This window comes from Mustela nivalis (genome assembly GCF_964662115.1).
Source record: "Mustela nivalis genome assembly, chromosome: 4".
In the NCBI taxonomy this organism is placed as follows: Eukaryota; Metazoa; Chordata; class Mammalia; order Carnivora; family Mustelidae; genus Mustela; species Mustela nivalis.
In genome coordinates, this window is record NC_139023.1 from 157,724,180 (window position 1) to 157,796,268 (window position 72,089).

The 72,089-nt window shown below is 41.9% G+C and overlaps 1 protein-coding gene and 1 long non-coding RNA gene across 3 annotated transcripts; both read left to right on the forward strand.

Annotated features, from left to right (window-relative positions):
- Positions 1–15,360: 15,360 nt before the first annotated feature.
- Positions 15,361–42,145, forward strand: AADAT (aminoadipate aminotransferase). 2 transcript variants are annotated; one of them, XM_082728966.1, is made up of 14 exons: positions 15,361–15,474; positions 17,979–18,066; positions 18,710–18,878; positions 20,068–20,200; positions 23,632–23,706; positions 30,361–30,570; positions 32,455–32,520; positions 33,789–33,871; positions 34,333–34,429; positions 35,484–35,545; positions 35,781–35,845; positions 37,704–37,810; positions 40,543–40,644; positions 41,581–42,145. In XM_082728966.1, exons 2-14 carry the CDS (start codon positions 18,000–18,002, stop codon positions 41,620–41,622), a joined length of 1,278 nt encoding a protein of 425 aa, XP_082585092.1. In that variant the 5' UTR covers positions 15,361–15,474; positions 17,979–17,999; the 3' UTR covers positions 41,623–42,145. The 2 variants fall into 2 exon arrangements, with proteins under 2 accessions (XP_082585092.1, XP_082585091.1); XM_082728965.1 differs by lacking the exon at positions 15,361–15,474 and adding an exon at positions 17,472–17,670.
- Positions 42,146–53,028: 10,883 nt separating this feature from the next.
- LOC309863287 lies at positions 53,029–54,307 on the forward strand. The gene is made up of 3 exons (XR_014310970.1): positions 53,029–53,154; positions 53,576–53,728; positions 53,992–54,307. It is a non-coding gene; the product is annotated as an uncharacterized lncRNA (long non-coding RNA).
- The last annotated feature ends 17,782 nt before the right edge of the window (positions 54,308–72,089 follow it).

Here is a 72,089-nt window from a genome sequence, read left to right on the forward strand (position 1 = left end):
GCAAAAGGAAATTAGAGAATCGATTCCATTTACTAAAGCACCAAGAACCATAAGATACCTGGGAATAAACCTAACCAAAGAGGTAAAGGATCTATACTCAAGAAACTACAGAACATTCATGAAAGAAATTGAAGAATATACAAAAAGAATGGAAGACCATTCCATGCTCATGGATTGGAAGAATAAACATTGTTAAAATGTCTATACTACCTAGAGCAATCTATACTTTCAATGGCATTCCGATCAAAATTCTGCCAGGATTTTTCAAAGAGCTGGAGCAAACAATCCTTAAATCTGTATGGAATCAGAAGAGACCCTGAATTGCTAAAGAAATGTTGAAAAAGAAACACAACTGGAGACATCACATTGCCTTATTTCAAGCTTTACTACAAATCTGTGATCACCAAGACACCATGGTACTGTTACAAAAACAGATACATAGCCCAATGGAACAGAGTAGAGAGCCCAGATATGGACCCTCAACTTTATGGTCAACTAATCTTCAACAAAGCAGGAAAAAATATACAGTGGGAAAAAGACAGTCTCTTCAATAAATGGTGCCGGAAAAATTGGACAGCTAAGTGTAAAAGAATGAAACTCGACCATTCTCTTACACTATACACAAAGATAAACTTGAAATGGATAAAAGATCTCAACATGAGACAGGAATCCATCAGAATCCTAGAAGAGAACATAGGCAGCAACCTCTTCGATATCAGCCATGGCAACTTCTTTCAAGATATGTCTCCAAAGGCAAAGGAAACAAAAGCGAAAATAAACTTTTAGGACTTCATCAAGATCAAAAGCTTCTGCACAGCAAAGGAAATAGTCAACAAAACAAAGAGACAACCCACGGAATGGGAGAAGATATTGGCAAATGACAGTACAGACAAAAGGCTGATATCCAGGATCTAAAAAGAACTTCTCAAACTCAACACACACAAAACAGATAATCATGTCAAAAAATGGGCAGAAGACATGAACAGACATTTCTCCAATGAAGACATACAAATGGCTATTAGACACGTGAAAAAATGTTCATCATCACTAGTCATCAGGGAGATTCAAATTAAAAGCACATTGAGATACCACTGTATATGACTTAGAATGGCCAAAATTAGAAAGACAAGAAACAACATGTGTTGGAGAGAATGTGGAGAAAGGGGAACCCTCTTGCACTGTTGGTGGGAACGCAAGTTGGTGCAGTCACTTTGGAAAACAGTGTGGAGATTCCTTAAGAAACTAAAAATAGAGCTTCCCTATGGCCCTGCAATTGCACTACTGGGTATTTACCCCAAAGATACAGAGGTAGTGAAAAGAAGGGCCATCTGTACCCCAATGTTCATAGCAGCAATGGCCACAGTCACCAAACTGTGGAAAGAACCAAGATGCCCTTCAACGGATGAATGCATGAGGAAGATATGGTCCATATATACTATGGAGTATTATGCCTCCATCAGAAAGGATGAATACCCAACTTTTGTAGCAACATGGATGGGACTGGAAGAGATTATGCTGAGTGAAATACATCAAGCAGAGAGTCGATTTTCATATGGTTTCACTTATTTGTGGAGCATAACAAATAACATGGAGGACATAGGGAGATGGAGAGGAGAAGGGAGTTGAGAGAAATTGGAAGGGGAGATGAACCATGAGAGACTGTAGACTCTGAAAGACAATCTGAGGGTTTTGAAGGGGCGGGGGTGGGAGGTTGGGGGAGCCAGGTGGTGGGTATTATGGAGTGCACATATTGCATAGAGCACTGGGTGTGGTGCATAAATAATGAATTCTGTTATGCTGAAAATAAATTTTTAAAAAAGAAGAAGAAGAAGAGCAGAGTTTCCAGGAGAGAAACAGCATGGGCCAACCACTGAGATAGGAAGATGCATAGTATATTGGAAGATCTGATAGAAGGCTGGCTGTACTGAAGTGAGGGAGTGGAAGAGAAAGTGGTGTGACATGAACATGTAGGGGCAGGCACGGGCTACATCATATAGACTCTCAAAGGCCACTTGAAGCATTTTACTCAACCTTGAGTTTTGCTAGGGAATTCCTAGGGAAAACACTGAAAGACTTTAAGTGGACAGAAATACAATAAAATCTGCACTTTAACAAGTTTATTTGGGCTGCAGCATGATCACAGTAGATATAGGGAGGCTGGTTTCAAGGCCAAGAAGGAGACTTATAGAGACTTACAGTCTGTTGTCAGTAGCTAGAGAGAGGCAAACATTTTCAAGATATAATTTTAGGAGGGCTCTTGTAAGAATGTTCTGTTCTAGCCAACTGCCTATGCAGTAGTACCTTTTCCTAAAAGGAGGAAACATGGGAGAAACATGTTACAGAAAGCAGCACAGTTCATGTTTGGACCTGCTGAATTTGAGATATCTGAAGAGCATCCCAGGGGAGAGAGACTGAGTGGCAATTAGTTGTATGTTGTTTTGAGTTTAGAAATATGTTATTCCTCCCAGCAGGGATTAGTCCTTCTCAAAACACTCTCTTCCTCTGTTGTCCTCACCATTGTCTGTTCTTCCCCAGTTGTCCTCTTATCTCTATATCTTGGACCCTGTTAGTCACTGGCTGTGGTGTGTTGAACAGTATCCCCTAAAATCTATTCTACACAGAACCTATGTATGTGACCTTATTTGTAAACAGGGTCTTTGCAGATATAATCAAGTTAAGAAAAAGTCATACTGGATTAAGGTAGGTTCTAAATCTAATAACCAATGTCCATATATGCAAAATGAGACACAGAGGAAAGAAAAACACATGGAGACAGAGGCAAAAATTGGATGCCCACAGTTACCAGCCACAGAATGCCACAGATTGCAAGCAACCAGCAGAAGCTAGAAAGAGTAAGGAAAGATTCTTCTCTAAAGCATTGAGAGCTGATATCTTGATTTTGGAGCTCCAGCCTCCAGAACTGAGAGGGAATAATCTTCTGTTGTTTTCAGCTACCCTGTTGGTGGTAATTTGTTATGGAACTACCAGGAAATCAATACCTTGACTTACCCTTGGCTCCTCCCTCTCCACATGAATCCATCACAGATCTCTATTCTATCTATCCAGCGCTCTCAGATCCATTTATTTCCCCCATTCCCACTCCCACCATCTCACACAAACCTCTGTCTTCTGTCATCTTGTTACTATTAAAAAACAAAAAACAAACAAACAAAAAACCTAACTGCCTCAATGGGTTTATTTTTGCCCTTCTTCAAACTTACTCAGTAGCCAGAGTGACCTTAAGAAAGCAAATATGGGCACAGCACTCTCTTGAATAAAACACATCTGGCATAATAGGGATTAAGTTTACCATCTTCACTATGGAAAACAAACTCTTCTGTGATCTCACCAGCCTACACCCAAAGTCAACACTTGGCTCCCTGTACATTACTCTTTCAACTCCAGCCATATTGGATTTCTTTAGGCTCCTCAAGCTTGCCATGTTTTCTCACCTCTTCCTACTAACCTTCTATTGCTCACATACTTTTAGTTATGTATTTAATGCATAAACTCCAAGAGAGCACGGACTACATGCCATCTAGGATATCCTCTGTGCCTAACATGTAACTAAGAAATACAAAGTGTTCAGTAAACACTTTTTGAAATAATGCCACAGAATGCAAACAAATTTCTTCAAGTTACATTAGACTAAATCTGATCAAATCAATTTTTCCAGAAATCCAAGTTTTAACTCAGGACATATTTTAATGGAGATAATGTATGAAAAATTTAATCACCACTTATAACAGTGTTTCTAGGGGGATAAATATCAAGTTTCATTCAACCAGCTTAAAAAAAAAATCAACTTTTGAGAATTAGGAACTGTCTGTACTCCAAACATGCTCAGTCATTGTCACCTGATCTTGGCATTAAGCTAAATCCTCAAGCTCAATATTCACTCAAGCCTGCCCTGAGAATGCCAAGTAGAAATGTAAGTCTTAACTCTTTCTGAGAGAGGGTGCCATTACCCTGGAGAGTTTGAAGACAGGAAAGAAGGACAAGGGAAACAAAGTCAATATTTCTCAGCCTGACTGGGGGTTGCATTGCTCCATTTCCCCTTCCTGCCGTTTGGTCAAGTGTTTCACACAAACACTAACATCAGCTTGGAAGAGAAGTTCATCTTTTTTTTTTTAATTTTTTATTTTTTATAAACATGTATTTTTATCCCCAGGGGTACAGGTCTGTGAATCGCCAGGTTTACACACTTCACAGCACTCACCAAAGCACATACCCTCCCCAATGTCCATAATCCCACTCCCCTTCTCCCAACCCCCCTCCCCCAGCAACCCTCAGTTTGTTTTGTAAGATTAAGAGTCACTTATGGTTTGTCTCCCTCCCAATCCCATCTTGTTTCATTGATTCTTCTCCTACCCACTTAAGCCCCCTTGCATCACCACTTCCTCATATCAGGGAGATCATATGATAATTATCTTTCTCTGCTTGACTTATTTCGCAAAGCATGATACGCTCTAGTTCCATCCATGTTGTCGCAAATGGCAAGATTTCATTTCTTTTGATGGCTGCATAGTATTCCATTGTGTATATATACCACATCTTCTTGATCCATTCATCTGTTGATGAACATCTAGGTTCTTTCCATAGTTTGGCTATTGTGGACATTGCTGCTATAAACATTCGGGTGCACGTGCCCCTTTCGATCACTACGTTTGTATCTTTAGGGTAAATACCCAGTAGTGCAATTGCTGGGTCACAGGGCAGTTCTATTTTCAACATTTTGAGGAACCTCCATGCTGTTTTCCAGAGTGGCTGCACCAGCTTGCATTCCCACCAACAGTGTAGGAGGGTTCCCCTTTCTCCACATCCTCGCCAGCATCTGTCATTGACTGACTTGTTGATTTTAGCCGTTCTGACTGGTGTGAGGTGATCTCTCATTGTGGTTTTGATTTGTATTTCCCTGATGAGAAGTTCATCTTTATCAATAAACATGATTGTGGTTCTTCTCTTTTCTTTCTCTGCCACTATCCTATTACTTGCCCAAAACACCAAGAGAAACTAATGCAAATCCTGTTCTACATTCACAACCGGGCCACTTGATACACCTGTGATAACAAAGCCCACCATTCCATGCTCTGGTATTCTGCTGTATATAAAATTAATAGGATCACTGTCATTCCTTTGAAATTCACAATAGTACCACCCAAATCTAACCTCCTCCTATGATCCTAACTCAATATAGGTATGCGTCATTTTATTGCACTTCAATTTGCGTCATAGAGAGCTGCATTTTTTATAAATTGAAGGTCTGTCACAACTCTGCATCAAGCAAGTCTGTTGGCATCATTTTCCCAACAGCATTTGCTCACTTCATGTCTCTGTGTCACATTTTGGTAATTCTCATAGTACTTCAAACTTTTCATTATTATTTTATTTATTATCGTGACCTGTGATCAGGGATCTTTGGTGTTACTATTGTAATTGTTTTGGGGGTGTTACAGACTGCAGGCATACAAGACAGCAAACTTCATAAATGTTATGTGTTTGGACGGATCCACTGACCGACTGTTATCCTCCTCTCCTCCTGTGTTCAAGCCTCCCTATTTCCTGAGACACAACAATATTGAAATGAGGCCAATTAATAGCCCTACAATGGCTTCTAAGTGATCAAGTAAAAGGAAGAGTCTCATGTCTCCATTTTAAATCAGAAGCTAGAAATGATTAAGCTTTACGAGGAAGGCCTATCAACAGGTGAGATAGACTGAAAGCTAGGCCTCTAGTGTCAAACAGCAGAGTTTTGAATCCAAAGGAAAAGTTCTTAAGGAAATTAAAAGTGTTACTCCAGTGAGCACACAAATAAGATATCAAAACAGCCTTATTGATGATGTGGAAAAAGTCTGAGTGGTCTGGATACAAGATCGAACCAGCCACTACATTCTCTTAAACCAAAGTCCAATCCAAAGTGAGAGCCACCCCTCTTCAATTCTGTGAAGGCTGATAGAGGTGAAGAGGCTGCCAAAGAAAACTTGGAAGCTGGCAGAGTTTGGTCCATGACGTTTGAGGAAAGAAGCCATCTCCATAATAGAAAAATACAAGGTGAAGCAGCAAAGTGCTGATGGAGAAGCTGCAATGAGCTTTCCAGAAGCTCTAGCTCAGATACTTCATGAAGATGGCTACACTGACCAACAGATTTTCAGTGTAGATGAAACAGCCTTCTATTGGAAAAAGATGCCATCTAGGACTTTCACAGCTGGAGAGAAGTCAATGCCTGGCTTCAAAGCTTCAATGGACAGGCTGACTCTCCTGCTGGGTTTAATGCAGCTGGTGACATTAAGCTGAAGCCAATGTTCATTTATCACTCAAAAATCCTATAGCCCTTAAGAATTCTGCTAATCTGCTCTGTCTGTGCTCTGTAAATGTAGTAACAAGGCCTGAACAACAGCACATCTATTTATGATATGGCTTAATGAATATTTTAAGCCCACTGTTTAGACTTACTGCTCAGAAAAAAAAAAAGATGCCCTTCAGAATATAACTACTCATTGACAGGGTACCTGGTCAGCCAAGAGCTCTGATGGAGATGGACAATGAGATTCATGTTGTTTTCATGTCTGCTAATAAAACACCCATTCTGTAGACTATATAGCAAGGATTAATTTGACTTCCAGTCTTATTATTTAAGAAATACATTTCATAAGGCTACAGTTGGCACAGATAGTGTTTTTTCTGATGACTCTGGGTGACTCAACTGAAACCTTCTGGAAAGGATTCACCATTCTAAATGTAAACTCATAACTCATGAGAAGAGGTCAAATATTAACTTTAACCTGTTTTCCAAACAGCAGTTTGGAAAAAGTGTATTCCAACCCTGATGGATGACTTTGAGGGATTCAAGAGTGCAGTGGAGGAAATAATTGCAGATGTGGTGGAAATAGCAAGAGAACTAGAGTTAAAAGTGGAGCCTGTAAAATCAACAACACAAGAAACAATAGGTGTTGGCGAAGGTGTGGAGGAAAAGGAACACTGGTACACTGTTGGTGAGAATGCAAACTGGTGCAGCCACGTGGAAAATGATATGGAGGTTCCTAAAAAGTTAAAAATACAACTATCCTATGGTCAAGAAATTGCACAATTTGGGTATTTGCCCAGAGAATACAAGCACACTAATTCGAAGGGACACATGCACCCTTATGTTTACAACAGCATTGTTTACAATAGCCAAGAAATGGAAACAACACAAATGTCCATCTACTAAAGAATGGTTAAAGTAGATGAGATATACATCATATATATATATATATATATATATATATATATATATATATATATATATATATACACATCCAGTGTGTATGTGCGTATATCCACACATACAATGGAATACTATTCACCCTTAAAAAATGAAATCTTGCCATTTACAGTGACATGTATAGAGCTAGAGAGTAAAATGTTAATTGAAATAAATCAGTCACTGGGTGCTTGGATGGCTCAGTTAATTGAGCATCTTTGTATCAGATCATGATCCCAAAGTCCTGGGATCAAACCCCGCATCGGGCTCCCTGCTCATTGGGGAGCTTACTTCTGCCACTCCTTGTGCTCTCTCATGCTCTGTCAACTAAATGAAAATAAAGTCTTTTAAAAAAAGAAATCAGAGAAAGACAAATACCACATGATACATACATAGAATTTAAGAAACAAAACAAACAAGGAAAGAGGAAAAAATAAGAGAGAGAGGCAAAGCAAGAAACAGACTTTTTCTTTTTTTAATTATACAGAATAAACTGATAGTTCCCAAGGAGAGGTGGATGAGGGGATGGATGAAATAGGTCATGGGGATTAAGGAGTGCACTTTTCATGATGAGCACTGGGTAATGTATAGAATTGTTGAATCACTATATTGTTCACCTGATACTAATAAAATGCTATATGTCAACTAACTGGAATCAAAATAAAAACTTAAAAAAATGGAGCCTGAAGCTGTGGCTGAATTGCTGCAATGTCATGATAAAGCTAATGGATGAGAAGTCTTCCATGGATAGCAAAGAAAGTGGTTTCTTGAGAAGGAATCTACTCCTGGTGAAGATGCTATGAAGACTATTGAAATTACAACTAAGGATTGAGAATACTATGTCTACTTAGTTGATAGAGCAGCATCAGGGTTTGAGTGGATTGACTTCAATTCTGAAAAAAGTTCTACTGCCAGTAAAATGCTATCCAACAGCATCACATGCCACAGAGAAATCCTCATGAAAGGAAGAGTCAATCAATGCAGCAAACTTCCTTGTCTTATTTTAAAAAGTTGCCACAGTCACCCCAACCTTCAGCAACCACCACCCTGATCAGTTAGCCACCACCCATAACGAGGCAAGACCCTCCACTAGCAAAAATGTTAGGACTCACTGAAAGCTCAGATGATGGTTAGCATTTTGTAGCAATAAAGTATTTCTTTAATTAAGGAATATACATATCTATAATTATGTACATAATTATATAATTATTATACAATATATAATTATAAATATATACAAATACATAATTATATAATATAATATGCTATTGTATAATATATTAGTTGTTATGTTATATGTTATATAATTGGTATCTATATTATATATTATATAATATAACGTGTTATATATTATATGTTACATAACAATATAATTATATGTTATATAATTATACAATATAACAATGTTATTGTGTAATGTTATATATTATTATCTATAATATACAGTAATTATATATTATTATATATTATATAATTATATGATTACAGCATGTTATATTATGCATAATATAGAATTAAATATATAATTACCCAACCAACTCAGCCATTACTGTTGGGATAAGAACTAAAATCTTGACTAGAGCCTACAAAAATCAGTCTGATTTGACCCCATCTCCCTAGTTGCATCTCTTCCCACTCAACACTTCAATTTTCTAGCCTCCCTTCATTTCCTTGAAAATACCACATTTCCTTATCTAGGAAACTACTGCATATTCTGTTTCTGCTACTGGAAGTGCTCTCCCTTTCATCCACTCTACATTTGCCTACTTCTACTCAGCCTCTTTTTTTTTTTTTTTTTTTTTTTAAGATTCATTTGAGAGAGTGAGAGAGAGCAGGAAAAGGGAGGAACAGAGGGAGGGGGAGGGAGAAACTCAAGCAGACTACACACTGAGTGCAGAGCCTGACCTGTGGCTTGATCTCCCAATCCTGAGATCAGACCTAAACGGAGACCAAGAGTAAGACACTTAAGTGACTATCCCACGCAGGCACCCCTCTACTCAACCTTTAGATCTCAGCAGAAACATCACTTCCTGAGAAGACTGTCTCCCTTCAGCCTCCTTCTGAGACATCACTGAACCATTATATACTATCACAGCACTGTGTGCTTTTCTTCTCAGCCCTTCCCAGTGCTTATTACAGCACTGGATATAGGAAATGCCAAACAATTATTTTTCAAATCAACCCTTGCTCGAGGGGTTTCAACTCACCAAAAAGAATAATACCTTGTTGTCTATTCTGAATCTTGCTTCAGCTGCCACCTGCATACTTCTTAAAAAAAAAAAAAAAAAAGAAAGAAAGAAAGAAAGAAAAAGAAAAAGAAGAAGTCTTCAGACCAAAAATTTCTGTTTGTTTTATGAGTTTATGTCTATGTTATAGTTCTAATAGTTGGGACAGTGAGATAATATTGTATGCCCTTCTTTTCCTTATTACAGATTTTAAGCCCAGAATACTTACCAATAAATTTGACTGTCTAAAACCTCTCTCAGATCATGTGGTAAATATGTTGAATGAGAGAAATCTCTCCTTTAAAATTAATCACTGCCATCTGTGTGCTTTATACATGTACTTTGCTCAGACATTTGTAATTTTCACATTGTCCTATCATTATTTGTTGACTTATAGGACCTGCTGAATATACCCATTTACATACTTGTTCATCAATAATAGGAACTTTGTGTTGTTTTAGTAAACTCGGCTCAAGTTTACACTTAGTAAACATCTAGTAATTCTTTATAATATAATAGATTGAGTCCGCTTAGGGTTCTGAGAAATCCTTAAGGTAAATCTTTTTTAGGGATGCTTTCTAGGTTAAGCATCTGCCTTTGACTCAGGTCATGATCCCAAGGTCTTGAGATGGAGTCCTCATTGGGCTCCTTGCTCAGCAGGGAGCCTGCTTCTCTCTCTGTCTGCTGCTCCCCACAACTTGTGTGCCTTCTCTCACTCCCTCTACCTCTGACAAATAAATAAATAAAATCTTTAAAAAATAAGTAAGTTTTGGGGATGCCCGGCTCGCTCAGTTGGTTAAGCCTGTCCCTTTAGCTTCGATCATGATCCCAGGGTCCTGGGATTGAGTCCCGAATTGGGCTCAGGGAGCCTGCTTCTCTCTCTGACTCTGCATGCCACTCCACCTGCCACTCTGCCTGCTTGTGCTCTCTCTCTCTCTGACAAATAAATAAATAAAATATTTTTTAAAAATAAGTAAGTTTTAAGAAGTCCTTTCTAAGTAAGGTTTTTCAGAATATTCCGGGTTGCTCTTAGTATATTACTGATTATCATTAATATTTCTAATTTAATACTGCTGATAATAAGAATGAAAACAGCTGATAATTATGTGTAGGCCGAAATCACTCACTGCCATATATTACATAGTCCTTTTAAAAGGACTGCAGCCATAGGTTTCTACTTTGGATATAAATAAGTGTGCTTATACTGGACCCAGACCTCCTGAAGATAACAGAGAGGAGTTCTGCACAAAATGAGAGAAGGAAGGGAGGAAGGGAGGGAGGGAAGGAAAAAAAGAAAACCTGGAGCCTTGAGAGTGAACAAAAGCCTGAAGAATCTGGATGGAATCTATACCTGAGCTATGTGTAGAAGAATGAAACTCGACCATTCTCTTATACCATACACAAAAATAAACTCGAAATGGATAAAAGACCTCATTGTGAGACAGGAATCCGTCAGAATCCTAGAGGAGAACATAGGCAGTAACCTCTTCGATATCAGCCACAGCAACTTCTTTCAAGACATGTCTCCAAAGGCAAAGGAAACAAAAGCAAAAATGAACTTTTGGGACTTCATCAAGATCAAAAGCTTCTGCACAGCAAAGGAAACAGTCAATAAAACAAAGAGGCAACCCACGGAATGGGAGAAGATATTCACAAATGACACTACAGACAAAGGGCTGATATCCAAGATCTACAAAGTACTCCTCAAACTCAACACATACAAAACAGATAATCATGTCAAAAAATGGGGCAGAAGACATGAACAGACACCTCTGCAAAGAGGACATGTGAATAGCTGACAGACTCATGAAAAAATGTTCATCATCTCTAGCCATCAGGGAGATTCAAATCAAAACCATATTGAGATACCACCTCATACCAGTTAGAATAGCCAAAATTAACAAGACAGTAAACAACATGTGTTGGAGAGGTTGTGGAGAAAGGGGAACCCTCTTACACTGTTCATGGGAATGCAAGGTGCAGCCACTTTGGAGAACAGTGTGGAGATTCCTCAAGAAATTAAAAATAGAGCTCCCCTATGACCCTGCAATTGCACTACTGGGTATTTACCCCAAAGATACAGAGGTAGTGAAAAGAAAGGCCATCTGTACCTCAATGTTTATAGCAGCTATGGCCATGGTCGCCAAACTGTGGAAAGAACCAAGATGCCCTTCAATGGACGAATGGATAAGGAAGATGTGGTCCATATACACTATGGAGTATTATGCCTCCATCAGAAAGGATGAATACCCAACTTTTGTAGCAACATGGATGGGACTGGAAGAGATGATGCTGAGTGAAATAAGTCAAGCAGAGAGAGTCAATTATCATATGGTTTCACTTATTTGTGGAGCATAACAAATAGCATGGCGGACAAGGGGAGTTAGAGAGGAGAAGGGAGTTGAGGGAAATTGGAAGGGGAGGTGAACCATGAGAGACTATGGACTCTGAAAAACAATCTGAGGGGTTTGAAGGGGCAGGGGCTGGGAGGTTGGGGGAACCAGGTGGTGGGTATTGGAGAGGGCACGGATTGCATGGTGTACTGGGTGTGGTACATAAACAATGAATCTTGGAACACTGAAAAAAAATTTAAATTAAAATTTTAAAAAAGAATTAAATTAAAAGAATTAAATGTTAAAAAAAGAATTCATGCACTGAAAAAACTCAAAGCAGTCCAGCTAAAGATAAAACAGCTGAACTGAGATTTGAACTGCTACCCAAGGGATAGAAATTATACTGTGATTTGAACCAAGTTAATTGTCTGGTGAAAGAAAAAATTCCATACTTTCAGAGGCATATAGCAGAATTCAGAGTCTTTACAGCACAATGCCAAGGTGAATTCAAAAATATTCAATAAATTAAGGACCAGAAGAATGTGAATTCATCTCAAGGAAACAGACAAAGGAAATTAACTTTGATATGACCCAGATGTTTCAATTAGCAGACATGGATTTGAGAGAAGCAAGTAAAACAATGCTAAACGAACTATTAGTGTTTTCCTTGGCCTTACAATGACGAACAATATAATTGATCTCAACATTAAAATAGAAACTTTATAAAAAGCCAAATGGAAATTATAAAGTTAAAAAATACAGTATCTGAAATCAAAAAGGCCCCTTTTTGCAGGTACCACTTTCTTCCTCAAAAAAATTCTTTGTACTTTTTCTTTAAAGATTTTTTATTTTTATTCATTTACTTGAGAGAGAGAAAGAGAAAATGAGAGAGGTCAGTGGGAGAAGCAGACTCCCTGCGGAGCACAGAGCCCAATGCGGGACTCAATCCCAGGACTCCAGAATCACGACCTGAGCCGAAGGCAGTGGCTTAACCAACTAAGCCACCCAGGCCCCCTGTATTTTTATGTATAATAATCTCTTTTGTTTAGTTTCTCTGAAACTAATCTTAGCTATCTAACTACTCAGTTCCGCCTTCCTTGAGTGTTCAGTGGCTGATCTGGTATTTAGAAAAGATATAATCTCTCTGACTTGATTCCTGCCTTAATTTTATTCCACTACCTTAACTAACATTTTCTGTCTAATTTGACCTAACCCTGCATCCCATCTGCAGTAGTTTTAAACGTCTATGGGAAACCTGGCTGGCTCAGTGAGTAGAGCATGTGACTCTTGGTCTGGGTGTTGTAAGTTTGAGCCCCGTGTTGGGTATAGAAATTACTTAAAAATAAAATATATTTTTTAAAAATCCAGATTTCATGACATTTGCTCCTTCAAAAAGTAGACCATGAATCCCCCTCTTTGATAGTGGCCTGGACTCAAAGAATCATTTCTAATAAACATAATATGGCAAAAGTGATAGTATGATTCCCAAGACTCAGTTATGGAAGGCACTGAAGCCTCTTCCTTTCTCTCTTGAGTCACTCAACCGCAGGGAAGCAGCTGCCCATATCACAAAGACATTGAAGCAACTCTACGGACAAGTACATGTGGAAAGCAACGGAGTTCTCTTGCAGATAGCCAACAAGAGGTCTTCAGCCAAGAGTCATGTGTTATGGGTTAAATTGTGTCTTCCCCCACCCCCACAAAAGATTAGTTGGAGTCTTAAGTTAGGTACCACACTACCTAAAAATATGCCCTTATGTAAAATAAGGTCTAAAATAAAATACCTCTTACGGAGGTAATCAAGTTAGAATAAAGTCATTAAGATGAGCCCTAATCCAATATGACTGATGTTCTTATAAAAAAGGGAAGAGACATGCACACAGGGAGAACGCTATGTGGAGATGAAGGCAGAGATCAGGACAAGGCAAGCACAACCATCAGACTGCCAACAGACAACGATGAGCTAGGAGAGAGGCATGGTATAGATTCTCCCCCCAGTTCTCCAAAAGAATCACCCTGCCAACACCCTGATCTTTCACTTCTAGCCTCCAGAACAGAGATGGGACATTTCTGCTGCTCTAAGCCATCAAGTCTGGGGTCCTCTGTTCGAGCAGCCCTAGGAAAATAACATAACATGTGAATGAACCACTTTGGAGGCAAATCACCTAGTTCCAGACAACCTTTTAGATGAGTTCAGCCCTAATCATTATCTTCACCTCTACTTCCTGGGACCACCCTAGCTGGAACTGACTGCTAAGGGGCTGCTGAATTCCTGAGCCACAGAAATTAAGAGATAAGCATCTGCTGTTTTAACTGTTATTAGGGACTGTGTCCATAATAACTATGTCCATAATAATAACTGTGTCCCCACCCTATATTCAGATGTTGAAGCCCTAACCCCTCAAGTGACTGTGTTTGGAGACAGAACCTTTAAAAAGGTAATTAAGATTAAATGAGACTGTTAGGATGGGGCCTTAATCCAATATGATGGATGTGCTTATAAGAAGAGGAAGAAACCGGGGTGCCTGGATGACTTAGTCATTAAGCATCTGCTTTCTGTTCAGATCATGATCCCAGGGTCCTGGGATTGAGCCCCACATCGGGCTCCCTGCTCAGCGGGAAGCCTGCTTCCTCCCTCTCCCACTGCCCCTGGTTGTGTTCCCTCTCTCACTGTCTCTCCATCTGTCAAAGAAATAAATAAAATCTTTAAAAAAGAAGAAGAGGAGGAGGAGGAATAAACCCCAAACAGAGGGAGAGGAGAAACCCGCCCTGCTGACATCTTGACCTTGGACCTCCAGCCTCCAGAACTGTGAAAAAATAATTTTCTGTTGTTTAAGCCACTCAACCTATGGTATTTTGTTCTGGAAACCCCAGAAGATTAATACATCTGGTAAGTTTGGGGATAACTCATCACACAACAATAGATAATAATGTACCTACCCACACCAGCGCCCCCAAACACACACATTTTCCATCTCCATTTATCACCCAAAATTGTCTCAACAGTCTAGCCCCAAAGTATGCAAATTAGAAACGTCAGCAACATTTCTTTGAACAGATTTGGTGTTTTGAAACTTGATTTTCTCACAGATTATGGAAAAGGCTCTGTGCTAAATCTGTCAGGTGAGGACTTCCCGTAATGACCTTTAACCTTTAAGTGAAAGTAGTAAAAGATGACAATTAGCCTAGGTGTGACCCTGTTTGATTTCAGACTATGAGCATGATGCAGATCATAATAGGAGGCTTATAGGCTTATACTTCTAACCCAGTGGGAAACTTGTATCCATGGGAAAAAGCCACTACCTTCTCTCTGCTTTCCTTAGCAGCTTGTATATCAGCTACGGATGTTGAATTATATGAAAATGCTAACCCCTCAACCAGCAAACACTTGATCTTCCAGACTTGTCTTATATTTTTTAATTTGTTACAGTTCCTAGCACAGAGCAAGCACTCAGTAAATGTTTAAAGAATAACTGGGTCCAAAGAACTGTGCCCTTTAATTCTATCCACAGGCAGTCCTACGCCAAGACTTTCAAAAGGCAGCACTGAGATGTGAACCTTGCTCGTTCGTCTTACTCCTGTGGGAGAATTCCTTCTGCAGTCACTCTTGACAAATTGAAAGTCTGGTCTGTTTGATTTCGTTGGCAATCTATTTCCAGCTTCTGATTGTCAGGTAAGCCCCTAACTTAACTTAACTCTTGCCTGACCCTTTCCCATCACAGTAACCATTTTCTGCCTTGAGTTTTCTGAACATAATCCTAAAGTCCTGTACATTCCCTTTAGACCTCCTTCAAGGGACGGTTCTCTGCTCTTGTACCTGGCCTTAATTATCACCCCACTTATTCCAATCAGCACCCTCAGCCATCTCCCCTATCCAACTCCAGGGCAGCAACCCCCCCCCAAAAAAAATTCAGCAAAGTGTTTAAGGTTGAGAACCTGTATCTTATGACTTGATGGCCTTAAATCTCTTGAGTTTGGGTTCCAGGAATTGTATTCTACTAATGGGGTGGGTATGGGGGGTGAGGGGGGCCTAGTTCTGCACTGTTCTTTTTAAAGATTTTATTTATTTATTTGACAGAGAGAGAGATCACAAGTAGGCAGAGCAGCAGGCAGAGAGAGAGGGAGAAACAGGCTCCCTGCTGAGCCGAGAGCCCCATGCTAGGCTCAATCCCAGGATCCAGAGATCATGACCTGAGCCAAAGGCAGAGGCTTAACCCACTGAGCCACCCAGGCACCCCATTAAGGGTATATACTATATATTATATAGTATCTATATAATAGATACTATAAGAATCATAGAACTGTGCATGCATGTGGTTGCAAAAATTCGTCTTGAATGTTTTCTTAGCCCAAAACTCCAGACTGTTTTTACCCTTTCCAAATACCAAAGGGAAGTTTAGGATTCTGTTAAGCATCTGAGGGAACCATACTTATTGGAGCCAAAAAGAAGCTGCAGTCTCCAGTAACACCAATATTCCTAGTTACATTTCATATGCAACCCAGATCTATACTTTATTTAGATGTATTTAGAGCTCCTCCAGCTAATTTCTAGAAACATTCAGGGGCAAGCCTTTTTAAAATAGACAATCTCAGAAAGATCCTTAAGGTATTCATGAATTAACTAAGGACACAACTTGCCTTAAGAGTTGCCAAGTACTTTCTCCAGCCAAAAATTTTTAGAGGCTGAGTATTTATATAAAACCTTTGTAACCACTCATAGTAAGAGCTAACATTTATTAAGTGTTTTTACAAATGTGAAGGTGCTGTGCCCATGTGCTTAATATGGAGTCTTTGGTTTAGTCCTGCTGACCACTCTGTGAGAAAACTCATGCACAAAAAAGTAACTTGTCCAAAGACACGCAGGTGTAAACCATCAGATGGGATTTACTAACACCAGAAATGCCCTTCTGGTATTTAGCTGCCAGCATAAATATTCCACTGGGCTATCTCAACCTTGTGTTACCAGGACCATGAGAAGGATAGAAGTGACCACTGGACTAATCTATTTCTGTCTAGAAGAGAGCCCTCTGACAATATGTCAAAACTCATCCAGGATGCATTCAATAAATGTTTACTGAATGAATGAAGCCAGGTTAAAATTTGTTAAAAATAAGTAACTCTCTCATATATCTATGTAAGAATAAAAGAGAGGGGCTGTCTCAAAATCTTCCCCCATTGAGAGCTCACAGGGAAAACTGTGTTAGTGACCCCGAGAGATTAATCTAAGTCCTACATCTAACTGATGTCCATAATGAATAGTCAGAAAATCCAAGGGGAGGAAACACAGTAGAATTTGAGGAGACCCTCAGAGTGATTCTTCCAAAATTTGTTTCAACACTCCCGTCCTCATTCTAAAATGTTCAGATCTTGGACAAAGTATCGTTGCAAATCATCTGGGTCGCCTGGGTGACTTCCTGGGATAGTGCTATAGGTATTTTCGGAAAGGTCAGTATGAAACACAGCACAGCAGTGTTCTATGGGGTGAGACGCACCAGCTCCTTCGCCAGAAGACTCCAGGTAAGCACAAGCTGCACGGAATTGGCCTAGCCGACCAAACGCAGTTTAGGAAGCCTGCTGCAATAGACGAAAGCAGCCACCAGATGGCACTCAAGGATTAGGCTCGGGAGACTTCCGGGGCACGCCCCTCTCCTTCCCCCACCCCCCCCCCGCCCCGCCCCCGGCAACTAGCTCTTCGGCGAGGTCTCAGGCCGGCGTCCACGCCAACCCGACCTCTCTTGCGGTGACTCCCAGCTGCGAGGTCAAGAGTCGGGCCCGCTTTGAACGGACTCAGGCTCTGGCCTGCAAAAGCCTCGCGGCCGGCCATCACCCTGCTCGCCCTGCGCGGTGGACGCTCACCCGCGGTGGGGAGGTGCGCAGGGCCGGCGGTCATAGGCTGAGGCGCGGGGCGGGAGCCGGCGGGGCAGGCCCCCAGCGAGGCGGGACCTGCACCGCGCCCCGCCCAGGGGGCCGCCCGAGGGTGCGGGGTGCGGGCCGCGAGTGCGCGCGGCGCTGCGTCTGCGGAGCCCCGTGCGGTGTGCCAGCAGCCCCCGGGCCGCTCGGGACGCAGACGCGGCGCGCAGCCTCCAGCCGGGGCGCTTCGGCGGCGGGGTGGGTCCGAGCGAGTGGCGTTCCCAGAGTTCGGAGGCGCGACTGGACGCCGCTATTTCGTTTTTCTAGTTTTCCGCTAGTGTCCGGGACATGAATTACTCACGGTTCCTCACCGCCACGAGCGCAGCGAGAATGCCCTCTGCCATCCGAGTCGCGAGTGAGTCCCGGGCCGGCGCCCCTCCTCCGGGGATGGGGGGTTCTCGCGGAGCCTCCCGCGGCGGCGCCCTCCCGCGCACCTGAAACAGGGACGGACTTTGTTCTCCGAGAACTGGGGGGGAGCAGAAGGCGGGGGATCGGGTATCTCGGCGCGAGGGTAGCCGGAGCAGCATTAGAGACTCGGGCTGTTGGAGGACCCCTCCTAGGAAGAGAGGGGGCGTGTGCCCTCTAGAAAGCCTCTTCCTGCAGGGTGAGTGGGTGTTAGGCACCATGGGCAGATGTGGCGGCGTGGAGCGGGCCTGGGAAACCGAAGAGCAGCGAGAAAGGCCTGGAGCCGGGTGCGCAGGTGGGCACTAAATGGGAGAGAGGAGGGTTTTCGGTCACTGCTTAACTTTGCTTGACTTGCTCGTTGCTCTGCCCTCGTTGGGCATCTCCATTCTTTTGTTCCTCCGCCGGTGAGGTAGGTGCAGAAAAAAGTAACCTGATGTGTTTATTTTAGACTAGTATTTTAAAAATAGAATTTCTTAAAGTAGAAATTGTTCAGCTTTACAGTTTCGTTGATCATAATGCAAGATATTGAGCTACCTCTGTTGATGAAAGTCTTCAATGAAAGTGTTTCCTCTTCTCTTCTGTGTGTGTTACAGCTGAGATACGGATAAAGGCACCGAAATCAGTCATCTCCTTGGCTACTGGATCACCAAACCCCAACACGTTCCCTTTTAAGACTGCTGTTATCACCATAAAAAATGGAAAGCCCATCCAATTTGATGAAGAGATGATGAAGAGGGCACTTCAGTATTCTCAAAGTGCTGGGTAGTTATCAAAAGATACCATAATTTTGTTGGTTCATTTTCACGAGCAACATCCTAAGGCCCCCTGATAAAGTAACGTGTCATTTTTAACTGGGTATTCCACAGGTAGGAAGGTTTGGGGCAGCGTTTTCAAAGATTAATTAAGAGCAACAGGTTTATTAAATGCTTCCTCCTCAGTGACTGCTTGACTTTAAATAATGGGGAGACTCAGAGAAGGCTTGTCAAAGGAAATACCATTGGAGCTGAGACTGGAAAAAAAATTGAGATAGCTAAGGGAAGAGAGCAGGTTAGAAGAAAAGAGGAAAAGGACAATTTAGGAAGTAGCAGAAATTTTGGGAGAAATTTTGTAATTATTGTGTTCCCTTAATAGTTGCAGACCCCTTATGCAAAAATATTGCCCTCTGTTCAGATGTCTTTAATATTTTCTAAGATTTTATTTGTTTGAGAGAGAGGGAGAGATGGAGAAAGAAAACAAGTGGGGGCAGGAGCAGAGGGAGAGGGAGAGCCAACTGCCCACTGAGCAGAGCCCAACCTGGGCTGGATCCCAGGACCCCAGGATCAGGACCTGAGCTGAAGGCAGATGCTTAACCAACTGAGCCACCCGGGTGTCCCCAGATGTCTTTAATTTCTTAAAAGCAAGCTGAAACACATGCTTTATGACTTTCCTTAGCTGATCTTCTTCCAATGATAAAGGGTAATGTATGGAGTGCCTACAAATTAAATTATATTTTATTAAAGTCTTCTTTGTTCTGTGAAAGAAAAGTATATTGAAATATAACACATTATTTATATATGAATTATATGTAATATGTACAATAGGCCTTTCTTTCCATGATACAAAGATCTTGAGACTGAACTTCTAGGTAGCCTAGGGAAATTTTCCTAGAACAAAGAATAGATTATGCAGTGAGTACTCTAATGTACAAGAAAGAGAAGAGGCTTTGTGATAAGGTAGATGTAGATTCCTATCTCAGCTCATTTAATCTGAGCTGGTTGGCTTTATGTGAATTTCTTAATCTCTAAATCTGTTGCCTTGTCTTTTAAATAGCGTTATTAATATTGGCAAAAAGTATTTGAGGATTTTTAAATTGAATGAATAAAGTTCCTGGCATAAAGCTACCATTTAATTCTTAACTATAATTATTATGTTTTTTAATACTATAAATTTGAAAGTCCGTTTTATGCTTTAGAATCCCAGAGCTGTTGTCCTGGCTAAAACAGTTACAAGTAAAATTACATAATCCTCCCACCATCAATTATCCAAGCAGTCAAGGACAGATGGACATATGCATAACAGCTGGCAGCCAAGATGGTCTTTGCAAGGTAAGACTGAAAGGAAAGGGAACCCCACATTAAGAATCAAATATATTTCATAAATAGAGTCATTTCTCACCTAAACATAAGAGGGTCATGTTTAATGAGTTACTGGTAGTCTATCTTGTCTTTATGTAAAGTTTTAAGGGGAACTTAAAGACATTCACCAACCAGATTTTTCTTAAATGTAGATCATGTGGTTAATGTCCCAGAACTATGAGTCATTAAAACAAGATTCCCATTAAGGAAGTACTCAAGTCCTACCAGAAGCTTAATGAGCACCGCTTAATGTCATCTGGCTCAGAGATTCAGGTTACATTTTGATTTATGTAGTTATGAAGTTTCACTAGGATTTTTTAAAAATTTTTTAGAAGGTGTATCCTGATACTCCTGAGAGGGAATGTTATTCCTTTGCCTGCCTGCTTAGTTCAACACCTGTGCTCACCACTCCTTACATCTGGTCTCCTCGACTGTGGTTTTGTAGATCTAGGTCTGTGCCTGTACCTGACTTCTCTCTAGGTTAGTTCTCCTGTTATCGCCACACCTCCCCCCAACCTCCCCAGTTCCCTTTCTCTCTCATTCCATCTGCCTCTCTCCTGGGTTCCAGCAAGCCCACAGATGTATAACCACCCCTGGGGAGTTTTCACAAGAGACTGTATTAGTGGTTCTCAGTCTCTTCTGTTTCTTTTTTCTTTTCCTTTTCATGAATAATTAGTCCCAGTTAAAGATTCTCTATATTCAGTCTTCACAGCTAGACTAAAAAGGACTCTTATTTATGTTAAACCAGAGTAGCTTTGTTTTTCTTTTTAGGAAAATGTAAAAGCTGCAATCTACTTAGCTTTAGTGAATTTTAAATTATTTTTACAGAATAATGTGTTGAAGTAATAAGAATATAATTTTTCCTCCCTCTTTTTGTATTTAATTGGGGAAAAGGGGGGAATTAGCTACTGTTTGAGTGTTTGCTTGAAGACAAACATCTGTGATTCTATAGATTAATATGAAAAAAGTTCTTTTTAATTAAATTATTTTTTTTAATTTTTTTTTTATTTTTTATAAACATATATTTTTATCCCCAGGGGTACAGGTCTGTGAATCACCAGGTTTACACACTTCACAGCACTCACCAAAGCACATACCCTCCCCAATGTCCATATTTTTTAAGAAGTATACTATGAACTTTTCTCTCAGAACGATGCTCAAGATGATTTTTTCATTATCTGTTGCAACATCCATCATAACACAAAGAAAGATAGCATAGATGGCCAGAAACACCAATAACTCATTTACTTACAGACGTGCTTATTACAGAGGCCTTCAAGGGAATCTGGTCTACTATTCCTTCCACTTTGTTCTCTAAGATAGATGTTTCATTAGGCACCTGTGTCTCTGTCTACCTCTATTAAACAGTGCTACCAGATAATAAACAGTCCTTCTTTTCATTTAGAATATTTGACATTTTCACGTTCCCCAATTGACATGGAAAATATATGTGATTAGATTTTCATTTGATTTACTGACAATACACATGCCACCCAAGTAATTTGTTTGGTCCTAGGATGTCCTCTAAAGCCTGGATCACTTAGAAACATTTCGGAGGAGGATGCTGTTTGTCATAAAATGCTGAAAGCTCATAAGGAAAAGGTGAAGGGAACTTTATAGACCAAATTGGAAACAAAAGCCTGAATGTCTATCTCAGTTGATGCCCATACTGTTGTCATGAGATGCAGGTTGTTAAAATGATAGGAAGGAGAGGCTTGAACTGAAGATTGTGACACACCACAAGGAAAGAAAAGATGATGCCATCAATTATGTAAGATTTCATTAAAATGGACCCCCCTTTGATTGAGGAGAGAAGTATCTATTGTCTAGATCATATTGTCTGCAAAATCTCTTAAAATCTGTGGAACCTGTCTTATCTAACCTCTAAATATGCTTTCACGTTGTTGATCTTACCATCCTTTCTGAAACACTCTTCTCTGCTTCTCCCAATACCTCATTGGCCCAGTTTGGCCTGCCTTTGCAGTGTCCTCCTCCTCTGCACATCCATCATTTATCAGAGTTCCTCAAGGCTCCATCCTCAAAACTCTTCTCCCCTGAACCCATGAACTCTCCCTGGGTGTCTCCATTCACACCCATGTGCTTGATCCTATGCTAGTAACTTCCAAGCTCCTTCCAAATCCATGTGTCCCATCTGTCTACCTGGTGCCATGACAGAATGTTTTAAAGGCATCTCAAACCAAAACACCCTCCTCACCTTGTCCCTCTCTCTGAGGGTTTGTGGTTCTGTTTTTCAGTAAACAGCATCACTCCCTCCATCTGTCTAGCTCTGTGGCCAGAAGTCTAGGAGTCATTGTTCGTGCCTCCTCTTCATCACTCCCCTGTAATCCGTAATTGTGTTCTGTTGGTTTGGATTTCCTAAGTATTTCTCAGTTCTCCTCTCCAGTTCCATCATCACTGTCTGTCAGGCTATATACCCATATCTCTCCCCAAAATGGCGGCAGGAGGGTCCCAGATAATCCTCAGGCTTCCCTAGACTTTACACATACATTCCCACTCACCTTTCATTCTTTCATAATGAAGCCAGAATAAGCTTCCCAACACGAATATCTGATAATCTGATTCCCCCTTCCCAGCCTCTACCTGATATTCTTACTCGCCTCATGCGGCTTAAACGTCCACCTGGTGTTTCTCTGCCTACTTCTGTCTGATCTCACTCCACCCTCCTCTTTACATTTCCTCTTCAAGCCACTGAATTCTTTCAGTTTCTCAAAATGTACCTATTGTGATCCTCTGTACCAACTCATCACTTCTCAAGGAAGCCTTCCCTGATCCCCCAAAGTCCCCAGATGCCCAACCCCTCCTACAATGAGCCCTTAAAACCTCTGCTTCTATACTTAACAGCACCTGTCATTGTTTTTAAATATACACTTAATTGGGTAATTATTTGGTTAGTGTCTAGCTTTCCCATTGGATGAGTAGCTCCATGAGGATAAGAACCATGTTGCTAAGCTCATCATTTTGTCTCCATACCATCCACAGGCTTGACTTACAGTAAATATTCAATGTATTTTCAAAGAAGGAATAAAAGAAATATATGAATTTTACGAGCCAAACCAGTTATCTTACCCTAGAACAGAGTTTGAGAAACTGTGGCTTGAGAGCCAAATCCAGCCCTCATCTGACTTTATAAATAGAGATTTATGGGAACTCAGCCACACCTATTGGTTTGTATATTGTCTTTGGCAGCCGTCTCACTCTAGAGGCAGAGATAAATAGTTGCAATGGAGATATTATGGCCCACAGAATATGTACCATCTGGTACTTCACTGAAAATTTGCCAATTCCTACTGTAGAATCCTAGAATCCTCAAACTGAATAAGGGATCTGGATCTAAGAATGGAAACAATACCATCCAAACTAACCTATGCTTCTTTTGTTAGGTGTTTGAAATGATCATTAATCCTGGAGATAATGTCCTCCTAAATGAACCTGTTTATTCAGGAACACTTCAAGCTGTGAGTACACATTTTTATAAAATGCAGATCTCTTTTAATAAATAAAACATTACACCTTTAAAATTATCTGTCTGTGGAAAAATAAAATAGTATCTTCCATCTGTAAATAGGAGAATCTTAAATGATGTTTGCAAAATATGTTAAATATACCCTCTGCTTTATACATTTCTTTTTATAAAATCTAAAAGTGTAGGTGCTGAAATGAAGCTGTGCGAAATCACATCCAGCTTTCTTAATATTTCATGTGACATGCAACTTCATTTACAAAAAACTTAACTTTTTCTTTACTTTTGTTACCATACGTCTAAGTATAGTCATGTTATATGTCAATTTAATATAATTGTAAACCAATATGGTGTAACTAGGACTTTCCACTCCAGTGTTAAATTAATGGGACTATAATGTCCAGAAGGAGGAAGCTAGTCATCCAGCTTTGCTTTGCCCTAGTGAGAACACAACACTGACAAGTAGGATCTTCTGGGGCACAGTACTTTAGGGTAGCCATGGACTGATTTGTGCAGGTCCTTAGGTTCATAGGCCTGGAACCAAAGGGAAGCTATTTCAACTCAATATAAGAACTTCCTAGCCATGAGCCTTTACCTGACTCCTGACTCCCTAAGGAAGGAAAACACTACCCATCACTTCAGGTGCCCAGAGTTACTCTCAGTTGTCATCTAACACCTAGCTTAAGGTAGGGGGGTAGGGCACCTGGGTAGCTAAGTGGGTTAAGCCTCTGTCTTCGGCTCAGGTCATGATCTCAGGGTCCTGGGATTGAGTCCCGCATCAGGCTCTCTGCTCAGCAGGGAGCCTGCTTCCCTCTCTCTCTGCCTGCCTCCCTGTCTACTTGTGATCTCTTTCTGTCAGATAAATAAATAAAATCTTTAAAAAAAAAATAGGGCAGTGAATGAGGTGATCTTTATGCTCTGCTGATTCTAACTTCACAGATTCTTTTTTTTTTGTCAAGTTTAATATTATCTTTTTTTTAATTTTTAATTTTATTTATTTTTATTTTATTTTTTATTTTATTATTATTTTTTAAAATTTATTTTTTATTTATTTTCAGCATAACAGTATTCATTATTTTTGCACCACACCCAGTGGTCCATGCAATCTGTGCCCTCTATAATACCCACCACCTGGTACCCCAACCTCCCACCCCCCGCCCCTTCAAAACCCTCAGATTGTTTTTCAGAGTCCATAGTCTCTCATGATTCACCTCCCCTTCCAATTTCCCCCAACTCCCTTCTCCTCTCTAACTCCCCTTGTCCTCCATGCTATTTGTTATGCTCCACAAATAAGTGAAACCATATGATAATTGACTCTCTCTGCTTGACTTATTTCACTCAGCATCATCTCTTCTAGTCCCGTCCATGTTGCTACAAAAGTTAGGTATTCATACTTTCTGATGGAGGCATAATACTCCATAGTGTATATGGACCACATCTTCCTTAACCATTCGTCCATTGAAGGGCATCTTGGTTCTTTCCACAGTTTGGCGACCATGGCCATTGCTGCTATAAACATCGGGGTACAGATGGCCCTTCTTTTCACTACCTCTGTATCTTTGGGGTAAATACGCCGAGTGCAATTGCAGGGTCATAGGGGAGCTCTATTTTTAATTTCTTGAGGAATCTCTACACTGTTCTCCAAAGAGGCTGCACCAACTTGCATTCCCACCAACAGTGAAAGAGGGTTCCCCTTTCTCCACATCCTCTCCAACACATGTTGTTTCCTGTCTTGCTAATTTTGGCCATTCTAACTGGTGTAAGGTGATATCTCAATGTGGTTTTAATTTGAATCTCCCTGATGGCTAGTGATGATGAACATTTTTTCATGTGTCTGATAGCCATTTGTATGTCTTGATTGGAGAAGTGTTGTTCATATCTTCTGCCCATTTTTTGATATGATTGTCTGTTTAGTGTGTGTTGAGTTTGAGGAGTTCTTTATAGATCCTGGATTTCAACCTTTTGTCTGTACTGTCATTTGCAAATATCTTCTCCCATTCCGTGGGTTGCCTCTTTGTTTTGTTGACTGTTTCCTTTGCTATGCAGAAGCTTTTGATTTTGATGAAGTCCCAAAAGTTTATTTTCACTTTTGTTTCCTTTGCCTTTGGAGACATATCTTGAAAGAAGCTGCTGTGGCTGATATCGAAGAGAGTACTGCCTATGTTCTCCTCCAGGATTCTGATGGATTCCTGTCTCACATTGAGGTCTTTTATCCATTTTGAGTTTATCTTTGTATACATTGTAAGAGAATGGTCGAGTTTCATTCTTCCACACATAGCTGTCCTGTTTTCCCAGCACCATTTATTGAAGAGACTGTCTTTTTCCCACTGTATATTTTTTCCCGTTTTGTCAAAGATTATTTGCTTATAGAATTGAGGGTCCATATCTGGGCTCTCTACTCTGTTCCACTGGTCTACTCCACCCCCAAACTACTAGAACGCATACAGCAATTCAGCAGCATGGCAAGATACAAAGTCAATGTACAGAAATCACTGGCTTTCTTATACACTAACAATAAAAATGCAGAAAGGGAAATTAGAGAATCGATTCCATTTACTATAGCACCAAGAACCATAAGATACCTGGGAATAAACCTAACCAAAGAGGTAAAGGATCTGTACTCGAGAAACTACAGAACACTCATGAAAGAAATTGAAGAAGACACAAAAAGATGGAAGACCATTCCATGCTCTTGGATCGGAAGAATAAACATTGTTAAAATGTCCATACTGCCTAGAGCAATCTATACTTTTAATGCCATTCCGATCAAAATTCCACCGGTATTTTTCAAAGAGCTGGAGCAAATAATCCAAAAATTTGTATGGAATCAGAAGAGACCCCGAATCGCTAAGGAAATGTTGAAAAACAAAAATAAAATGGGGGGCATCATGCTGCCTGATTTCAAGCTTTACTACAAAGCTGTGATCACCAAGACAGCATGGTACTGGCATAAGTTTAATATTATCTTAAACAATTAATAATAGAAAGCTATTAGCTAGTCTTAATGAAAGGCAGATTTTCTCAAAACTCCTAAGTAAAGATGAAATTGATACTGTAAAAAAATGCTTTTCCAAGTAAACAATCCAAAAAGGAAATTAAGAAAACAATTCCATTTATAATAACAGCCAAAAGAATAAAATATCTGAGATTAAATCTAAGAAAGGAGGTAAAAGAGTTGTACATTAAAAACTATAAAACACTGATCAAGGAAATTGAAGAAGACCCAAATAAATGGGAAAACATCACCTGTCCATCAATTGGAATATATTGTTTAGATATCAAAACTACCAAAGCAAACTACAGATTCAAAACAATCCCTTTCAAATTCCAGTAGACTTTTTTGCAGAAATAGAAAAGCCAGTTGTCAAATTCATATGGGACTGGAAGGAATCCAAATAGCCAAAACAGTCTTGAAAAAGAACAACAAAGTTGGAGGACTCCCACTTCCTGATTTCAAAGCCAGCTTCAAAGCTCTACTGATCAAAACAGTGTGGTACTTGTACAAGGACAGACATATAGACCAGTGCAATAGAATTGAGAGTCCAGAAATAAACCCACACATCCGTGGTCATTTTATTTCGACAAGGGTACCAGAACTATTCAATACAGAAAAAGTAATCTCCTCAACATAAGGTTCTGGGACAACTGGATTTTCACATGCAAAAGAAAGAAATTAGGCCTTTGGACCATATAAAAGTTTAACTCAAAATGGATCAAAGACCTGAATGTAAGAGCTAAGACTATAAAAGCTTAGAGGAAAACATAAAGGCAAATCTTCCTGACCTTGGATATGGCACTAAATTCTTAGATATGGCACCAAAAACACAGGCAAAAAGAACAAAAAATAGATATTGGACTTAATCAAAAATTAAAAACTTGTGTGCCCTGAAGGACATTATGAAGAAAGTGAAAAGACATCCTACAGAATGGGAGAGAATACTTGCAAGTCATATATCTGGTAAGGATTTAATATCCAGAATATATAAAGACCTTCTACAACTCAATAACAATAACAACAATAAAAGAACCTATTTTAAAAATGGGCAAAAGTCTTGAATAGACATGTCTCCAGAGAAGATATTTAGGTTGCCAGTGAGCACAGAAAAGATGCTCAATATCATCATTAATCATTAGAGAAATGCAAATCAAAAACACAGTGAGATACTTCCTTAAATCTACTAGTATAGCTACTTCTTTATTTTTAAATTTTTTTTTAATTTTTTATTTTTTATAAACATATATTTTTATCCCCAGGGGTACAGGTCTGTGAATCATCAGGTTTACACACTTCACAGCACTCACCAAAGCACATACCCTCCCCAATGTCCATAATCCCACCCCCCTTCTCCCAAACCCCCTCCCCCCAGCAACCCTCAGTTTGTTTTGTGAGATTAAGAGTCACTTATGGTATAGCTACTTCTTTTATGTAACATAACAAGTGTTACTGAATCTGGTGTTGCTGGTGGAAATGTAAAGTGGTACATCCACAGTGGAAAAACAGTTTGTCAGTTCCTCAAAATATTAAACTTAGAATTACCATCTGACTCACTAGTTCAACTCCAAGTATATACCCAAAAAGAATTAATTGAGAACTGGAGCTCAAACAGATAATTGTACACAAATGTCCATTGCTGCATTATTCATAATAGCCAAAAGGTAGGAGCAACTCAAATATACATCAACAGGTGAGTGAATAAACAAACTGTGGCATATACATATGATGGAATATTATTCGGCCACGAAAAGGAACAAAGTCTCAACACACACTTCAACATGGGTGAACTTTGAAAACATTACACCAACTGAAAGCAGCCAGACACAATACAACAAATACTGTATTACTCCATGTATTTGTTTCTTAAATCTAAAATAGGCAGAGTCACAGAGACAGTAAGTTAGAGGTTACTGGGGCCCAGAGACGGGGAAAAGGGGAGTTACTGCTTAACGGGTTTCTGTTTGGTGAAAAGAAGTTTCAGAAGTCAGTAGTGCACTGATGCACATATTGTGAATGTGATTAATGCCATGAACTGTACACTTAAAAATGTCAAAATTTGAAGGGCGCCTGGGTGGCTCAGTTGATGAAGTGTCTGCCTTTGGTCATGATACTGGGATCCTGGGATCAAGCCCTGTGTGGGGCTTCCTGCTCAGCACTCAGCAGGGAGTCTGCTTCTCCCGCCCTCTCTCCCTCTAACCCATGCTCTCTCTTGCTCTCAAGTAAAGTCTTTTAAGAAGAAAGCAAAATTTTTGTCATATCTATTTGCCACAATAAAAAACTAAAGTAAAATAATTGCTTCTTCTTAGTGATTGGATACTAATTTCAATCTGATACTAACTACTTTACTAAACTCTTTATGTAATGCCTATGAATCTGAAACCAGTGTCTGTGTGATCAGCATCACGCATGCACACACAGACGTTTCCACATACCCAGACAGAAACTGTGTGCCAGGCTATGAGGAGATTTGCTAGTAAGGAACATGTGTTTATTTCATGGCCCAATATTACTTTGTTTAATCATAGTAGATGTGTTTCCTCAGCCTAAGAACTTTTACCTTTGTCATAAAGTTGTATGGATTATTTCCACATTTGACTGCTAAAAGAGTGTCTGCTTACCTTTGAAAAATTTTTCTCTGAGAACCTCACTCAAATTATTGTTATTTCTAAAGTTCCATTTTTTTTCTTTATGTTCATCCAAGAATAAGATTCCACAAGATTTTTATAAAATTATGTCTATAAGCAAGGCCACTCTTTGTGACTTCAGGCTTAGCATTTGGTAAATACAAAATACTTCCATACACCTTGGTAAGCTGCTGCCCGGTTTTCCTCTGTGCCCATCACCACCCTGGCTTCCCTGGCCGCACTCCTAAGACCACCCAGAACTTCCCATGATACGGAATTAATGCAGGGGCCCCCAGGACTCTTTTCCAGTCAGGTACTGTTTCTGATGTGCCTGTGCTGTATCATCTGTTAAATATTTTGAATATCACCTCTGCTTGTAAGTATTTTAGGTATTAACATAAAAGATGCTTTCTATGTTTAACATTGTCCAAAAAAAATTGTTAATACACATCTCTTTTGGAACCAGTTCTGATCATAATTCTAATGAAAATTCAGTCAGAGGCTAGGTTATGCACTGTAACAAACCACCCCAGTCTCCATGGCTTATGGCTAGAAAGTTTCTTTCTTCCACATTCTACATATCGACCAAAAGGCAGCTGCTGCTCTCTTCCACGACATCTCCATACCAAGCCCCAGGCTGATAGAAGCAACCTCTGTCTGGAGCATTGCTGGTCTTAGAGCAAAGGGAAAAGGGAACAGAGAACCAAAAGCTGGATTTTAAAACTTCTGCTTGGACGAAACACACATCCCTTCGGCTTACAATTTACTGGCCAAAGCGAGACATGTGGCCAATCCTGACCTATGAGCAAGGAAGTATGGGAACTGACGGGGGATAGTTTTGAACGATAATGGAATCTACCCCAGGACAACAATGAAATGAGACTATACCACCTCAAGCCTTTGAGTGTAGAGATGAGTGCAGGTTTATACATTAAAGGGTATAAATGGTAACATCCTTGGTTAGTAGAAGAACCAGTGACACACTCTGTAATCATGTCTGAATCTTGGTCTTTTTATTTGTGCTCAACAGCTGAAGCCACTGGGCTGCAACATCATTAATGTCGCCAGTGATGAATATGGGATGATTCCGGCCTCCCTCAAAGAAGTCCTTTCCAAATGGAAACCGGAGGAGTCAAAGAACCCTAAAAAAAACACCCCCAAATGTCTTTACATTGTCCCAAATGGCAACAACCCTACTGGAAACTCATTAACAAGTAGCCGCAAGAAGGAAATCTATGAGGTATTTTAAAAGAATACGTTCTGTGGGTATGTCCTTGTTTATTTTTGACCTTTGAGAAGAGTACTGTGCAAGTTCCATTTCTTATTTTTTATTATTACAAGGAAGATAGTTTTTAATATAAAAAGAAGTCATCTATGCCCGAGGGTCCTAATAAATAGGAACACAGAAATTACTCCATCCTTGGTTAACTGTGAGATTTTTTTTCCCTTAATTGATATTTTCATAAAAAAGAAATGGCATTTTTGACCTACTGTTAAATTTTATGAGTTTATGTAATCAAACCCCAAGTTTGATTTTCATTATTTTATTTTTATGTTTTCATCCTCTCTCTTCTCTTTCCTACTCCTTAGCATTTTAAGTTACAAAGAAATTCTTTAAAAATAAGAGGCATGCTCCTTTGTCAAATCTCTTTTAGGTATGTGACTATGATATCTAACTTTTCATAGCAAACATTTTTTTAAAATATCAAACACATACATAACAGTACAAAAATCTTTGAAAAATAAGAGAAGTGTGCCTTTAGTAAATTCTCTTTTATGTACCTTACTGTGCTCCCTATACTTTTGCTACTAATAGCTTTTTAATATAAGTGCCAAAGACATATTAAACTATATAGAATGTGCAGTAGAATCATAAAGGAAGATTTCAAATAGCTTCTTCCACTCATTTTTGTGTGTCTGTGTGTCAAAGTGTTGTCTTATTTTTCACATACTCCAGAGTTCTGTCCTGCGTTCTCCTCTTATTTACATACTACCCCCAGATAGTCTCATCTGTTTCTGTGGCTATAAATTCCACTCTAAATAATAGGAATGCCTTTCCCCTGAACTCCAGGCTTCTGTATCCAACTTCTCCATCCAGCTTCTGTTTCCAGTATCCACCATGAATGTCTAATAGACATTTCCAACCTACCATGAACAAATAGAACTCTTGATTTAGTCCAGTCGCACCCAATTCCAATCCCAACCCCTCACATTCCCCATCTCTGTAAATAGTGCCTCTATGAACAGTGACCATTTACTCCTCTCTTTCTCTTCTCTTCCCCCCACCACCCTCTACATCTAATCCATCTTGTGGACTCCACTACCGAATGGATCCAAATCCACCTGTTTCTCTCTTTTTGCCCTTACTACCATGATCTTCCCAACCACCACCTTCCTTCACTGGGCTATGAGGATAGTTTCCTCATTGGACCCCGGCTGCACTCCTTTCTCCATCTCCAGCCAGTCATTCTTCACAAGCAGCCAGTCACATCCTTCCCCACCCCCCACCCCCAAATATAAAGGTAAAGCCAGTGTTGTGGTCCTGTTTACAATCCTCTAGTGGATTCCCTTTGCAGTTAAAATAAAACCAAATTCCTTCATCTGCTCCACAAAGCTATTTGACCTGGTAGTCTAATCTCAGACCCTGTCATCTCTTATTTTATTGTCCTTCCTGCTTCAGGCCACTTTGTCCTTCTGAGCTCTTGTGTTATCTTGTCAGGAAGGGCTTCCCAATGATTCAGACTGAAACAGCTACCCAATCTTCTCTCTCTCTCTCTCTCTCTCTCTCTCACACACACACACACACACACACACACATCACCCTGTTCATCACCCTTCCCAGCCCCTAAAACCTCCTGTGTAGTATTTCTTCTCTTCATTGTCCATTGGCTTACGTATATTGTCTTTCCCAGAACACTGAATTTAAGTTCCGTGAGAAGAGCCTTCAGTGAGTGCCTCATTCATCTCTTTATCTTCATTGTCTAGGACAAAAGGCACTCAGTAGCTTCTTGAATGAATGGATGAGTGAGTGAATGAATGAATGAATACAAAGAATTATGATTCCAAGTGATTTTCAGATTAGATGGTCCTTAAGAATTAAATATACTACTTCAACCTTTTTTAGCTCGCAAGAAAATATGATTTCCTCATCATAGAAGATGATCCTTACTATTTTCTCCAGTTCAGCAAGGTAAGTGATGATGTGAATTTATTTCACGATTAGAAGATAAACATGTAAGTTATTACACTGACTTGAGTTTAGCCTGGTTTTGAAGTAGGAGCTAATCTATCTTTACATTGAAATTAAGTAAAATTATTAATAATTTGCTACCACTTCAATCCTTAATCTTTCAGTTTTATCATGGAATTAATACTTGTCATGTCTGGTATTACTGCTCTTTCCAGAAACAACTTACCTTTAAAATAGTAGTGCTCTATACCATGCATTTGGTCAAACAGAGTGAGTCAGGGCTGATAGTCTTCTCAAACTCCAGATCCTAGTGCATGGTTTTTTAAACATCATACCAGGAATGTGAAGTAGGTTCCATTTTGGGAACTATAGTCTCTTGGCAGTGGCTTACTGGAATGATGTCTGACAAGGATCTAAAAGAGAAAGATAGCCGTGTTCAATTAGCAGTGTCCATTCTGCATTAACCGGCAGAATGCCATGTATTTAGCGTCTCTGTCACTGAAGGCCTGGATCTTACCTACAGAATAATGGATTTTTAGGTTCTTTCTCACTATATATGCCACTTTTCATGATCTCGATCTCCTAATAGCAGTAGTGGCACAGACTCCCACTGATATCTTCAAAATCAGACACTGTCTTCATTTGCTCTCAGGGAGCATATGCTCCCTTTAAATCTACTGAAAAAGAACAAAAACCCTTGATTTTTCTGTATAGTTTGCCGACTATCACATCTAGCTACCTACTCCCTACCCTCCACATGACCTGGAACTTCTTTGCTGTGTGCATCTATTTTTGAAGTAAATACTCAAGTCCATATTGCAGATTGACTACATTTCTCATCTTGTTTTATCTTCCTAGCTGTTCTAAGGATCATCATTCTCTCTTGAAGCAACCCTGAATGCTGCTGGCCCTCTTCATTTTGATCTAATCCAAATGAGTTTTTCTTGAATCCTTCCTCTAAATCTGCTAATCCTGGATCTCAACCTTTGAGCTTAGGAGGGCCTATTTGAGGTTTCCCTAAATTTCTAATAATAACATCTTAAGCAAATGAGTAAACTCTTCTTTGTTTTTGGCAGAAAAGCAGCAAAGCTAAGCAGGTACTCACTAAAAAACATGCATCTCGGTTTCTTATTCCATTTTAAAGGTTGAGACTAAGGTAACAGAAAAGATGGTTGTGTTACTGCTATACCCTCTCCATTCCCTACACAAAATAATTACACAGTCACTTAACAGAGTTCTCAAACAATATGTATTTTTTCCATTTTAAGCCCCGGGCACCAACATTTCTTTCCATGGACGTTGATGGGCGTGTCATCAGAACGGACTCTTTTTCAAAAGTCCTCTCCTCTGGGTAAGGCTTTGTGTCTTAATTTATGGCCAGATCTAAAAAAGACAGACTATACCTGAGTGTATTTTAGTCCAAATATTTCTCATTTAAGATGCTAGTATTCCTACTTACTTTAAAATATCAGTTTGATTATTAATTTTAATATATGCCTTTTCTTTCTTTATCCATCTGCAGTAATCAAAGGTATTTGGGTGTTAATCTAAAGTTGTAGTGGGTCTGGTCAGGTTTTCAGTTCCATATATAAAAGAACACATTTCAAAATACTTGGTCAAACTTGTATTCCATTTTAAATGTACACTTAAATTTGGATTTTAAATAAAAAGTAGCTAGTTTTGTTAGAATGTTTTAATTGTCTAGGCCCATTTGTCCCCAGGTCACAACTATCTTCCTAATGAAATCAGTAAAGTGACATGTATTAATTGTTAACACAAAATTTGTCTTGTGCCTTTTCTCTTTTTGTGTAGGCTGAGAATAGGGTTTATAACTGGTCCAAAATCCTTGATAGAGAGAGTTGTTTTTCACACACAAGTCTCAACCATGCACCCCAGCACTTTTACACAGGTAAGGACAATGTCAGAAATAGGAGGGTTTGGGTTTCTTTTTTTTTTTTTTTTTTTAAGCAATCAGAATAGAAAATAGATGTTAGCATGTAAGACTGAGTGAAGGTGGCAGGGAGAGAAATCACTGATCCAGAATCTTGTGTTCGATATGGACTGTATTAGAAGATAAAATACCACAGATGTTTACTCTAAAAGGCAGATGAGATGGGGCACCTGGGTGGCTCAGTGGGTTAAAGCCTCTGCCTTTGGCTCAGGTCATGATCCCAGGGTCCTGGGATGGAGCCCCGCATCAGGTTCTCTGCTCATTGGGGAGCCTGCTTCCCCCCCTACCCTCTGCCTGCCTCTCTGCCTACCTGTGATCTCTGTCTGTCAAATAAATAAATAAACTCTTAAAAAAAAAGAAAGGCAGATGAGAATTGAATTAACCAACCGTTACTTTGTAGCATAAAGATGTCCCCATGTTTTATCAATTTAGGGGTTTTTTTCCCATATTTTTTGTGCCTGTTATCAACAAAACTTCACTATCCACCTATAGTATTTAGAACTTCCATTTTATATAGAAAAATCACTGAAAATGTTACACAGCACGTATCTACTATGTATTTTTTAACAAATTTAGAGAAGCGATATAGTATAGCAATTAATAGTATGGATCTGGAGCTAGACAGTCTAACTTGAATCCAGGTTCTGTCTCTCACTAACTGTGTGACCTTGGGAAAGTTCATTTAACCCTTGTGCCTTGGTTTCCTCATCAGTAAAATAGAAATAATAGCCTAGTAAGGTTATTATAAAAATTAAATTAAAATGTATTAATATATTACAGTAGTTTCTGCCCATAGCAAGTATTACATAAATATTTATTATTTTATTGCCACTGTTATTAATTAACATTTATTATAAATCACTGTGTAAATCTTGGTTCAGTTTGTTATATTTTCTTGCGGTTTACAGGTAATCAAGAGTGATTTGCTTTTTATATTTGGCAAAAAAAGAAAAAAACAAAAAAACATTTAGAGACCAAACCGTAATATTTGTTATTTTCTTATCTCTTTTAGCTTCTGATCTCACAGCTTCTACACCAGTGGGGAGAAGAGGGTTTCCTGGCTCATGTAGACAGGTATTGCATGTTAGCTTCCATATTTTACATAGATATTGGCTTCCCTGTATTAATTTTCATTAGGATTATTCCAAAATGAAGGAAAAAATGCAAATAAACATGCTCTATTCATTTTTCAAGCATTCAACATTTTAATCAAGATAGAAAACAAGATTCTTATAGACTGAACTCCAGAGCCTTCTGGTGTCTTCAGTCAGTGAACTAAACACATGCTTTTCATTGTTTCCTTTTCTAGGGTTGCTGATTTCTATATGAACCAGAAGGATGCAATAGTGGCAGCTGCAAACAAATGGTTAAATGGTGAGTGGAATATCCATCCTGCCCTGTGATAGACACCAGCACTTTGACGAGTGGGGGGTGAACACTGCATAGTCATTGTTAATAATCTTGGGAGAAGAGAAACAAGAGTGCAGGAGTATTCTTGTCAAGTACTGTCACCCTCAGAAGTAATAGTCTGCAAACCCTGTCACTGTTCTGCCTATCTCTACTTTACCTGTCTGCTGCAAAGAATTTGTGGCTTAAAGGGGAGAAAAAAGAACTTTTAGTCTAAAAATCAGCTGGCCATAACTTAAAGCTAAATGATAGCTATGCTCAAAGGTTTTAGAGTTACTTCAAATTTTCCCCAAAATTTGAGCAGAGGAATTGTCAAACAATTTTCTAAGACTTTTGTTTTAATAGTATAACCTAAGGCAGTTCTCTCATTATAAATTATTTGCATTCAAATCGTTAGTGTCATTTATCTAATAGTATTTATTGCTAATTTGATTGCAGGGTGATTAAGATTTAATTTTCTATTAATGAATTATGTGTTGGGTGTTTTTTTAAGATTTTATTTATTTATTTGACAGAGAGAGATCACAAGTAGGCTGAGCAGCAAGCAGAGAGAGAGGAGGAAGCAGGCCTCCTTACTGAGCAGAGAGCCAATGTGGGGGTTCCATCCCAGGACCCTGAGATCATGACCTGGGCTGAAGGCAGAGGCTTAACCCACTGAGCCACCCAGGCACCTGATGTGGTTTTAATTATACCATTAAAAAAGCTTTTGGTGTGAATAATAGTAAACAAAAAATCAGTTCCTTATTTCTGTCATATCTTGTTCCCTATAAATTCCTGGTAAATAGAGAATTACCTTTTTAATAAGAGTACTATTCTACCACTTTGTACAGTGGCATTAAAGATCAGGTTCTAGGGGCATCTGGGTGGCTCAGGCAGTTAAGCATCTGCTTTCGGCTCAGGTCATGATCCCAGGGTCCTGGGATAGAACCCCTGTGTCAGGCTCTCTGCTCAGTGGGGAACCTGCTTCTCCCTCTGCCTCTGCCTAATGCTACCCCTGCTGTGCTCCCTCTCTGTGTCAAATACATAAATAAAATTTAAAAAAAAAGAACAGATTCTAATCAAAAGCAAGTTTTAAAATAATTGTCCTTCCTTCTTGGTTTCTTTATCCTAATACCCAGTGAAACATAAAGTCTACAAATACTTCTGGTATGATTGCATTTTAAGTACTTCTTTTCATAATCAACTATATTCTGATAAAAACTCTAATCCATCAGACTTCAAAACTGTTGTATAAATGGCAGAGTTTATTGAAGCACTGGAAGAATCTGGAAGGAATCGAAGAATCTTCTCCTATAATTGAAAGAGCTATAGTTGGCTTCAGTATGGTTCTAACTAAGGGAAGTAGACACAGGCCTTAGAGTCCTTGCACTACCCTAAGACTGCCTAAAATTGGAAATATATACAAGAGTCAGTCCCTCTCTCCCTTCATCCCAGTCTCTCTCTCTCTCTCTCTCTCTCTTTTTTTTTTAAGATTGTGTGTATTTATTTGATGGAGAAAGAGACAGCTAGGGAGGGAACATAAGCCAGGATAGTGGGAGAGGGAGAAGCAGATTCCCCAATGAGCAGGGAGCCAGGTATGGGACTGATTCCTGGACCTGGGCTGAAAGCAGACACTTAACTGAGCCACCCAGTCACCCCTAGTCTCTTATTTTTTAAATAAACTCAGAACTTCAATTCATTAAATTATATGTTTTAAAAATGATATCCCCAAAGGAACTTTTTTTGGACATACTAGTTGACAGTTACTACAATTATGCATTAATTGATATATTTGGTATCATCTAAAGGGTTTTAGCATATATTTATTCTCTTTTTTGGTTTGTAGGTTTGGCAGAATGGAATGTTCCTACTGCTGGAATGTTTTTATGGGTTAAAATTAAGGGCATTTCTGATGTAAAACAACTGATTGAAGAAAAAGCCATTAAGAAAGAGGTAAGGGGGGAATTATACTTCTTTAAAGTGATTTTTCACTTAAAATAAAAATGAAGAGAGATATTTATCATTGCCTTCTATCCCAACCCATAATATTTTAATATCAGATGTTATCTCATATTTATATATCTTATATTTCTAATATTATTATCTCACTGTTAAAATAAAAATAGATTTTTGAGTTATATCATTCTTCTTCTGGTCTACATTAATGGAAATACAGTCATTCATCTCAGCTACCAGTTAGTTTAATGGCTAAGAGCAGAGGGTTTTTTCCTCTGATTTAAGTAAGTAAGGCATGCTAGCAAACTTGGAAAATTCATGGCAGTATAATGAAAAACGTTTAAGTAGCCCATTATTTCACCACCCCAATTTTGTGACCATTGTGGTATATTTTCTTGAAGAGCTTGTCTATATGTAGTATTTTGGCTGTGCAGTTATTTTCCATGGTTAAAATTACACAGAAAAGTTTGTATCCTGTTATTTTCACCTAAAATTGGGCTGTAAGGATTTCTTCTAGGCTTTTTGTTCTCTCCTTTTGTACTTAAATCTACTTAGTTATTCAGAGGCATTAACTAGTGTGGAAAATCTAAATATTTTTCCGTGTAGCTGTCCAGGTTACCTAAGAGTATCCTTTCTCCATGAAATAATGCTTCTGTCATGTTTGCCAGTCTTTTGTAAACTAAGATATGTTTCCCTTTTGTTTTGAAGCAGTAAGTACAGGCGAGCAGGTTGTGTTGGCACTGGCACAGGACCGTGCTAGTGCATAAGAGATGAGGTAGTGTGGATGCTAGAAAATTGATGTCCAGAGGTCAAACCTGGGACAGGCCTGGGAGCTGACTACCTGGACTTCAAGTCATACATCCTCTCTAACCATCTTACTTGAGGGCAAGACTCCTGCTTTACTCATCGTTCTAATCCTACTAATTCTACACAGTAGGTACTCTGTAAATAGTGACTTAATTCAAAGAAATACATTTTAGCATCATAAATCAGTTTCGTGTTTTCTTTGCTTTTCTGTCAATGCCATTATCATCCGGATCATTTGGTAAGTGGCTATTTGTATGTATCTCTGAGGTAGGTGCTAAGGACACAGAACTCGGACTTTCTCATCATTTTTTTGGTGTTCTCCATCTGTCCCATATATCCTGCTGCATTTACCTTTACTTTTTCTAAATAATCTTCAACCTTACAGCTACAACCTCAGCCCAATTCTGGTCATCTTACAAGGAGATTTTCACTATTCCCCCCTTCTCTTACAACTCCTTGCTTGTAATATACACCCCAGTATTTTCCACTATATTGAGAGAAATGATGATTTTCTTTTCTTTTCTTTTCTTTTTTTTTTTAAGATTTTACCTATTTGACCGAGAGAGAGAGATCACAAGTAGGCAGAGAGGCAGGCAAGAGAGAGAGGGGAGGAAGCAGGCTCCCTACGGAGCAGAGCGCCCCACGCGGGACTCGATCCAGGACCCTGGGATCATGACCTGAGCCGAAGGCAGAGGCTTTAAACCACTGAGCCACCCAGGCGCCCTGAAATGATGATTTTTGTTTGATTATTAATCAAGACAGAAACCTATCATCTGCCTTGAAATCTCTTCCCCAGAATGCCCCAAACCATTTCACTCCTGAGTCACCTTACTCTAGTAGACAGTGTGCAGATGGACACTACATAACAACAGTGAATGCTCTCAGAGCACGTGATTGTACTACATAATAATCTCAAAGACCTACCACACCTGAAGTTTATTTCTGACTCACATAAAACTTTCAAAGATGTGATCTTCAGCCACCTCTGTTCCAACCAGCAATTCAGAGACTCTGGTTCTTTTCTTCTCACTGCTCTTTAGTCTTCAATGCATGGATTCCACAATGACTGTAAAATGGAAAGAGTGTGATGGATCACACGGGGGGCGATTTCGCTGGGCAAGGCCTAGAAGTGGCATGCATCACTTCACATCCATGGGATAGGATTCGATCATGTGGCCATACATAACAAGAAAGAATCTGAGCAACAGAATATATCTGTGCTCAGGAAACAGAGGGAATAGAGTTTGCATTTGGTGAGCCACGTGCCACAGTGCTCACGTCAAGAATACCAGTTGTTCCCACTACTGTCTTGACATACGTCACATTTTTAGTTCATTCACTCTATTTATTGAAATTTTTACCTCCTTTCAGTTCTTCAACTGAAGAACCAATTTTCTTCCCATCTTAAGGCCATTACACTCTCCTCTCCCTAAAATACTCTTTACCCACTTTTTGTTCTGCCAACACCTACTTACCATCCAAGTCCCTGCTTAAAAGCCACTTCCAAATTTGATAACTTAAAAATGGCCTCTCATTGTTTGAATTTATGTTACTTTCCTAGTTGGTTTAACATTTATTCATGTTTATTACCATTTCTGTTTCTTTTATAAGCTGTTTTTTACCCATCAAAGCTAGAATTTTAGTGTTTTATTCTTTAGATTCGATTTTAGATTCTTTATTTAGTGTTATATTCTTTAGATGGAGAAGAGGGAGCATTTGCCATATTTTCTGTAAACATTTTTCCAGATTCTTTGCTTTTGTATAGTTTTGTTTCATTAGGACATACAGACTTTTTACATAAAATGATTTTTCTCATGATTTTTTAAATTGTTTTTAAATGTAAAAAGTCTTTCCCCTCTCTGAGATTGGATCTACCTATATATTCTTTGAGTAATTCACTTATTTTCGATTAATTCTCTTAGATATTAATGCTTCCTGGAAATATTTTCTACGTTGATAGCTCAGCTCCTAGCCCTTACTTTAGAGCGTCCTTCTCTTCAGCTTCTCCAGAAGAGATGGATGTGGTGAGTACAATATTCTCTTCAGAGTAACACTAGATATCAATTCTGTTTTTTGGTACATGTGTTCCTTTTGTGAGTTAAAACATTGTTTAATGTCCTCTTGGGTTTCTGAAAAACAGGTATCATTTGAAAATTCATGAATTGCTATTAAAAGACACACTTTAATGGCAGCAAATAGACAAAGGCATGAGACCAAGTTGAAGTTAAATTTCATCATCTTCATGAACTGTTTTCAGACTTGCTGAACCATGCTGGCAAATTCCTAACAAGTTATGAAGAAAACTTCTTTTCTCCCTACATGGAATTAGTCTGAGCTAAATTCAGCACACATTCATGAAAGCCATTAGTCCCTTTCTGTGAAGAAAAATTTATCAGCAAGAGTCAAATACAATAATATTCTTAAATTAATTACAAATCTGGGTTTAGCCAAAATAACAAGAAGCAAAGAAATGAGTTCTTAAGGACTGCATGTTTGGGGGTCTAAAGTGCCATTAACCTTGAGAAGAGTCTACTTGCCCTTGCAGATGGATTGGTTCTTCATGTTCTCTATTTATTTGTTTTCTCATATCATTAAATACGCTTTTCATAAGTTACCTCTGCTTTTATATATGAATAAAGTTAGACAATTGAAATGATATAGAATGCATATGCAGGTGAGATTATATGAAAAAATAATTTGTGTTGTGGGAAAAATGGAAAACAATTATCTCAAGGGCTATAAAAACAAACAAAAATCCTGGGAATCTGATATACTTATCTCTATATATATTAGTGGACATTGATGGCATCCTACCCAGATAAACCTGATGTTAAATTTGACTTGTAATTGCCATATCTCAACCAAAGATGAATATTCTTCATTTAAATTTTTTAAATTATCACAGACTTTTCCTAAGTAGCATCCTAATTTTGCTAATTCTTATCTCTTTTCTATTTCAGGCCTTCCAGAGATTAGCCCAACTTATTAAAGAATCTTTATGAAGAAATAAAACCCTATGAAGAAACCAAAATGTTTCATGGATTTTTCAGATAAATTATTGTTAGCTTTTAGCAGGAAGAAATCATTGGCTTCACACTTACAGACTGGATTTCAAGAAGCATGTCATATCTGCAATAATTTAACTAGACAACTTTTAAAGTGCCCTTAAATTCATCAGATTGACAAGATATTTTTATAATCCACTTATACCTTTTGATAAATTTTCATCCTGCAAAAGTGATTCTTATCCTCGATTTTACTATAAAGAATTCTAGTTGTTTTATGGTTCCTCATAAATTATCCTTGAAACTAACATTTTACAATAAATTATTTTGAAAGTGTTAGAAAATAAATTCAAAATGGTATAGAATGTGGACTTTCTCTATTTTTAGGAAAGTTTAATGAAAGCTAATTACAAAAATTGTTAAAATTTGGTCATTGTAAGTGGTTTTCAGTTAAGAGTACCACAGACATTATGTTGTGCCATAGAAATCCCTTTAAAATAAAATTCTGAAACTAAGCACAGCTAACGGCCTCAGAGTTATTAATTCTAAATAAGGAAGAGAGATCAGAGACTTTAAAATCTTTGGTACACTGTATTTTCATAATACTACACAATTCACAAAAATACATTCTTTTCTGCAATGTCATTGAAATGTACCAATGTCATTGAAATGAAAAAAAAAATTTTTTAGGCTATACTTTTTAATGATTTTCTTTCTCACCTTTTCAGATCTTTATTTTTCCCATCTAATTGTTAAAGCAATACATGCTCATTAAAAATTTTTTGAACAGTAGAGCATAAGTGATAAGTAAATGCCGCTTGTTATCTCACCCCCAGCGATACCTGCTGTCAGCATTTAGCCTCCATCCTTGTAGGTGTTTTTCTATGTATGTGCATGTTACAAATAAAAGAACAGGATCTCATTACAGCAGAGTATCATAAATACCCTATATTTGCTTTCTATTGCTGTGTAACAAACTACAGCAGTGTTCCAAGATCCAGTATTTGTAAAGTCATAAGTTTCTTTAAGGAATTAGGAAGTCATTATCATTTAGGACTTCCTTTGTGTATACAGGCATACCCCAGAGATGTTGTGGGTTTGTTTCCAAACCACTGCAAAAAAAGTAGATATCACTATAAAGCAAGTCACGTGAAGTTTTTCATTTCCCAGATGCATGTGCAAGTTAGGTTTACACTATACTGTAGTCTCTTACATGTGCATAGCATTATGCCTAAAAAACAATGTACATGCCTTAATTTAAAAATAGTTTATTTCCCAACTGATGAATTACTGAATTCTACATCTGAAACTAAGGATGTACTCCATACTGGCTAACTGAATTTAAATAAAACAACAACAAATATTTCTAAGAAAAAAGTGCTAACCACCACCTGAACTTTCAGCAAGTAGTTATCACGAATCACATTTATTAACATAATAATGTTTAAAATATTGCAAGAAGGACCAAAACATGACACAGAGACATGAAGTGAGCAAATACTGTAGGAAAAACGGTGCTGATAGACTTGTTTGACACAGGGTTGACTGCCATAAGCCTTCTGTGCACTGAGCACTGGGCAAGTGAAATTCTGCATTTCCAGATGCCCTGGCAGCTACGGTTGCAGGTGTGAGTTAAGTTCTGTCACTCAGATACCTGGATTCAGAGCAGAGGTGAAGAGGGCAGCAAGGCAAGACGCAAGGTGGCTATCCTGCTGGCATAGCTAAGGCCACAGGGTTTTATCACAAGCAGCTTGTTGGTTTGGGGGTTTCTGATTCCAGCAGAACTGACTCCTGGAACTAGAAGTTGTTTTTAGAAGCCCCATTTACTTTTACACCCATTCCAACAATTTTGGAAGCCACAGAACACATAATAAAAACTTCACTTAAACTAGCTAGAGGAGTTCCTGTTATCTGCACCTGAATGCCAACTCAGGCCAGGTGCCAGGGTCTCCAAGAGCACCCTCAAGCTTCATGGTCCCTAGAAGGACCCAGAGGATCCAGAAGTTGTTGTATTCACAGTTGCCATTTATTGCAGCAAAAAAGAGAGAGTAAAATCTCCAAGGGAAAAGGTACATGGGACAAAGCCTGGAGAAAGGCAGGCAGGGGCCTCTAAGAGTCCCCTCCTAGAGGAGTCACATGGGATACTCATTCAGCAATGATGTGTGACAAGTGCAAATTGTGGTCAATGAGGGAAGCTCCCCTGAGCCTGGTTGCCCAGGGTTTTTATGGAGGGGGGTCAGTGACATAGTCATACAGTGTCTGCATAATGGACCTCCCTTACTAATAAGCACCCACGGGGGAAAAATCAGGTGTTTGCTATAAATCACATTGCTGGTGTAAACTATCTAGAAAAACATTTACCGCCTGGCTCAAGATCCCAGACATGCAAAACACTCATCAGTGAGAATATTCCAAGAGCTCAGTTTCCATCAGCCTGTCAAGAGCCAGTCACAAAAAACAAAAAAACAAAAAACAAAAAACAAAAAACAAAAACAAAAACAAAAACAAAAAAACAGCCTTTTCTTGGGAATGTGCCTTGTTTGAGTGACCCAAAGCAGCTGACTTAACCCTTTCCCACCTACCAGGAACCCCACTTATGGATACTTATGGTAAAGGATTACTCAAAATATGGAAGAAAGTAAAGAAATATGAAGGTATGATATAATTTTTTTTAATTTTTTATTTTTTTTATTTTTTTTTAATTTTTTATTTTTTATAAACATATATTTTTGTCCCCAGGGGTACAGGTCTGTGAATCACCAGGTTTACACACTTCACAGCACTCACCAAAGCACATACCCTCCCCAATGTCCATAATCCCACCCCCTTCTCCCAAACCCCCTCCCCCCAGCAACCCTCAGTTTGTTTTGTGAGATTAAGAGTCACTTATGGTTTGTCTCCCTCCCAATCCCATCTTGTTTCATTGATTCTTCTCCTACCCACTTAAGCCCCCATGTTGCATCACCACTTCCTCATATCAGGGAGATCATATGATAATTATCTTTCTCTGCTTGACTTATTTCGCTAAGCATGATACGCTCTAGTTCCATCCATGTTGTCGCAAATGGCAAGATTTCATTTCTTTTGATGGCTGCATAGTATTCCATTGTGTATATATACCACGTCTTCTTGATCCATTCATCTGTTGATGAACATCTAGGTTCTTTCCATAGTTTGGCTATTGTGGACATTGCTGCTATAAACATTCGGGTGCACGTGCCCCTTTGGATCACTACGTTTGTATCTTTAGGGTAACTACCCAATAGTGCAATTGCTGGGTCATAGGGCAGTACTATTTTCAACATTTTGAGGAACCTCCATGCTGTTTTCCAGAGTGGCTGCACCAGATTGCATTCCCACCAACAGTGTAGGAGGGTTCCCCTTTTCTCCGCATCCTCGCCAGCATCTGTCATTTCCTGACTTGTTGATTTTAGCCATTCTGACTGGTGTGAGGTGATATCTCATTGTGGTTTTGATTTGTATTTCCCTGATGCCGAGTGATATGGAGCACTTTTTCATGTGTCTGTTGGCCATCTGGATGTCTTCTTTTCAAAAATGTCTGTTCATGTCCTCTGCCCATTTCTTGATTGGATTATTTGTTCTTTGGGTGTTGAGTTTGCTAAGTTCTTTATAGATTCTGGACACTAGTCCTTTATCTGATATGTCGTTTGCAAATATCTTCTCCCAGTCTGTCAGTTGTCTTTTGATTTTGTTAACTGTTTCCTTTGCTGTTCAAAAGCTTTTGATCTTGATGAAATCCCAATAGTTTATTTTTGCCCTTGCTTCCCTTGCCTTTGGCGTTGTTTCTAGGAAGATGTTGCTGCGGCTGAGGTTGAAGAGGTTGCTGCCTGTGTTCGCCTCAAGGATTTTGATGGATTCCTTTCGCACATTGAAGTCCTTCATCCATTTTGAGTCTATTTTTGTGTGTGGTGTAAGGAAATGATCCAATTTCATTTTTATGCATGTGGCTGTCCAGTTTTCCACATTCTTAAGAGAAATTAAATTCACTTTAATAAACCTACCACAGAAAAGGAAATATAGATATCCATTATCACAACTCAGAACATCCCATAGGAAGACAATCCACCACAATCTGGTATCTGATGGAAGGATATAATACTACTTAAGTAGTTGTGCCCAAATGTTCAACCTGTTGAAAGCTATAGAGCCAGCTACTCGTTTACAAAAACACAGATGTCAGAGGAAAGTCCTAACAAAGAGTATAAACATGTCACCAATGAAGTCCACACTGAATATATTCTGAAAGGAAAATATTTTCCAAACAAATAAACTGTAAGACCTGAAAGAGAGAAAGAGAGAGAGAGAGAAAAGAGGGAGGGAGGGAGGGAGGGAGGGAAGGAGGGAGGGAGGGAGGGAGGAAGAGGAAAGAAAGAAAGAAACCTTAGAAACTAACCTACACATGGTCTTATCTTATGATGCAACAGCAGAAAATATACAATGGGGAAAGGACTGTCCTCTCAGTGAATGGTACTGGGAAAACTGGATGCTAAATGTGGAAGAATGGGACTGGATCACTTTCTTGCAATACACATAAAAATTATGAATGGATGAATGACTTGAATATAAGAACTGAATCCATACACCTCCAAGAAGAAAATGCAGGTAGTTAGTTTCTTCATATTGGTTTTGGGGAAGAGTCTTTTACATCAGACACCAAAAGCAAAGGCAACAAAAGCAAAAATAAATGAGTGGAATGACATCAAACTGAAATTTCTTCATGACCAAAGAAACCATAAAACCCTTGAAAGGCAACCTACCCAATGAGAAAAAATAACCACACATCATATGTATGAGATGAGGCTAATATCCAAAATATACAAAACACTCCTTCCAAACCAAACAAAAACTGAATAAAAACTGGGGAGAATATGTGAATAGTTACTTTCCAAAGATGGCATACAGGTGGCCAACAGACACAGAAAAAGTTGTTCAACATCACTAACTGTCATCAGGGAAACATAAGTCAAAACCACAATCAGCTATCACCTCACAACTGTTGGAACAGAAATCATCCCAGAGAAAGACACCAGGTGTGGTCAAGAGTGTGCACACAAGAGGACCTTGTGCACATGGAAACCCAAAAGTACTGAACACATACATACTGAGAACAGATTGGTGGTTGCCAGATTCTGGGAAGGGGGGAAAGTGGTGAAGGTGGTCCAAGGTGCCATGTTTGAGTGATAAAATCTGCAAGTCATGAAAAGTTCTGTGAAACATGGAGACTAAAGCTAGCCCTGCAGGATGGGGTACAGGGTCCCCTGCTATTTGAAAGTAACCTGTTGCTAGGAAAACTTTCACAGCAGAAATGGTGTAAACTGAAAAAAGAATTACCATTCATTTCTACAGAAAAATGAGTGAGCATGCTCAGACACCAAAAGTTCCTTCTCTTTGACTTTTCTTAGGCCTCAGAACACAACATCCTAATGGGTGCCCAAAATAATTGGAGATAAAGCGACAGATTCTCACAGACACAATTCAAAGTGCTGGTGGCTGGACATGGAGAGCAGTGCCCAGGAAGGGCAGGTCGGGGCACACACTGTCTCTGTAGTGGTTCCTCACAAAACAGATGCTGAACATGATGCTCACATTTTCACTTTTGTAAGAGGGAAATCCTCTTCAGGTTTCTTCCTCCTACTGGAGCTGGGTAATAACATATTTATTTCCAAGAAGCCAACTCTGTCTTACCATGACTTTGAGAAAAGTGGGGAGACTTATACTTGAAAGTTGCTAAGGGGGTACAAGTTCAAAGTTCTCCTGGACACAAATATCAGCAGATCCACTGTGAAAGACACTCTCCTCAGCAGGTGGAACATGGACTACCTCCTACCCTCAGAAACCTCCTCCTTCACCTCACTTGGGACAATGCACAAGAGCTGGGAGTTACCTCAGTTCCTCCTTTCTCTCATTCCCAATATCAAACCCATTGCCAAATCCTGTGAGCTCCATCTTTGATAGATACCCAGAATAGAACTAACCCCTCCTTCCAAGGCCATCTGTCTGACCCACACTGCAGCCCATCTCTTGCCTGAGTTCCTGGAAAAGCTTCATCACTGACCTCCATTGTCCATCCTCAATGCTCTGTCATCCGTTCTCAACACTGTAGCCAGGATGGCCCAGGGAAACAGAGTCCTGTGGGGTCACAGCTCTGCAATGGCTTTCTGTCACCCTACTGTCACCTCCCTGAGGCCATGTCCTAAACTGCCTCCTGTGGCCACAGGGCCTTCCTGCTGCTTCTGGAAATACATGGTATCGCTCTGCCCCAGGGCCTTTGCATATGCTTTCCTTTCCATTTAGAAGGGTATTGAAGTGATATCACTCACCTTCTTTAGAAGTTGACTCATGTATCACTGTCCTAGTAAAGTCCCACCTGGTCCCTATGTGAATAGCAAGCCCCGCTGCCACTCACCTTCAGCACCTAACCCTGTCTCCTCCTTTCTATTTCCAGAGAAATTATCACAGTCACCAGTCTCTTTCAGCAGAGGAAGAAATGAAGGCCTACTTGGATGTTTTCACAACTGACTTCCTCCAACTCCTAGACCAGAGGACTGGCAGAAAAGGTGACTAGACTTCTTGCACAGCCAGGATGCCTGGAACAAGAGGTCCCCCTACTACACCCTGAAGACCATCAGGAAAATGAGCCCCAAAAGGAATCCACTTGCACGTGAAACCTGAAACCAGACACCTTCCTCGATTCCAGGTGAGCACACACACGTCCTCCCCTTTCCTGATGTGCTCATCGAGAAAACTGAGAAAGAAGTATCCCAGGGTCTAAATCTCCCTCCGGTCAAGGAAGGGATGTCTGGGAAACAGACATCTCTCCTCCCTGCACCAGCTACCTCTGATTGACATCTGGCATCCTCCTGTGCTGGGCCAGAATAGTGCACCTGTCCCCCTTTTCTGGGATGTTATCACAAACCAGGCTTTGCTGCACAGTTTTCAGGAAGTTACCACCAGCAGCAGCAGCAGCAGTGGGCCACCCAGGTTTGGTCTCAGTCTCGCACGTCAAGCCCCATGTGGAACTAGAGCTTCAAGGAGACTGGTGTAGCATGTGGACTTGGAACATGATGGCAGGAGCTGGGATTTCAGTTCCAAATGAATACTGGCCTCTTCCACAAAGCACAGGAAGAGGAGGATTTCTCAGGGGTGTGGCTCTGGATGAAGTGCTTCTGCTGGCTGAATTCAGAGACACCAGGCAGAGGACACCTGCAGTGTCTCATTGGAGGAAGCAAGGGGCACACTGGGCAAGAATCCATAATGTTGCCTGTGGGTTGCTCCCCACCAAGCCCCCCTGCTGATATGGGGGCCAGAGAAAATGAATCAGCTTTCATATCACATCTGCAGCAAGAGGGCTAGCCAGGGAGCAGAGCCCTATCCAGGGAGCAAGCTGGTCTGTGCATCAAGAGCGATGGGACACTGCCATGGCATCACCATCTTGAAGCCATCTGATCTGACTCCCCTGCCAGGCTCACACCTGCTGACGTGGTGACTCCTAAGACCCAGAGACTGCTTTCCACTCCAGCGCAATGCTACTCACAGAGAAGCAAACTCCAGTCTCAGAAACATGTTTATAATTAGCTCTGGAATTCCCTTGGTTTCTTGGTTTCTACACTGGCCCACCAGGTGTCCCTTCCAGATCATTCCTCCAGTGCCCTAGGGTTTTAAGCCACTTTCAAGCTTTTCTTCAAAAGGCAGGGGCAGATCCATTTAGACAGACCAGCCAAGTGACTGTGTGTGCAGGAAACTCGGACAGCATCCACCCTGAACATCAGTGTTTCCAAGTCCAAGCCTCAAACCCTCACACACTGGGCATGAAGCATTACATCAGCATGAACACTGCTCTTTCAAATCTCTTATCTCCCTTAATTCCATTTATCATCTAAGCAAAACTGTAAAGTTTCAGGTTACCAAAGACTTAGAAAGCTATCTTAACAATTACCCATGAAAACTCTGAGACAGACAATTAACCATCAGTTTAGTCATCTTTTTGTTAACAAACTGCAACAGAGATAATATGAGCTAATTCGACCTTCAGCAAACCTCAATAGAATAAATTTTACATTTAGTGCTGATAACTTTAAAGACACTTAATTAAACCAACACTTAACATAGTTCAAATATGGATTTACGTTCCACCTGGGCCCACCCCATTTTCAATTTTTACCTGAAATACAGGTAGGTAAATCTGGAGTGGGAGGTATTGGGTCCAGGGTATGCACTTCTTGCTCCTTGACAATGAAGAGAGGAGGAGCCATGGTGCAGGAAGCACCGAGGATGATCTAGAGGCCAGTTTTGTAGGCTGCACCCAAGTTGGTGCAGAAACAGGAGAAGGGGGAGACCGAAGAAACAAAGTGCTACCAGAAGGCAAAGAAAGGGTTCCTGGTTTTAGAGCTCAACAGCAACAACAGAGGAGCAGATGCCGTGTTTTCCTGCCAACAAGGGGGGAGGAGTTAGGCAGTCCACGTGGGACCAGAGAAGACAGGGAACTTCCCTGAAACAAAGGGAGTTTTGTCAGCTGCTTGGAAATATTCCTTGAAGTCCCCATCCCAAGGGAGACTAACAACATTTGGCTCCAGTTATAGCCATTAACCCAGGAAATGAGTGAGGAGAAAGCCCCCACATCTATTAGGAGGAATGGAGAGAGAGAAAGTCAGAGTCCCCTTTGCTAGGAATGGTCTTTGTATCCCCCCACAACTTGGGTTTACCAGGAGGAGGCTTATTTAGATAATTATCATCCAATATGTCAGGAGGGGGTTTACTAGCCAGACATATTTGGGCAAATGCATTCTGCAAGAGGCCCTTAAGCTGGGGTCTTGGTGTAGAGCAATGAAGGTACCCTAGGTCTATTTGCCCTACCTCTGCTGAGGAGATCTAACACATAGATCCCACTGAGGCCATGCAGTGTTACAGGAGCTCAGTCATTTCCTAAGTTTTGCAACACAATTTGTTTCCAGTGGGTTAAAAGGCACTCCAAGGTAGAGTCCTTGGGAACTGAATAAGCCTACTGAGGTCATGCTCCCAAAAAGGTAAAGAGGTTCCATTACCAGATCCCCCCTCCATCTGACTTCTGGCTGGCGTCCCATGCAGGATATATCAGAGGTTCCCATGTGTCAAAAGTGACTGCAGGCATCCCTCAAGCAAGACATTGCTATTGGTCACAATCGTGCCTTCCCATGAAGGCATTCCTGCCATACATAGAAGGCCCTGGAGGGATGCTGGTGTCCTAAGCAACAGTTAGGTGCCTGATAAATGGACTGAAATACCGTGCCACACCGTGCCATCATCTGCCCTGAGGGTTGCATACTGCCCAGCCATTTTAACCCATGGAAAATACTATAAAAGTTTTACAAGGGGAAATTACAGAATTTGTAGCTTTAAGCAGTTAGTGCAGGATACTGATAAGAAACAGTAAAGACTGAAATCCATCATGGTCTATGTGACAATCCAACACACGTGGTCATGACAGCCAACTTCTCTAAGAAATGGTCCCTGGTTGGGTTTTAATTCAAATGTATACTGGTTTTGGCCAGCTCCTAGCGTAGGTCCTTTGGCCAGAAGCATCTAGACCAGGAGTGAGGAGGGGATCACATTAGATCAATCAGGAGGAAACTTCACATTGGAGTCTTAAGATTAGCATCCATCCTGGTGATGGGTGGCTATCCTGTGCCCAAGACAGACAACTTTGTATAAGAACAGGAATAAAGAGAGGACTTCAGGTTTCTGGGTCTTATTACCATTCTGGCCAGGGTACTCACTTCCTGCCAAAAGGCAGACATTCTCCTCCCCATAAAGTAGCCATGGGCTAGAGGATTACAGCTTGAGTAACGGACATGAAAGTGTTCCAGTAAGACCATACTCCTTGAAAAGCCCCTGAAATGAGAGTAAAGGAAGAGGAGAGAAAGTACTAACCAAATTTGCACCAAAGCTCAGAGTCCAGATGTAAAGACTCAAAACCCCATGTTCGGGTGCCAAATAAGTGAGGTTCAGTGGGGGTGGGGCCGGAGCCAATGACCAAGAAATAATTCTTGAGACATCTTCGGTGCAAGATGTTGGTTTATTAAAGCACAAGGATGGAACTCCTGGGCCTAAAGAGCTGCCACATGTGGGTTCTGGCAGGCAGCTGATTATAGACTAAGGGGTTGGGGAAAGTTTCAATAGAACTTTCATATGCTAAAGAAGATCCACAGGATACCAGAGGATTTGCCTCTGTCAGGTTAAGATTGTTGTCCCCGCTAGCAAAGTATTAACATTAAGGTAGTTGGGAGATTCCTGGAAGAATGGCACAAAGTCCCACTCAGCGGAGGGAGACAGGGGTGTCGCAGGGTGTCAGCTTCTGCTTTGTCCTCAGCTTGCCTTCTGTTCCCACATCACTATGATGTTTGGGAAGTAAGTATTCATGGGTAAGGGAATAGTTTAGCAATGTTTATAAGCATTGTCTTACTTTGTACAGGAGGCTGAGTTGAGCGTTTTTAAATACTATTTCAGACCTGTCTTATAGCACACTCTGAACATACCAGAGCCTGAAACAATTTTTAAAAGATAGTTCTTTCAGTAACTTTAATATCAGAAAAATATTATAATGTCTCTATTCCTAGGGATCTTTGAGTATCTTACTCAGAGGTCCTCCACTCCTAATGATCATGATGCACAAAGATAAAAAGGCCAGCTGAATTCATTCCAGTTAACCACACAAAAAAATCTGTGTCGTGAGAGAACAGGGTCTGAATTGGTTCACTGCAACCTTCCCACAGGGGCTGGGAGAGACAGGCAGGAGGAGGGTGGCTTTGCCTGCACCCCAGAGCAGATCCAGCCCCTCTAAACTGTGTTCTATGTCCCGCCTAGCCCCCCAATCATCCTTGCATTGCAACGTGTGTGTACCAGTCTCCTGTGATGGCAGGTAGAGAACATATGTGGTGATCCTACCCCTGATGGCATCCCTAGAAGTAGAAGCCAGAAGACCCCACAGTGCAGATGGGGAGCCTGGGGAGGCCCTGAGAGGCACGAGGTCTGTCCAGGGTCACTGCCCTGTGCACAAGCAGGGACTCAGTCTGAGCCCAGCTCTGTGTCTTCACAGAAGAAACGCCATCTGCATCCAGGATCCACAGGGGCTGTGGGTGGACTGTGTGGGTAGGTGTCACTGTATGGACAGGGCATGGGTAGAGGGTGAGCATAGAGCACCTGGGGAAGGGGTAGAGCATAGAGCACTTGGGGGCTCTGGTGTGAGGAGGAAGTCTGGTAAGCAGACCTCAGGCAGTGGTGACCTCACTTCCCTGACAACAGAACCCAACAGAACTTGGAATCCAGGTAACCTGGCACCCACATTCCAGAGACAGACCCCTGCCCAGCTCATTTCATTGAAGAGCCTTGAAGGAACAACATGTTCTCATGTTGCATCCCAAAGTCTGGAGGCTGGAAGCAGAGGAAAGCCAGCCCTGCCAACACTTCCCTTTGCTGGGGATGTCACGTCAGGGCTCCCAGTCACCTCTGGCCATTTGGCTGGAAGGACCAAAGGTGACCCAGGGAGGCCCAGAGGCAGCCACCCAGCCCCACATGCTCTGATCAACCTGTGCAACCCCAGGTCCCCTCCATGTGTGTGTGTGTAATTGTGTGTGTGGAAAGAAGCCTCATGTAGGGTAGGGAGGCCATGAGCAGGAGCAGGCTGATGAGGGGTCAGATGCCTGCTGGGGGGTTCATGTTCACACCCTAGGTCCAGGCTGGTTAGGTAAAATGTGGTGTGTGGGCACTGTGCCCTTCTGTCCAGGGTTTTCCCGAGAGCTCTACAGGGATGGGTCACTGTCCTGGGTGCAGGGCTGTGCATGCACAGATCTGTGTCTGATCTGGGACCAGCAGGCAGACTGGGCAGGAGGATGGTGGGGAAGGCCGGGCAGGACTGTGATGCATCCAGGCCAGATACTGGTGCCTGTCTTTGCAGAAGGCCACAGATTATGAGAGGAGGCTTGTGGACACACACTCCTCCCAACTCAGGAGTCCCCAGTCCTGGAAAGGCCTCCAACAACCACCCGGCCACTGTGCCTGGATGTACTACAGTGGACTGTGGCCCTGGACCTGGAGGCTGAGCCCAAGGGTGAGAAGGTTGGGACTAGATGCCTGTGGGTGTGTAGGGATGGGTCAGTGCTGAGCCCCACAGGGAGGAGTCACCAGAGTCTATTCTGGGGCCAGGATCAATGGCTGGGCTCAGAGCATCTAGGGGGTGGACTGCAGTCAAGGAGACTTCCCAGTGAGGGTTCCCTCCTGGCTGCAGCTTCTCTGGGAGGCCCTGGGCAGTGCTCTGTCTCTGCAAAGTCACAGGGAGAGGCAGGCATGAGGGTGAGATTTCTTCTCTTGCAGCTGCTCCAGCTGAGGAGCTAGAGCCAACTGCAACTTCAGCAGCTCAGGAGTGGGGGACGGTGCCTGCAGTGACGTCAGCAGGAGACCAGGAGCCAGCAGGTGACCTGGTACCTGCCCCCAGAGAGGCTGATGCTGTTGAGGAAGAGCAGGCACCTGCCACTGCACCCGCCCCTGCTGCTGCTCCTCCTGTCCCAGCCCCTGCTCCAGACACTCCCCTTTTCCCTGCTGCTGCCCCTGCCAGAGCTGTTCCCACTTCCCCTGCCCCTGCTTGTGCTCCTGTTTTTACCCCTGACCCAGATCCTCCCATGATCCTGCCCCTTCCCCTGCCCCTGTCCCTGACCCTTCCCCTGCACCTGCCCATGCCCCTGTTCCTGCCCCAGACCCAGATCCTGCCCCAGCTCCTACCCCTTGCTCCTGCCTGCGATTCTGTTCTTGTCTCTGGCCCAGCTTCTGCCCTGGATCCTGCACTAGCCACTACTGCTGACCCTGTCCTCCTCCTGTCTCCTGTCCCTGTTCCTACTCTTGCATCTCTTCCTGCTCCTGTCCCTGCCCCTATCCCAACCCCCATCCCTACTCCTTCTCCTGTGGGGCTCCCAGAGCCACATTCAGGGCTCACAGCCCTGCAGGGAGAGGTTCCTGTACAATTACCGTTAGTTCTAGCCCCTGACCCTGATGCCCTGCCAGAATGTGTTGTCCCCTCCCCCTATGTTCTTTCTTTCTGGTACATATTAACTGTTACAGTGGCTTTCCATGTCCTCTATGCTGTTTATCATTTGTTTTAAATAAAACTACTTGTTTTCAGTTGAACGCATTGTGAGCATTGAGTTTATTTCCAGTGTTGTGCCCTCACACCGCAGAACATCACTGCAGGATATCTCCTTGCCCAAATGAGACCCTGAACCAAAAGCCCTCCCTGCCCATTTCTCCTCCAGCTCAGGCTCTGGCAACCCCTGCGCTGTTTCTCTCTCTTCCTTCACCTATTCTGGATGCTTCCTGTACGTGGAATCAGGCCATAGGTGCCTTTGTGTCTGCCCCTCTATTTTCAAAGGGGACTCTGGTTTGTTTGGTTTTTTGTTTGTCCATTTGTTTATTTGACAGAGAATTCCTCCCCCCCCCCCTTTTTTTTTGATACTGGAATGCTGATGGATTACAGATGAGATGTAATCATAGAAGCCCCTTTAGGAATCATGGACACAATCTCAGGGCCGAGACCCATGTTCCTGTTAGGACACCACAACCTGACCCCAGACAGGACACGGCTGGTTCCTCCTGTGGCCCACACAGAAACCAGAGAAATGCAGAAAGCTGGATGATATACCACAGAGGGAAAATGCATCACTCACAACCCAAGGCCAGAGAAATGTTTCCCCTGTCTCTGGTCCAAATCATGCTCTAAGTCATGGGGTTTCACAGGGACAGAGACCAAACACATGCAAATCCAAGGGGGAGGTTAGGCATGTTGGGGGTATGTGTCAGAGATGTGGGAGCTCCCAGGGAAGGACTCTGGAAAAGGAAAACCTATGCAGGCAATACTGGTCACCTTCAGACTGGCAGGTGTCTGGTCTGGGGACTGGCAGCCCTGAGGAGGATGTGAGGAGGCAGAGGTCCAAAGCAGGCCCCCTGGAGAGAAGCGTGACAGGCACCCCAGTCTCGAAGAGCAGTGAACACCACCCAACCTAGGCTGCAGGTGCACCCATCACCTACCCATGCTTGTCCTGGTACTCACACCCGGAAACTCTGGCGCGGTTTTTCAGATATTTTTTTCAGGAGTGTTCAGCACAGCGGTGGTGGACCGAGCAGGGAATGACACAACGCTAATGCCCAAGGAGATGGGTGGGATACTCTGTCTCAGACCTCGTAATAGAATGCCCTGAAGTGACTTTCCAGTGTCTTCTGGGGCACAGGATCTGGAAAGCCCCTCCTGAGACCCTCTCCTGCCATCCCATCCTGGGAACATTCAAAATTGTTTGAGGGGAGGTGGGGAGGACCCAAGATGAGAGAGGGCCAAGGAGAAGGAAGGTCGGCACTGTGAGGACAGATGGACGTGCCCTGAGCCACCATCCAGATCCCGGGCTGTGATGCCCTTGGACCTCACCCCAAATAATGGCTCCTGATGTATGGACTGGACTCCTGCTCTTTCACTCCCTCCTTCTCTACCTTTTATTCACGCCATCATTCATTCACCGCCCCTTCCCCTCCACACCTCCCTTTCCTTCGCCACTGGATCTTCCTCCCGCCCATCCTCCCAACTCTCATCCTACCTCTCTCTCCTCCCTCCCTCCCTGCCGTCCTTCCTCCCATCCCTCTTCCCCTCTCATCCTCCCTCCCTCCCATCCTTCCTCCCTCCTCCCTCTCTCCAATCCTCATTCCCTCATGCCCTCCCTCATTCAGCAGAAAATCTGGGATCTGGGATCCCATCTCTATACTGAGCACTGGGCCACATCAGTGAGTACCCCCAACGCAAGTGGTCATGTCCACTGTGGGAGGTGACAGGGGGCAGTCCTCAGAGTTAACAGGGGTGATGAGCACCAGGAACCTGCTCCTGAAAACAGAGTCCAGTTGAACAAAGAAAAGATGCCCCTTGGCTGGGTGCCACATCCCACACTGTGTTCCATGAGGCTCATTTTCTGTGCAAGGCCTGTGTGCTCCCTCTGAGGTCACTTGCCAACTCCCTTGCAGTGGCCTGCATCTTCCTGCCCTGGGTCACCTCTGACAGGTCTGTGAGGCCAGCCCATGTCACAGGCATGGAAGCACAAGTCCAGAAGGTCCAGATGACCTGTTCCCATTCCCAGACCTGTTCCAATTCCCATTCCCAGGATCCTGGCACAAGAGTGGTCCCTGAGCAGAGGAGGAGTTGGGCCCAGAGAGCCTGAGGGAGGACATGGCACAGTGAGTCCACAAGAGGAGGGGGAGCACCATGGGGTCAAGCAGGCTCAAGCCTGCTGGAGACCATGTCCCACCTGCACTGGATCTGTTCCCAGGGCTGGAGATCATCAGGATGCCCACCTACCCACTGCAGGCTGGCAGTGACTGGCCTGCAAGAGGCACTGCTGGAGCAGGAAAGAGCCCTCCACAGAGAGGAGGGGGCAGGTGCTCCTCCTGCAGCAAATGTGGTGGGGCAGGCTGAGGGGCATGAGTGGACAGCATTGTCTGCAGCTGGGGTCTCCCCACAGAACCCCTCCTGAGGCTCAGCACAAGCTTGTGCAGATGGCCTTTGTCCCCAAATACAAATCTGTCCTAGGACCTTCCCTCAAGCACTGACTCTCAATCCTTTGTACTCAGCTCAAGTGCAAGAAATGGCCAATAGTTTAGATGGTGTTGGATGCACAGAGACATGTGATTTTCTGGCCCATGCTGTAACATTGCTGGCATTTTAAAGATCTCAGGGCTTTGATACAAAAATGGTAGGATGCCGCGGACCCCAGACAACTTTTTGGAAACCTGCCTCTGTGCCTTGCAGCTCTCCCATCCCACCAGCTCCGCTCAAAATCCCTCCAGGCCACAGACCCACAGTCTTGGGTCCTCAAATGGCCGATGATGTACCTTCAAAAAGTGATCCAGGGGGTTGCCTGGGTGGCTAAGTGGGTTAAATCCTCTGCCTTCTGCTCAGGTCATGATCTCAGGGTCCTGGGATCTTGCCCCGCATCGGGCTCCCTGCTCAGCAGGGAGCCTGCTTCCTCCTCTCTCTCTCTCTGCCTGCCTCTCTGTCTACTTGTGATCTCTGTCTGTCAAATCTTTAAAAAAAAAAAAAAAAAGTGATCCAGGTGGGGCAGCAGGACACACGGCGGACTCCAGCAAATCCCTCTCCCAGAAAGTGAGGAGTGGACAAACTGTCCTAAAACAGCCAAGTCAGTGTTCCAGGAAGACACCAGAGGCTCAGGAGTAATTGAGGAGCATCTGAAAGGCAGTTAGGGGCAGTGAGAATCTCAGGTGGTTTTGCCTAGGGTCAGCTCCTGTCCCCAAAATCCCTCAGTGTCATGGCTCTACTGAGGGATGGGGCAAGGACCATGCCTGGAGGACCCTGGGCTCCACTGTCAGAGGTCGCCAACTTGATCTTGCACAGGTGGGGAAACCTGGACACACCCCACAGAATTTCTAGAAATTGTAGCCATCTCAATGGTGAGGTCAGCTGGCCTGGTCAGTCAACCTTCTAGCTGTCTGAGTTAGGATGGAACCATGGGCCAGCACACTAGCCACAAATGGGAGAGGGAGAACCAGTTCTTCATTTCAATAGTTTCTGAGTTACTGGTTTGTTCCTATGGTTAGTATACCTCACAAGGCCTTAAAATGTTCTCAACATGTTCTCTGCCAGAGAGGTTCTTGAAAAACCTCTGCTTTGTAGGTAAAATCATCTGGAATTGACCTTGGTTGGCAGAGCCATGGTGGGAAAAGTATAGAGCATCCCCCAAAATACTAAAAATAGAGCTCCTGTATGATCCCACTACCAGGTACGCATTTCCAGGAAATGAAGTCAGTTTCTCAAAGTAAGATCTGCACACTCTCACCCAATCTCCTTGAGGAGCGGCAGCCACCCTTAGCAAGAAGGCACTCATGTGAGAAGTTGAAGGCAACCCTCCCCTTGAGGCAGGTGTCTCCTGGGCCAAGCGGCTGTCCCAGAGCTGGGAGGTCTCCACAGCAGCCCATTCAATGTCCTGGATACTAGGAGGAGTTGGAATACAGCACCAGGCCAGTGAAGGTAAATACACACTACCCCAAATTTGGCCCCTTGGCAAACTAAATATAGAAACTGAAAGAATTTTGCATAGAAAAGAAGCAGAACGGTCCTTCTGATCTCCCAGCCACCAGCCCTTCTTCCCTGAAGCAGGTCAGAATACTCCCAATGGGGCACTTTCTCTGCCCAGACCACAGGGAGGACAGGCTTATCACCTAGAGTCAAGGAATTTAGGGCCACAAAGGCTATAGGAACAAACCTGGTTAAATTAACCTTTATCTTCCTAGTTACCTCTTTATCATTTACTAGCCCCAGTCCAAATCCCTGTGTCTCCCAATTCTTCACATATTGATTCCTTCTTTTTCTAAAATGCAGAAGATCTGTCTGCTCCAGTCACCTCTTCTGGTCTCCGTGTTCATGTGAGGCTCCCACCAAAAAAATCAATACACTTGGCCAGCATTTCTCCTGTTCATCTGTCTTTGTCAATTTCCAGACCCAGCCAGGGACCTTAAGAGGAGTTGAAGGAAACTTTCCTCTCTTGCAGCCCTGGACAGGGGGTGGTGGTAGAGGGGGATAGGAAAACCCATCCCACTTTCCTGACCTTGGTTAAAACTGCTCTCTGCTGGGAAGAAGCAAAGGGCTGACCATGGCTGGTGAAGCCAGGAAGAGGTAGCTGGAACTTGTAGGAAGCTACCTGACCCCCAGCGGGGGGACTTGGCCCCACTGACAAGTCCAGGGTGTGACGATGAATATTATCATGGACGCATCCTGTGTGGCAAACCTTCCCCACACCAGGCTTCATTATGGCTGCTCACTGTAGTTGCTACTGTTGGCTTAGTGGCTTTCCTGAACTAACTTGGTCAAGTCTGTGCTCTTTGTTGTGTGTGAGCACTGAATCCTGTGCAGACAGGTCACCCATGTTTCTGAGATATTGTTACAGATTGAATATCCCCACAACCTCCTCCTCATGTTTGAATAATCTGCTCGAGTGGCTCATGGAACTCAGAGAAACACGTTACTTACCAGATGACCAGTTCATTAAAAGGACAGAACTCAGGGCCAGGCAGCTAGAAGCAATGAGCAGGGCAAAGTGTGTAGCAGAGGCTCAGAGCTCCTCTGCTCTCAGAGTGAAAGAAGCCTTTACCCACCTGCACTCTGACCTTTGTCTGTACTTTCAAACTGATGACGTCTTTCCTTCAGGCTCATCTGTTAACTCAAGTCAAAGACCCAGCAGGGACCAAAAGGACCCCTCAAGCAATAACCACTCCTAGATGCCAGCAAGACCCTGCATGATGGACCCAAGGCAATGATTGACCAGTACTTTAGTGACCTCTAGCACCTGCCCACCAAACTTTGTCCTAGAGTTTCCTCATGTGAAGCCCAGTGAGACCATGCCAGTTCTCTGAGTTCCGGTGTTGGCTGAACTGAAATAAATTCCTTTCCTGTGTCACCACCACTCGTCTCTCTACCTTTCACTCTGGGACACTGTCAATAGTGTAATGTTGCAAGTCAAATACCAGTTCTTCTCCTCCCCAGGGTTCACTGCTGCTTCTTCTCTCACTGCAGTTCTGCTGTTGGCTTAGTGACATTTCTGAACTGATTTTGTCAAATCTGTGTCTCTTGTCCTGTGTGGCCACAGAAGTGTCTGGTCTGTGAATATAGTGGTCAATGATGATTACACGAGATTTCCTTAAATATCTGGAACTGCCCTCCTTCTGAAATAAATGAATAAATAAACAAATAAATAAACAAACTAAGCAAAACAACTTCAGCCCTTGCAGATGGGGAGGAGGGCTCTGTGTGTGTGGGTGTTGGTATACACCTTCAGCACAGCCAGGCTTCTTAGCATTCCACTTGGCCTTCACTTCCTACTTGCCAAGTCTGACAATCACCAGAGGGCAGAGCCTAGGGCCTTCTCAGGTCGGCCCTGAGCAGGCACCCAGCCCATGCATGCAGTGTCCCAGGGGCTTGGGAATAGGTCAGAGCTTCCAGGCCTTTCTTCCCCAGAACTCCTCACCACTCATCCTTTCTTCCAGTGATTCTGCTTGGTTTCTATTTCCCCCAACTCTTATCCATTACCTTAAGCAGCAGAGACTTACATACGCCTTTAAATGGTTTGGACATCGAATGTCCTCCTGTAGACACCTCACTACTTGGAGAGTTGGTGGAAAGCAACAAGTCACAGAGACATCCAAGGGTCTGGACCTGGTGTTTCCCTCTCCTGAGATGGGGACACCTGTGAGAGGAGCAGGTGGCCAGCTGGTGTGGGGAGGTGCAGGCACCTGATGTGGACAGGACAGATGGGGTAGGTGAGGCCTGAGACCCTCACATTATGCTCATGGCATCTGGACTGACCTGGTCTTCAAAGCTGCAGATTGGTTGGGATCATCTTCAGGCTGAGGAAGAAAATGAGGGGAGCAGAGGGGACTGAGGAGGCTCAACTTTGACAGGAGAGGGCCGAGAGATTCCTTTGAGGCAAAAGTTTGTCAGGTCTAGGGTCATGGGGACAGAGCTTGAGGCCACTGTGCATGTGAAATAAGCCAGTCCCTAAAGGACTGATACTGGAGGACCCCATTTGTGAGGGATGGAGAGCATTCCAACTTATAGAGGTGGAAGGAGTTGTTGGGTGCTGGGGCTGGAGACAGGGAATAGGGGATTCAGGTCTAATTGGTAGAGGCTCAGTTTGGGATGATGAAGAACTGGTAGTGATGGATGGAGGTGGCAGGTGCAGAACAGTGAATGTACTTATTGCCACTGAACTCTACCCTGAAACAGGTTTAACAGTATCAGTCATATGTCAGTTACACCTCAATAGGACAGAAGTGCATCAGGAGGATGGGGTGAGTCAAGAGGATGGGGCTATCACAAGTCCCAGGAGGGCAAGGGTCCTGTATCTTAGTTCTCTCTCTCATGTTCTGCCCATTGCTAGGGACTGAGCTCACGGTAGGCACTCAGTAAATGCTTACTGAGACACAGTGCAGACAGATGAGGGCAAAGTACAGACCCACCAGTGGGCACCAAGGAATCTCAACAAGATGAGCATCCAGACTGAGTGAGTGCCCACATTTCACAAATACCAGCACAGAAATTAACCACTTAAAACAAAGGCAGGTGACCATAAGCTGTATTACAAATCAGTAACCATCAAAACAGTATGGTACTGGCACAAAAACAGACACATAGATTCATGAGACAGAATAGAGAGCCCAGAAATAGACCCTCAACTCTACTGTCAACTAATCTTCAACAAAGCAGGACAGAATATCCAATGGAAGAAAGATAATCTCTTCAATAAATGGTTCTGGGGACACAGGATAGCCACATGCAAAAGAATGAAACTGGACCATTTCCTTATACAATACACAAAAATAGATTCCAAATGGATGAAAGACCTCAAGGTGAGACAGGAATTTATCCAAATCCCTGAGGAAAACAGAGGCAGCAACCTCTTTGAACTCAGTCACAGCAATTTCTTGCGAGACATGTCTCCAAAGGCAAGGAAGAAAAAAAGCAAAACATGAACTCTTGGGACTTCATCAAGATAGAAAGCTTTTTCACAGCAAGGAAACAGTCAACAAAACCAAAAGACAACCAACAGAATGAGAGAAGATACTTGCAAATGACATATCAGATAAAGGACTAGTATTCAAAATCTAGAAAGAACTTATCAAACTCACCACCCACAGAACAAATAACCCAATGAAGAAATAAGCAGAAGACATGAGCAGATATTTCTCCAAAGAAGATATGTTGGCATCATGGAGTTCCCACGGGGCTAGAAGTCAGGGATGCTGACATTACAACCCTCTGCCTGTGAATGTCAGGACGCATGATATCCCAGTATCACCTAGAGGTCAATATTCCACGAGTGCCATCCAACACTCACCATGAAGTCTGTTCAACTGACAACCTCAGCACAGAATTTAATGTGCATTTTTATTTATATACCTCCAAGGGTGCCTGGGTGGCTCAGTCTTTAATTGCCTGCCTTTGGCTCAGGTCTTGATCCCAGACCCCTGGGATCAAGCCCAATGTGAAGCCAGCTTCTCCCTCTTCCACTCTCCCGCTTGTGCTCCATCTCTCTCTCTCTCTGTGTCAAATAAATTAGTGTAATGTAATGTAATGTAATTAATTAATTAATTAAAATCTTAATAAAAAGAAAAAGACAAGCCCTTTCCCCGACCTCTGAGACACCAGTAGGTACTATGTCACTGTTCTGTTGCAAACACTCTTTCCCCACCCTAAGTTCCCCTTCCCCAGCTGCAATAGTCTTTTCAAATCAGGCCTCTCCTCACCTTCTGGACTTGAATTCTATGTGACACTGCCTAGAGATAAAGTTTCTAATATATTTTAGAAGTATATTTCTCCTCAGTCATATATGCTTTTATTTATGATTTGTTTCTTCTGGATATTAAGTGCTCCTCCCTGTGTCAGAAGCCACCTGGGCAGAGAGGTAAGGCCTTTAAGGGTATTGACAGCTTCCCACATACCATGGGTTCAACCAGAGATTACTAGACCAGAGGGCTTCCCTATGCAAACACCTCCAGATGAGCAATTCTAGTCTAAAATCTTATTCACTTCAGAATCTTCTGGCTAGTTTCTGGGGCTGTTTAACTCATTTCCAGCTAATGCCTGAGGTGGCGGTACATAACAAAAGAAAAAGAAAGAGTAGATCAAACTCAACTATCCAATTAGGTCACAGTGAGTTAAAAGTCTGTCCAACTCCAAAGAGCATCTTTGCCAGATTTTCCCTGGACTGACCCAAATGAAAGGTTTGCAATGGTTGACAAACCATCAGCTTTGCACTCTTGAAAACAATTATGTCATCATCCAAGTTTCGATAACATCATTTTGAAAAACAAAAGTAAGGATATGCAGGCTGGCAAACAATCTCTTCTGACTTGTGAATTTTTAGGAACAGGTGAAGTCACACGTCAGTTAAAAACTTACAGATCGCATTTCATTAGGAACAGTTAGGGAAATGTGCCCTGAAACCTAATGTCCGGGTGAACTAACATCGGTGGTCAGAGGGGGCTGGCCTCGCGCTCACCGTCACGGTTCCCAGCCTCACAAGTGTACTCAGAAATGTTTGACCACTGGCTCCAGGGGAGGAGGTCTCCAAGGGCAGCACCCGGTGTGAATATTCTCAACACCGCTGATGTCCAGCTCCCAGGGGAACTCCGCTTGGCCCTGCGGAGAAACCGTCAGCAGTACACCCTGAAGGTGCAACAGACGTACATAATGTTAGAGTGCGGAACAGTAAAATGTGGGGAAATCATTAGGCGGTGATGCTTTTGGAGTACAGCTTTTGGGTTTATTTCACTGTGAATTTATATCATTTACTTTTTAATAAAAGCTGGGTGAAATAAATGGGTTTTGCAAAATTCCTGGACACATAGTGTGTGTCACAAGCTGGAAGCCATGTACACCCGTGAGTGCAGGATCTGCCCTCCCCGTGGCTGCAGCCAGCAGGACCAGGTAACGTTATTTAAGGCAGAAGTTATTTGGCTCATAGAGCTTTAGGGATTTGAGCCACTGACAAGCACATGCTAGCTGCGGTGGATTTTGTGATGGCCCCCAAAAGATCTGTCCACCTGAAACCTGTGAATGCCAAAAGGTGTCAAAACCTTATTTGCCAAAAGGTTCTTTGCAGCTGTAATGATGTCAAGGGTCTCCAGATGAGAACCCCATGGATTATTGGGTGGGCCGCAAATGCAAAGACACAGACCCCAACACACAGAGACTCAGGCAAGGTGGCCACGTGACCACGGAGGCAGAGACTGCAGTCATCCACCTACAGACAAAGGGATGCCAAGATTTGCCAGCAGCCACCAGGAGGGAGGAGGGAGACATGGAACAGTTTTCCCTCAGAAGCTCCAGGAAAAACTCTCCCCATGGACATCTTTATTTTGGATGTATAGCCCCCAGGAGTATGAGAAAATAATCTTCTGTTGCTTGAGGCCGGCAGGGTTGTGGTAATGTATTGTGACAGCTGTAGGAATGAATACCCTACCCATGACAGTGAGTCCTGGTCAAACTGGGCTCAGAGAATGAAACTTTCCAGATTTTACGAGCTGTGAAATAATAATTTGGAAAATCATGCAACACTGTAAACATGAACAGTAATGGAGGAGGCAGGTGAAATTTCAAGAGAAAGACAGGCTACCACAGCTACTCTTCGTTCCAAAAAGTCACCTCCTATCACAGCAATCCTTCTTGGTCAGGCAAGGCCAGACTTTCTGGGAACTCAGACAGCTTGGAAAGTACCAATGGCCAGGATTACTTTGCCAGGTCAGGTAAACACATGCTCTTACATTTCTCAGCTATGGCCTTCTTTTCATCTCAAGATTGTCTGCTCCTTTTTTTTTTTTAATTTATTTTAATTTATTTTTTATTTATTTTCAGCATAACAGTATTCATTATTTTTGCACCACACCCAGTGCTCCATGCAATACATGCCCTCCTTAATACCCACCACCTACTACCCCGACCTCCCACCCCCTGCCCCTTCAAAACCCTCAGATTGTTTTTCAGAGTCCATAGTCTCTCATGGTTCATCTTCCCTTCCAATTACCCCAACTTCCTTCTCCTTTCTCCCCATGTCCTCCATGCTATTTGTTATGCTCCACAAATAAGTGAAACCATATGATAATTGACTCTCTCTGCTTGACTTATTTCACTCAGCATAATCTCTTCCAGTCCTGTCCATGTTGCTACAAAAGTTGGGTATTCTTCCTTTCTGGTATAATGGAGGTATAATACTCCATAGTGTATATGGACCACATCTTCCTTATCCATTTGTCTGTTGAAGGGCATCTTCGTTCTTTCCAGTTTGGCAACCGTGGCCATTGCTGCTATAAACATTGGGGTACAGATGGCCCTTCTTTTCACTTCTCCCATGAAGACATACAAATGGCTATTAGACACATGAAAAAATGTTCATCCTCACTAGCCATCAGGGAGATTCAAATTAAAACCACATTGAGATATCACCTCACACCAATTAGAATGGCCAAAATTAGCAAGACAGGAAACAACATGTGTCTGCTCCTTTTTAACAGAATATGCAATACTGGGACAGGATGGGGGGACTAATTAAGGGGAAAAAAACACATCGTATATGAACATCTGAGAGACTAGAGAAAGTGTAGCAGATATGAAAATTTCCCATTGATTATGCTTATTAGTGTGACCACATAATTTGTGGATCCCAGTGCAAAATTTCCAAACAATCACAGCAAAGCATTAAAGCAAGGGGAGGGGGGGCACTTCTAAGCATAAGGTCTTGGGCAGGTGCAGAAGTCACAGGACCCTGGATCCAACCTTATTAATGGAATATCAAGCCTGGTTACTATAGATTAGAAATGTTTATTCTTGAACCAAATACATGACTGAAAATTTTTTCAAAGTCCTTATTTACGTCTAGAAATGCCTAGCCATGCATTTGTTGCAAATAAATACTAATATGCATTAACTTTTTTTTCCCCGTAAATGTTTATAGAAGCTTTATTCACCATCACCCAAAAGTGGAAACAAACCCAAGTATCTTTCATTGGATGAATTTAAAACAAAATCCACACAGCGGCACACCACCCAAAAGCAACAACAATCACTACAACTCAAACAAATGTCCTCTCTGGAACGTTAAAAGGGGACAGAACCCAGTGACCTGGGGTTATTTTGGTAAGACCCATCTAAAAGGCCTCAGAAGCCAGATGAAGGACTCCTGAAAAGCAATCCAAAAGTCAGAGAGAGTCATGTCCTCAACTACCTGCAATGTTCTACTCATTTTTCCAGAGACATCTGCATCTTCAGTAAAGCACATCCTCCTCAAGAGTGTGGGCAACCCACCAGCAGCTGGGATGTTCCCTCTGCTATTTAGGATTCATGATTCACTAGAGGGTAGGTAGCCCAGAGCTTCAGGAGGGAACCCCATCCCACCAACACTCAACCTCTGGCCCCAGAACTCTGAGAGGATAAATTTCAGATGTTTTTCAGCCACCTGGTCTGTGGTGCTTTGTTTCCCAGGAAGCCCACTTACCCTCTACTCTTTCATGCAAACATATCTCAATGCAAGCAAATAAGAGGGACAGTGTCCTGGAGCAGCCTCAAATTTACTCCTTTAAATGTTAATCAGTGATAATTTACTGTGATGCATGTCACAACCAATCACAATGCACCAATAAACCCATGTCTTGCGCTAGGAGCTGTCAATCCTACATAACACTGTGACTTTATACGGAAATGGAGCACTATGGAAGCCACATGGCTCACTGAAGGTGACACTTCAAGGTTGACTGCGCCCCTCATCACACCTGACCCACCACATTCTAGCCAAGTTCCTTGAACACAGGTCAAAAAAGACAATCCCAGGAAGGTGGAGACAACACATTGTTACTCATTATCTGTCCCCAAATATCACTCTCTGGTTCCGGTTTAAATCATTTTGTGCAGGCTGGGGGAACACTGAAACTTCCTTTCATATTCCTTTCATTTCCTATTCTGCTCATACCTTTGACTCTGAAGCTGATAAAGTGATTCACTTTGGCTGCTGGACTCAGTGCGTGGGGTCAAGACACAACCCGATATCCTGTGTCAGGCTCAGATCTCAGGCAGGAAAGGAAGAGCATCAGCGCTGTGATGTTGGTCTTAGAAGACTCAGATTTACTTTCAGATCCTCCTTGGATGGAAAGACCAATGGTGAATTTTTCAGGAAGCCTGTAATATAATTTTGAAGTGAGTGATTTCTGTGCACCTCAAATAAGAACCTAATACAGGGGAGGACAAGATGGCAGGGAAGTAGGAGGAGACGCCTTTTAAACCTGTACCCTAAAGTGAGCTGATTACCAACCAAAGAACTCCGATCACCCATGAAATCAGCCTGAGATCAGAATTATACACGTCTGGATCTCTACAGGGGCAGAAGACGCCAGTGGGCAGGTAAAGCGGAGTGGGAACGGCGGACTGATATCGGAAGATAAACAAAAGGGGAGGGAGCCACCAGAGGTGACGGTTGGAAAGTAATACCCCAATACGAGCGAGGATGCCCTGTTTCTGGGGACCAGCGTTAACTTGGAGACTGGTTGAAAGCACTTCAAAAGAGCAAAAGATCACGGGGGGAAATTGTGGGCATCGGGGCGGCTAGGGACAGGGGCTTAAGTCCTCGGTCCCAGGACAGCTTCCCCGGTGCTGAGGCAGAGAGAATGCGGTGTAGAAACCAGCTTTTGGTCCCTAAGCCACCAGCGTGCCTGAGAACACGTGGGGTCCGGCACCTGTGAGGGGCTGTGTGCCTCACCAGAGGACAGAACGCACAAGCCCTGCTATACAGCCTGAGATGTGCGCGCCCCTCTTTCTCCCCTGAAAGAGGTACACAAAGGCCTGGCCGGCGCTCTTTGACCCGCACGCCATTGTTTTAGAGCCTAAGACACAAACGCCCCAAATTCTCCCCTGAAAGAGGTGCGCGAAGGCCCAGCCTGGTGCTTTTGGACCTGCGCCCCGTTCTCGGAGCCTGAAAAGTGTGCGCGACCCACAGTCTCCCCTTCAGGGGAGTCATCTTTCAAGAGGTGCGTGCAAGCCGGGCGCTTTTAGACCCAGAAAGACCAGGCACTCCCAGCTGGAGCTAGCGGGAAAATCTCAGTGTGTGATCACTGCTTGGAACCTCTCTGGTGGTCTGGAGCTGCCCAGATAGCCACTGCTGCCGTGGTTTTGGGTACAAGCAAAAGATCCTGCATCCCCAGGGACCGCGACTTGGAACCTGCTCTGCCAGTGGCCAAGGGAGAATTTATTTGGGCTCTGCAGCCAGACTGAGGCTTCTCTCTGAGATGGAGGTCAGGATGCAGTTTGTTTTCCTCTAAAACTACAAATACCATCAAAAGCGGTCAAGGTGAGAGAAAAAAAAAAAAAAAGTGAACAAACATAAAAATCGCCAGAGAACAAAAGCCTGAAAAAAAAAACAGTTTCCTCAGAGCCCACCCCCTTGAGGGGGGCGGGGGGACTTAACTCAGGGAACATCATTGACTGAAAACCCATGTGGCAGTCCCCTCCCCCAGAAAACCAACCAAGAAAGGAGAAAAAAAAAAAAGAAGAAGAAGAAGAAGACTACAAGAGAACAACCACCACTACTTCATAGGACAACGTTTATTTTTAACTCGTTTCCACTATTCTGTTTTTTTTTATAGATAATTTTTTAACCTATTTACCATCACAGTGAGATGTCCAGTACATCAAATTCCATAATAACCTTCTAATCTGAACTTTTTGATACATACACCTGTGTTTTTCTTTTGGATTTCTATTTCTTGAATTTTTTTTTTTAATTTTAGTTTAGTTTGGTCTAGTTTATTCCTTTTTATTTTTATTTTCTAATATTCATATAAAGTTAAACTTCAAAGTAATCCCCTTTCCCCAATGATTACTACCCCTATAGGTAAACCAATTTTTAATCCCCCTTTATCTTAGGAAAGTTCAGTCATTTAACAAAGATATCAAGATACATCCAGGAGGAATCAAAACAACCTTCCTCGCCCACACTGAGAATTTATAACCACTGTCCCATCTTTTTCTTTCACCATTATTTCTGTGTTTTTGTGTTTGTCCTGATAGTATATAAGCCTTACACTTGGGGTTCTTTTTGACGAGGTTCTTCCTTTATTTGCATATATATATTTTTTTTCATCTTGTCATATACTTTTATCAGTCTTTGTGTTTGTCTGTCTTTGTTTGTATACTTCATAAATCTTATCTGGGGCCCATTTGGGCTGAACCTTCTCTTTCATCTTCCCTTTCTTTCCTGTCTCTCTCTCTCTCTCTCTCTCTCTCTCTTTTTTTCTTTTCTCTTTTTCTTTTATTTTGTCTCTCATATGGGTGGGGAATCCTGATTGTTCAAAAGTGTTCCAGGGTGCACCTTGACTGCACCACGGTCAATACATCCAGCTACATCTGTTCATTCATCTCTCACCAAAATGACTAGGAAGAGAAATGCCCAACAGAAGAAAAATACAGAGGATGGACCTTCAGCAACAGAGCTAATGGCTATCAACATAGACAATATGTTGGAAAGAGAATTCAGGCTAACAATTATCCAGGCAATACCTAGGTTGGAGAAAGACATGGGACAAAATGGAATTGATTAGGGCCGAACTGAAAACGACCAGAGATCATGTTTTCAATATTAGGGAAGAGCTGAAAATTATCAGGGATGAACTTCACAATGCTCTCAATGAGTTTCAATCTAATCGAAATTCTCTCAAAGCTAGGGTAACTGAGACAGAAGACAGAATTAGGGATCTGGAGGAAAAACAGATAGAGAGAAAGGATCAGGAGGAAGCCTGGAACAAACAGCTTAGAAACCACGAAAACAGAATCAGGGAAAAAAATGATGCCATGAAACATTCTAACGTTAGAATTATTGGAATCCCTGAAGGGGAGAAGAAAGAAAGAAATCTAGAAGATATAGCAGAACAAGATATTTATGAAAATTTTCCCAATCTCGTGAATGGAACCAGCGTTCATGTACTAGAGGCTGAATGGTCTCCACCCAAGATTATACATTCCAAAAAAACATCAAGACGCCTGATAGTCAAATTGAAGAATTATAATTGTAGGTATAATCTCTTGAAAGCCACTAGGACAAAAAGGCTCCTTACTTACAGAGGAAAGCCCATCAGAATAATGTCAGACCTGTCCACAGAGACCCGGCAAGCCAGAAAGGACTGGCAAGATATATTCAGGGAATTAAATGAGAAGAACATGCAGCCAAGAATACTTTATCCAGCAAGACTGACATTCCAAATGGATGGAGAGATAAAGAGTTTCCAAGACCTGCAAGGCTTAAAAGACTACACAACCACCAGGCCGACACTGCAGGAAATATTAAGGGGGGTTCTATAAAAGAGGAAAAATCCTAAGACTAGCATTGAACAGAAATATAGAGACAATCTACAGAAAGAAAGACTTAAAGGTAACACTATGTCAATAAAAACGTATCTATCAATAATCACACTCAATGTGAATGGCCTAAATGAGCCCATAAAATGGCACAGGGTTGCACATTGGATAAAATGACAGGACCCATCCATATGTTGTCTACAAGAGACCCATTTTGAACCTAAAGATACACGCAGACTGAAAGTAAAGGGATGGAGAAGCATCTTTCATGCCAATGGGCCTCAAAAGAAGGCTGGGGTAGCGATTCTCATATCAGATAAATTAGATTTTAAACTAAAAACTGTAGTCAGAGATACAGAATGACACTACATCATTCTTAAAGGGACTACCCACCAAGATGATCTAACAATTGTAAATATCTATGCCCCCAATATGGGAGCAGCCAATTACATAAGAAAACTGTTAATCAAGATAAAGATTCAGACTGATATGAATACATTAAAAGTAGGAGATCTTAACACACCTCTCACAGAAATAGACAGATCATCGAAGCAGAAAATCAATAAAGAAACAAGAGCATTGAATGACACATTGGACCAGATAAACCTCATAGATATATACAGAACATTCCACCCTAAAACAACAGAATACTCATTCTTCTCAAGTGCACATGGAACCTTCTCCAGAATAGACCACATACTGGGTCACAAATCAGGACTCAACCGATACCAAAGACTGAGATTATTCCCTGCATATTCTCAGATCACAATGCCTTGAAACTGGAGCTCAATCACAAGGAAAAGTTCAGAAGGAACTCAAACACCTGGAAGTTAAAGACCACCTTGCTTAAAAATGCTTGGATCAACCAGGAGATCAAAGAAGAACTGAAACAATTCATAGAAACCAATGAGAATGAAAACACTTCAGCCCAAAACCTATGGGATACAGCAAAATCGGTCCTAAGGGGGAAATATATAGCCATCCAAGCCTCTCTCAAAAAAATTGAAAAATCCAAAACACACCAGCTGTCTCTACACCTTAAAGAACTGGAGAATCAACAACAAATCAAACCAACTCCACACATAAGAAGGGAAATAATCAAGATTAGAGCTGAGATCAGTGAGGTAGAAACCAGAGATATAGTAGAACGTATCAATGAAACTAGAAGCTGGTTTTTTGAAAGAATCAATAAGATTGATAAATCATTGGCCACACTAATCCAAAAGAAAAGAGAGAAAGCCCAAATTCATAAAATTATGAATGAAAAGGGAGAGATCACAACCAACACCAAGGAAGTAGAAACAATCATCAGAAGTTATTATCAACAGTTATATGCCAATAAGCTAAGCAACCTAGATGAAATGGATGCATTCCTGGAACTATAAACTCCAAAAATTAAACCAGGAAGAAATTGACAACCTGAATAGACTGATATCTAGTAACTAGATTGAAGCAGTGATCAAAAACCTCCCAAAAAACAAGAACCCAGGACCTGATGGATTCCCTGGGGAATTCTACCAAACTTTCAAAGAAGAAATAA

What these genes read in the sequence shown, in the direction of transcription:
- AADAT (XM_082728966.1), top strand. Translation starts at nt 18,000, where the DNA reads ATGAATTACTCACGGTTCCTCACCGCCACGAGCGCAGCGAGAATGCCC. An exon ending in GCCAAGATGGTCTTTGCAAG is followed by an intron (nt 20,201 to 23,631) that starts GTAAGACTGAAA and finishes TTCTTTTGTTAG; the next exon opens with GTGTTTGAAATGATCATTAA. An exon ending in ACCCCAGCACTTTTACACAG is followed by an intron (nt 34,430 to 35,483) that starts GTAAGGACAATG and finishes TATCTCTTTTAG; the next exon opens with CTTCTGATCTCACAGCTTCT.